Source organism: Pogoniulus pusillus, chromosome 17, assembly GCF_015220805.1.
Source record: "Pogoniulus pusillus isolate bPogPus1 chromosome 17, bPogPus1.pri, whole genome shotgun sequence".
Classification (NCBI taxonomy): domain Eukaryota; kingdom Metazoa; phylum Chordata; class Aves; order Piciformes; family Lybiidae; genus Pogoniulus; species Pogoniulus pusillus.
In genome coordinates, this window is record NC_087280.1 from 24,287,252 (window position 1) to 24,355,750 (window position 68,499).

The 68,499-nt window shown below is 54.4% G+C and overlaps 1 protein-coding gene and 2 long non-coding RNA genes across 7 annotated transcripts; all 3 read left to right on the plus strand.

Annotated features, from left to right (window-relative positions):
• The first annotated feature begins 2,691 nt into the window (after positions 1-2,691).
• On the plus strand, positions 2,692-21,604 carry MINAR1 (membrane integral NOTCH2 associated receptor 1). Of its 5 annotated transcripts, none has more exons than XM_064158123.1 (6): positions 2,692-3,001; positions 10,321-12,663; positions 14,083-14,337; positions 20,399-20,509; positions 20,941-20,996; positions 21,124-21,604. In XM_064158123.1, the coding sequence occupies exons 2-6, from the start codon at positions 10,366-10,368 to the stop codon at positions 21,191-21,193; spliced, it is 2,790 nt and encodes a 929-aa protein (XP_064014193.1). In that variant the 5' UTR covers positions 2,692-3,001; positions 10,321-10,365; the 3' UTR covers positions 21,194-21,604. The 5 variants fall into 5 exon arrangements, with proteins under 5 accessions (XP_064014193.1, XP_064014195.1, XP_064014194.1 ...); XM_064158125.1 differs by lacking the exon at positions 2,692-3,001 and adding an exon at positions 3,686-3,810 and having other exon boundaries at positions 20,941-20,994; XM_064158124.1 differs by lacking the exon at positions 2,692-3,001 and adding an exon at positions 3,686-3,810 and having other exon boundaries at positions 20,399-21,604.
• A 17,241-nt stretch (positions 21,605-38,845) lies between these two features.
• Positions 38,846-42,163, plus strand: LOC135183197 (uncharacterized). Its single transcript, XR_010305452.1, has 2 exons — positions 38,846-39,069; positions 40,771-42,163. It is a non-coding gene; the product is annotated as an uncharacterized LOC135183197 (long non-coding RNA).
• A 6,789-nt stretch (positions 42,164-48,952) lies between these two features.
• LOC135183198 (uncharacterized) lies at positions 48,953-57,521 on the plus strand. The gene is made up of 2 exons (XR_010305453.1): positions 48,953-49,247; positions 57,313-57,521. It is a non-coding gene; the product is annotated as an uncharacterized LOC135183198 (long non-coding RNA).
• Positions 57,522-68,499: the final 10,978 nt, after the last annotated feature.

Consider the following 68,499-nt stretch of genomic DNA (forward strand, 5'->3'; position numbering starts at 1 on the left):
CTTAAGGAACCTCTGCTGAGGAAGGTATGGTCCTGCTCCAGTTAAAGTGAAAATTGTTTCCTGTTACCTCTCAGTGCAAGAGGCTCACCAGGAAAGGAGTGGGGGCTCTTGAGAGCAGATAAAATGCCAGGCTGGGCGAAGGATTTCTGGTGCCTTCTTGTTCTGAAGGCACAAATGTGCCCAGGCTTTGCAACAAGGGCTGTGAAGACAAGGTTTCTTAGTGCTCTAACAGGAACCCCTGGGCCAGCCCCTTTGCTCTCAGTGAGACAAGCACTTTGCTTTGAGTCAATCACTCTGGGAGCCCTCAGAGGCAGAGCATGGAAGAGCCGTGGGGTGCTACAGCACCACACCGGGGAAGGCAAAGCAAAAGCCCCGAGCCCAGGGCTGCTGCAGTTTGGACTGCTCCGTTGGGTGCACATTGCTCTAGAAGGGCTGCAGCTGAAAGAAAATGCTGCAGTGGAGTTTGGACAAAGCTCTAGTGGAAAAATCTTCCCCACGTGGAGTTAACAGCGTGGAGAGGGAGCCAGAAAGTTTGCAAGAAATAGTGACCGTTGCAGTAACACAGGGCAGGTTTTCTCTCCTAGGCCTTGCCCTCAACATGAGCTCCTCCTGCAGCATCCACCAGCTTCAGGGCTTCCAGCTCTGGAGCTGAGCCTGTGCACAAGGGAAAAGCACCACTGCTGCTGTGAGAGAGGACCAGACCCTGCCCACCTGTTCATTTCTACAGGGGTGTGATGAGCATCGCTTGTGAGTGAGGAAGATGTTCTTGCCCTGGCAAGCAAACTGGGCTGAAATACCTTTCCATTAGGGCTGTGCTACACAGGGAAGAGACTTTGGCCCCTGTGAGGAGCTGGGCACCGTTTCTGCAGCACTGTGATGCCAGGCAGGCTGGGAGAGGGCAGTGTGTGCAGTCCTGGATGCCTCTGGCTCGAGGAGACATCTCTTGCATCCATGGTTCACCTGCTTAATTTGGAGGGAGTTGTTGAAGGGGAGGGCAGGGAAGATGGGAGGTCTGGGGAGAGGCTCTGGGGGAGCCAGACAAGGTAAATGTGCCAGCCACTGAAGGGAAGAGGAGATGAAAGGGAAGAGAAGAGTGGAGAACAAAGCAGAGACATCAAGGAATGATGGGGAGGGGAAAGAGGACATGATGGTGCTAAAATTAGATGGGGAATGGGGACAGGGAGAGCTGATCTCTGGTGCTCTCCCTTTAGATGAATTTCCCACCGAGGCTGCTGTCAAACCTGTCCTGGGGAGGGCTTGAGAACTGGGGTCGGGATGGGAAAGCAAGGGACGAGGGGAGGCACTGCAGCCCTGCTGCAGCACCCCAAGCTGCTCAGAGGGCCTCTCCCTGGCCGTGAGAGGGGCCAGCCCTGCTGCCCATGGCTACTTTTTTACCCATGCCACGGAGCATTGCCCTCAGCCTGGGACACATGGCCCAGAGTCCTCTTGTGAAATCAGTGTCTTGTGTTTGAGGACTCTGCACAACAATTAACTGTTTCAAACCAATTTTTTGCAGGTGATCCCTAATTATATGCTACTAGTCACAGCCCACAACAAGCTAATGAAACCCCTGCCATCAATTAAAAGCAATTTCTGTGCACTGGGAAGAAGCAAGAGTGGCAAAAGGCTGTCACTAGACTTTCCTCTGGCTACAGCCTGGCTCTGGGGCATGGCTTCTCTCAGTCGCCCTAGATCTGAGAGATTTTGGGATGCACAAAATAGGCTGCATGCAACAGGGAGCAAAGGGCATGCCTTGAAAAGCATCCCTTCCACTGAAGCCTTCAGCTTTCAGGTCACTGCAAGTTCCCACCAGGCTTCTATAGGAGGCAGCTTCCTGTCAAAGATACGACCTGAGCCAGCCAGCAGGCCCCAGGACTGCTTGCCAGAGGAGCACTGGTTGATCCGTGAACACTTCAGCTGTGCAGTCCCTGTTCCTCCCAGGAGCTCAGGATTAAGTGATCAGGACTTCCTGTCAATCAAGGCATCGTTGAGCAGACTTCCTCTTTGGCAGCCTTTCTCATTAGTGTTTTTATTATGCTCTGTAATTTCTAGCTGGAATGGCTTTTGCTATGGGAGCCAGCTCTGGACATCTCTCTCAACCTGGATGAAGCAAGTGAGATCAGCTAGACCTGGACTAGTGGTAAGAAAGGCTTCCTACTTATTCTCTGGTGTTTGCAATTCTGGAGGGTGCAGAGAGCTCTGCTACCTGCTCTGCTGACCTGAAGGCAGGCTCTATAGGAAGTAATACAGGGCTGATGGCATCCAGCCATGCAGCCTGCAAGTAAATGGCTACTCACAGCGTAGACCAGTCTGATCATCACATGGAAACTGGGGCTCAAGGATGCTCCCTTGGTGCTGTTGATGGTGGTAAGAATGATGCAGTATAAAGAGGTTTTTCTCCCATTTCCAAAGCTGTATGTTTGTTTTTTTCCTTTGGCATTGGCTGCTGTGTGCATTAAGTGCATTTACAGATAAAATACGTACGCTGAATCACAGGCAGTACTCCTCAGAGCCTGCGGAAGGGTTTGCACACCAGCAGCTTTCAGACAACCCACCCTTCCTAACCCCCTGTTTCTCCCAGGAGAGCAGAGAGGTCTGTTCCCGAGGTTGTCAGAGTAGGTAAAGCACAGAGCTCTGTGTCAGTTTGTCTGTAGTGGTCTGAGGGCTGTGATGTGTTTGTGCAGACAGTGCTTTGAGCTGGTTCATCGATGGAAGAGAAGCTGATAGCCCACTTCCCAGGCAGCACTGGTGAGACGAGGAGCCAAGCCTTTGACACCTCACTGCCTTATCCACCCGGCAACACCTCCAGTGAAAACTCTCTGCAATACTTTCTGGGTGCTGTGGTGAGCTGACCACCAGCAAAGAAAGAAGCAATGCCCAGACTGGCAGTGAGCACACTCTGGTGCCTACCCAAGGTGAGGACCCCCGCTCACCGTGCAGCCCGTGAAGCGCCTCATGCCATCCCCACACCCCGCAAGGACTAGAGCCTGCCCGAGAGGAGGTAAGGTACCACTGGCTGGATTCTGGGGCAGCGGTGCAGCGGGAGCCCTGCGCAGCAGTGGCCTTGGCACCCTGAGGGCAGTGGATGAGCAGGGGAGTGGGCACTGGGGTGCGGTGTCCCCAGGCAACAAGAAGCTCCTCTTCACGCAGGGTACCCCCGTCCCTTGCATGCCTTCGCACCAAGGCACGGGTGCGCTGTCACCCGCCGCCCGGATTTGGGGTGCAGGGCTGGGGAAGCAGCGGGGCTGCCGGCGCGGATGCAGCCAGACCTCGCTGCCCACCCAGCAGCGCCCACGGCAGGGGCGCTCCAAGGGGCTCGGTGCCACCGGAACGTGGCGCCCGGCTGCCGCCCCCCGCAGCTGGCGGGGCTGGGAGAGCAGGCAGGACTGGCACCAGTAGCGATGATAATGATGATAAGCCTAAGATCTGAGAGCAGCTGAAGCGCGAATCGTCTCCCTTCCGCTGCGCAGGGTCCCTGCGGACTGCGAGCCCCGCGGGCCGGCCGCTGCCGCATCGGCCGGGGCAGCCCCTTCCCGCAGCTGCGGGAGCGGGGGGGCGGCGCAGGGAGGCTCGGCCTGTGCAGCCCCCTCCTCCCCCGCCTTCCTCTCTCCTCCTCCCTTCCCCTCCTCTCCCCTCCCATGCCAACCTGCTGCCGCCTTTGTCAGCGCAGCCCGGCGCTATGGCATCCTGCTGGGGCTTCAGGCTCGGGCTCTTTCTCCTCTTCCTCCTCCTGGCTGGGAAGCGGCTGCTGCAGCGGCAGAGACAGCCGTGACGGCCGCACTCCCCGCAAGAGGCAGGCGGAGGCCCCAGGTGAGCCCCAGGGGCGAGTAGGGGGCATGGATGTGCACAGGGGTGGGCTGGCAGAAAGGGGCACCGAGAACCAGCGCCCTCCGCTCCCCGGCCCCTAGCGATGCTTTAGAGAACGGAGGTTTCGGGGAGGAGGCTTCGGCACCGGGCCCTCCCTGCCCTGGGCTGAGGGCAGGTGGAGTAAGCGCAGGTAAAAGACGCCCCAGCCCTTGCGGTCCCCGCCAGGCGCCCCACGGTCCGCTGTCTTTGTCAGGCTCTCCGTTACAGGAGGTGGGGGCACGACAACTTAAAAAACCTTGAACTCTTATCTACGACTTTGGCAGCTCCACTGCGATCCTGCACAGCTGGATCTGCCCGTAGGCAGCTGGAGGGGAAGCAAATGGGTGACGCCGGCCTGGACCATAGGGGCCCCAAACTCCAAGCGGAGAGCCTGGAGGGATGGGGAGCACCAAGGATGGGGACTGGGGAAGCAGAGGCACACGAGTGTGGCAGCTGGTCTGTTGCAGTCAGGTCCGGGGTGGCAGTGGGCTGGTTGTAGGTTTGCCAGGGAAAATGCAGGCTGCCACGGAGAAATGAAATTGCCCACATCTGACCCTGCCAGACCTCTTTGTGTCTGCCTGCCAGCATTTGCAGGAGCGTCCCCTCGTGCGAAGGGTTTCGGGGATGAACGTGACTTGGGTGTGCTGTGCTATAACACACGGAGAGGACAGCACTTGCGTTTGCTTGCTTGGGCCAGTAGTTGGGAAAGGATAACCAGGAGCATCTGATGCAGTAATAATTCAAGTCATTTATTGCACGGTTTCGGAAGGGTCGCCCTCACTTTGCCAGATCGTACAAGAGATACCTTAACCTGGATTGCGTAACCGAGCGGTGCAAACAGCCAGCCTGGTGTCACTCTGCAAGGAAAATCAATGGCAAACCTTGTTTGACTCGAGCCCCGTGCGCTGCCTTTGCCCGCGAGTTCCCCCTTAATTTATGCACCGGGAGCCGTAAAACCCTGCTGAATTCGAGGGCGGGAGGGCTGAGCCTGAAGTGTTGTGCACCGTCCTTTGGCAACCGAGCTTGCCCCTCTCAAGGGGCTGCGTTTGTAACGCGTGGCTTTCCGAGGCTTCTCCGAACAAGATAAGAGCCAGAAAACAGCAACTTCCGCGGGCGATCGTCCCCACCGGACCCTTTCCCACCCCCCACCGAGAAGCGCAGATGAGAGAGCGGTGGGATGCCCGGGAGAGCGCAAAGCGTGCGGCGTTCCAGTGCGGAAGGGCGGCGAGCTGCTGGCCGGAGAGCTGGGTGCTCAAGCCCGGGGAGCTTCCAGGCTGCAGGCGCTTGGCCCCTTCGGCTCTGGAGGACTGAATGCAAATGACGGCAGCGAGGCAGGAAGCAGCGCGCAAATCCTGCCTGCTCCGGGTACCCGAACCCACCCCACTTCATACAGCCGAGGGCACCGTCCGGAGTCAGATGGTCGGGAGGACTTCTCCCTTCAATGAAAGGTGGAGATGCGATTGCTACCGCGCGGGCAGGGCTCCGGAATGTGCTTTTCTAGTTGCTTTTTAATGAGCAGTAGAAGGCAGGGGGGGAGGAAGACTAAAGGTGTGCAGAAATGGGCATTGTTTCCCGAGTGCCAGCTCGTGTGTGTGTGACAAAAGCCAGACAGAGCTCCAGGTGTCCCTTTGTTGGCCAGGATTTTTTTTGCCGTTTTGACAGGAAAATGGATTTGCGAGTACGGGAGCAAACCAAACCTGAATTCCATCTGGGTACGTTGCATGTTTCACGCCAGGCGTGCGCTGCCTGCCTTGTTTTATAGTGTCTGGCGTCGGCAAGACAGGCTGGGAGATTGATGAGCTCAAGTTAATAGTAAAGCAGCATATCTCAGGCTCTGTGTTAATGTTCTGCTGCCCTCGAGGAGCTGGCTCTTTCTGGGGGAATTTATGCAAGGCTCTCTGGCTCCGTCACCGCTGTATGGGTATGGATGGGGGTGCACTGTTAGGCACTGGGCGGGGGGGGGGGAAGAAAAACAAGGATGCTGCTGCCTCTGAGCTGGAGAGGGAGAATGATGGCTCCAGCAACCATGTCTCTGTATTAGCTGCACCTGCTGTGGATGTTGGGAGATGGGGAGAGCAAATGTCAGAGGCAGGAAGAATGGGGGAGGAAATGAAGGAGGAAATAAGAGTGGAAGATAAGGTGGTCTGTGTGCCGGTGGCCACGAGTCAGGCTCGCACAAAGCGCCTTGCCACTCAGCGGCTGCCCAGGGAGGTCGAGTGGTGGGACTCTCTTCAATCCTGTGCTGGGGTTTAGCTGCCCTCAGCATGCTGCCCTTAGCCTGTGCCCCAGCGGAAAGCAGACAGGGCAGCTGGGGAGCAGTACTGGTGAATTCGTAGGGTAGTAGTTGGGAGGTGAGAAATGTTCCCCAGCCCAGCACTGATCTGGGAGGTGGAGAGGAGGGAAAGTGCATTCTGGTTTTCCTGTAGGAAAACCAGCTACATGAAAGAGCACTCTGGTCTGGAGGACTACAGGGGCAAAGGTCTTATGGATGTCTGGCTCTTAAGGACAGCAGAAAACACAATGGCATCTTTCCCTGTGCAGCAGAAAGCACCACTAGGAACGGGGGCTCCAGCTGTAGTACCTTGGTCTTCTCATCCAAGTGCTGAGCTAGTGGGTTGGGAGAAGATGAGAGCTCAGTTCTGCTCCTGGTGCAGGGCAAGAAGACATTGATTTGTGGTAAGCCTGGAGCTCGTCTGCGTGCAAGGAGAGTCAGACGCCATCGACTGGCCGTGCAACATGATGCCATACTGGGAGGTAATTGTGCCACTGGAGCGGGGGACGTTGAATGTGGAAGCTGAGTCAAAGTGACCATCCTGGTGCTAATGCCACAAAGTCATTAAAGAGGAAATGTTAAGTGGTTCCTCTGGCCAGAGACTGTCTTGCTGAAGATAAGGCAGTCAGACCTTGTCCCTGTGCCTGATTAGCTCTGTGTTTCTAGAGAACAAAGTCAGGCGGGGGGTGGTTTGGAGGAGGCTGCTGTGGCTGCTGTTAGTGAAGGTAAGACACAAGGATGCTGGTGGAATTGAGGCCATCCAGGGAGGCCCTGTGCTGCTGCTCTTGCTGTGGGTGCTTTCATTTGCTTTGCTGCTTTTGACTGCTTCGTGACCCTGTTCCTCTTTTAAAGACCTTCCCGTGGCTATTTCAGAGCTTTGCATTTATGTGCCGTGTCCAGGTCTATTCTGGTCCTGCTTTGAGAGGCAGTGAATGAACGTGGACATAACAGCTGAGATGGTGCACGGCCAAGTGCTTGGCACCTGGGATGTGGCAGCTCTCAGGGTGACTTGCCAAGAAGCACCTGTCTCAGTCACAGGCTGTTAGGAGGCTTGACAAGAGACAGAGGAGCTTAAAGTGCCACTAAAACCCTTGGCACTGGAGTTTTATGTCCCTGACCCAGGAAAGGAGATTTGAAGGCACTTGCATATTATCCTTATGGGGTGATAGATCCTATTCTTCACAGCCTGAGTCTGTTGCCTCACTAGCAACATTTCTGATGCTCTGGCACAAGGGAGCTCTCATTTCTATGCCCAGGCTGAAGCCCAAAGGTGCCTTTCACAGTTACGGTGCACTCACACCAGGAAGCTGTTTGTGAACAGCCAGGAGGTGAAGAGGAAATGATTCCACCTTCTAGCTTACTTTTCCTCAAGGCCTACATCTGATTTTGCAACCTGCCTTTTCAATTTTCACCTCCTGTAAGTGATCCTCAGTTGAGCTGAACTGGCTGAATTCCCACCTCAGCAGGCTCAGCTCACTTCTGTCCACCCTCCTCGTACAGCCTGGGTCACCTCCCTGTGCTCTCACTGCCTGATGGGTGACCACCACCTCCCAGGCTTGGGTCTAGGAGCAGAGTGTCCCAGACTGAGCTAAACCAGGTCTAGCAGAGCTCCTCTGCTTGAGATCTGTGCCTCGGGGCTGCTGCCTTGTTGTTTGGGTATGCACTGGAGTCACCAAACCAAGGCTGCTTGCCAGTGATAAGTAAAAGCAATGTGAGATCTGGGGGTGTGCAGGACTCCCACTGAACCTGTCAGCACTCAGCACCTTTGAAAACCAGGCTGCACCTAAGCTGTACTGGGTTCAGAGGGTTCCGAAACCTGAACTGAGGTTAGAACCCCTAATGGGAGTGGTGAGCTAAGAATGGCTCAGTGCAAACCAGGATGACTGAAGAAACTGTATTTAAGATGTACATAGTGGGGTGAGAGAATGAAACCAGCAAGGCAGGGGACAGAATGGACTGGCAGTTTCCACAAATAGGGTGTTGCAGGCTGGCTGCTGGTGAGTTCCAGCAGGAGTGTGAGCGGGGAGGAAGCTGTCAGGATGGTGCAGAGCAAATATCAGGCTGTGAAAATGCATAGCCAGGTGAGGGGTTTGCGAGAAGCTGTGAAGTTCCAAATGGGAAGGGATAGCTGCTTCTGCTGGCACCCAGCCTGGAGGTGACAAAAAGCAACATTTGCACTCTTGCCCCAAATGACAGATTTGTAACACGCTGGAAATTGACTTGCAAGGCCTGTCCCCGGGCAGCTGGCAGAGTCCGAGCCCCACGGGTGACGTTTTCTCTGGTGGCAGGGGACCTTTCTTTGGTCAGCTGGTGACATTGTCAGAGAAATCCAAAGGCAGGCTGCTGGAGAGGCTGTGCCTCTGAGCATCACTGCTTGTGAAGAGCCTCCTCCAGCTCCTGGCATCGCTTCCTGCAGCCGAGCGCTGAGCAGTGCAAACCGTTTTGCTCTCTTGTCAGTTTGCAGAGGAGTTTAGCTGTGATGCGTGACAGAGGAGCTTTAAAAGCGAGCACACATGTGGTGGGGGTGTTGGAATGTCCCCGTGGCCGTTGGCTTCCGAGAGCAGTGTTTACAGGCGCAGGAGCGTTCACATTGCTGCTGCTCAACTTTCGACGGCAGGCAGCAGAACGCTGCTACTTAACCAGCAGGTCCGGCTGGAGACTTGCTTTGTATTCTTATGGGCCACCCGGCGGCTGCAGTTTGTCCCTCTGGAAGGTGCTGCCGTGGTGCTTGCTATGAGAGCTTCCGACAGTGGTGGCGATGAGCAGTGTGTCGTGTCAGGGCAGGATGAAGGCTACAAGAGAGGGAGCAGCAGGCTTCTGTTCTTGGATTAGTGCTCAGCATTCCTGAGGCTTTTGCCTGGAAGGTGACTTTCGAGATGAGAAGTCAGAACCCTTGCAGACCTGGCCCTTGTGCCATCCGTTTGGGTGGATGCTCTTCACTTGAGGCAGATGAAGAGACTAATTGCAGAGGTCACCTAAGGGTGAGAGTGAGGGAAGGCAGAAGTCGTCTCCCTGGGGGGAAGGGAAGGAAGTGCTTTTGTCATTCCTCTCAGTGAGAATAACAAAGTGAGCAAGCACAGGAATTGGCAGACTGCACCATCCCGTGCTCTGTCTCTCCTGGTAGCCAACAGCAGAGACACCAGCAAGGATATTCACAGCAGGCAGATGAAAAATAATCTCCCCCCCCCGGCCCCATCACCATCCTTTCTTAATCCAGAACAGCCAGAAGGTATTTTCAGCTCTGGAAGGTCAGGGGTTTGTTTGCTAGTGTTAGCTGTGCTTTTTCAGCTGCTCCTGTTATCCACATCACCCTCCAGCCTTTGCTACCCACCTCTGCACTATGGCTTTGGGCTGCTGAATGGAGCTGCACTCCCTGGGTTTCTCTGGGAACACATCACTAAAGAGGAAGGATGTTCTCTGTCCTTGATACTCCTCAGTCCTCAGATCCACCCTGATTGGCAGCCAGCCTCCAGCATCTGCTGGATTGCTTTCAAGCCTCAGTGGGATTTTATTTTGGATGTTGTTGTTTAACTCTTTCTGCTCTTGTGCTGTGTAGGCTCAGATTTCCTTTTTGCATGGGACCAGACAGCTTTTTCACTCCTGAATCAGACTTAGGAAACAGTGCCACGGTGCCCAGAGGAGGTTGTCAGAGCAGAGGAGGAAAGAATGTTTTAAGATGAGCAAGACAGCAATGATGTGCTCAGATAGCTTCTGAAGTGGTTTTGGAAGTTTGTTGTCAGCAAATGTTCCTGAGAGCCGTTTGCAGCCAGATATGAGAGCCTGGGCTTGCCGTGGTGTGCTGGGTCACAGCTGGGTAGGCCAGGGCTGGAATTCCTGCCAGTTTGACACATCTGCACCTGCCGCCCCTCGTGAGTTGGGAAGGAGTTCTGTGAAAGCCCTGAGCAAGCAGGCTGGGCTCATCTGCCCCTCCAAAGCTGCTGCTGTCTGTTCACTGGCTCACTTCAGTAGACGCTGACATAAACGAGCCTCCTTGGATGAGATCCTGATTCCATTTACGTATCGATCCCATTGGTGCTGAGGTTACAGCCTGGAGTTGGGGAGCGTGAGGATGGGTTGTACAAACAAGCCCTCAGCTGCATGGCTGGAGAGTCAGGTCCCATCTGTGGCTGAAGCACGAGGTCCTGAACATTACCTGAGGGAGCCTGACCATCTCCTTTGTTTGCTGTTATGTGTTGCTGCAGGAGTGAGGACAGCTTCCAGGCTAAACAGCAAGACACGCCCAGGCCATGGAGTCCAACCAGGAATCCTCACTCTTCCTGGTGAAGATCTTGGAGGAGCTGGACATGAAGCAGAACACCGTTTCTTACCAGGACCTCTGCAAGTCCCTGTGTGCCAGGTTTGATTTATCCCAGTTGGCCAAGCTCAGGAGTGTGCTGTTTTACACCGCTTGCCTGGATCCTAATTTCCCAGCCACTCTGTTCAAAGACAAAATGAGATGCACTGTAAACAATCAGCAATCAAAGAAAATCATGGTGGCAGCTGATATAGTAACAATATTCAACCTCATTCAAATGAACGGGGGAGTGGCCAAGGAGAAGCTTCCAGTTGCAAGGCAGAAAGTGAAGAAGAAGGAGTCCTTTGAGTCCTGTAGGTCTGACACAGAGCTCTGCAACGCGGCAGACTGCCTGCCCAACTGCGAGCTGAGCGAGCAGGACTTCAGCAGGGGCTTTCCGGTCAGGAGGCCTTCAAAATGCAGGAAGATGGACTGCAAAGACTGCCAGCAGTTTGTGCCCTCCTCAGAGCCTAACTTTTTGCTGGGTGTGAACAAGGAGCTGAAGGGCCGAGCTGCCTCTCTGGACAGGCTGCAGGCGCTGGCGTCCTACTCCATCGCCACGTCTCCGCCGTGCGAGATGCAGAGCACCTACTTCCCCATGAACATTGAAAATGAGTCCATTTCAGACCAGGACTCCTTGCCCATCAGTGCAGGCATGAAAGAAACTTTCCTTTCGAGTGAGGAGCCCTTTGTGATGCAGTCCTGTGTCCAGAAAAGGAATATATTCAAAGAAGATTTCCATAATCTGATTACAATATCTCCCCACTTAATACCAGCCAACAAAAAGCCGGAAGATGGGCACAGAGAGCCTCAGAGCAGGAAAGAAAGCTCTAAGCAGGCTTTCTTCAACCACAGCTTTGAAATGCCATACAGCAGCCAGTACCTGAACCCAGTTTATTCTCCCATACCAGACAAAAGGCGAGCGAAGCATGAAAGTTTAGATGATCTCCAAGCCTCCACGTATTTTGGCCCCACTACCGTTCTTGGACCCCAGGACACCAAAAAGTGGCCCGGGAAGCCAACCAAGCAAACTGCCTGGCCAGCTAAGAGCTGGAGTTTAAACACAGAGGAGGTTCCTGACTTTGAACGGTCGTTTTTCAACAGGAAGCAGCCCGAAGAGCAGCCGCGATACCAGGCCCCCGGCAACCCCGCTCCAAGCTTCCCCTCGGCCGACAGGCATCAGCCCTACCTGAATGCCAAGGAGCAGCAACCAATCATGCAGGCAGGCTACGCCGTGAAACCCAACGGGCACAAGGGCAAGGAAATGCCTTCCATTCTGGGCGTGGAGAAGCAGGAGCCCATCAGGAAATTCAAGGACAAAAGCATTAACTGCACCTCCGTCCAGATCCTGAGCGTGGACAGGACCACGAGCGTCGGGACGCAGACGGAGCAGCAGGGCCTGGAGCACAAGAAATGCAAGGACCTGTGCGGAGCTGGCCAAGCCAAGTACGGGGAGAGGCACTCCCTGAAGCAGTCGGACGACGACTCTGAAATCGTGAGCGATGACATCAGTGACATCTTCCGCTTCCTGGACGACATGAGCATCAGCGGCTCCACGGGGGTGATGCAGTCCTCCTGCTACAACAGCACCGGCTCCTTGTCCCAGGTGCACAAGTCCGACTGCGACAGCTCCCCCGAGCACAACCTGACCAAAATCCCCAACGGGAGCGCCTGCAGCAAGCTGGAGAAGGCGCCGCGGGCGGAGCCGGGCGGGGCGGACGATGAGCTGAAGACCAGCGTCTGCAAGCTGGTGCTGAGGATTGGCGAGATAGAGAAGAAACTGGAGTCGCTCAGCGGCGTGCGGGAAGAGATCTCCCAAGTCCTGGGGAAACTGAGCAAGCTGGACCAAAAGATCCAGCAGCCGGAGAAGGTCAGCGTGCAGATAGACCTCAATTCCTTGACGAGCGACGCTGCGTCCGACGAGAGTACCTCCCCTCAGCTATTCCAGTGCCACAACGCTCCCCACGCCGGCAAGCTGGAGAACAACCCAGAGTGGTGCTGTTCAGATGCCAGCGGAAGCAACAGCGAGAGCCTGCGGGTAAAAGCCTTAAAAAAAAGTTTGTTTACTAGGAGATCCTCGAGGTCACTGACAGAGGAAAACAGTGCCACCGAGTCCAAAATAGCCAGCATCTCCAACTCCCCCCGAGACTGGAGAGCCATCACTTACACCAACCAGGCGGGCATCACGGAAGAGGAGATGAAGGAAAGAGATGGAGGAGAAAATAAGGACTGGCACAGGAAATCTAAAGAGGTAATTTCAACTTTAACTGGCATAATGAGTACTTAAAAATAGCCTGGTTATGGATGTCTTCCTTAGTCATCACAAGCCTGGGGGTATGGCAGTGCTTTGCCCTGCCATTTAATGCTCGTCTTTATTGTTACCGCAATGGAGTGGGTTTGTACCTATGGGCTCTTGCCTGGCAGCTGCGATACCGTCAAGTTGCTGCTCAGAAGCTTTGTTCTGTGGCAAAGGGAGGGGTTACGGTGTGGCCGACACCTCTGGAGGATGATGATGGCGTTTATCACCAGCGGTGAGCCACGGAGGCTGGGTAATTGACTTAGAAGGTGTGGGGCAATGGAATTCTCCAGCGGCTGCTTCGGCAGGGCTGTCTCGAAGCTGCGTTGTGACAGCTTCTATCAGGTAGGCATGTGTGTGTTTTGGAGCCAACAAAACAGAGTCAGGGATTCAAACCCCTCGAGAAAAGAGTCCTTGTATGTGTTCCATCAGATGTTAGCTGCAGCTGTGTTCTCTGCATCCGACTTTCACGGTCATTTAAGCCTCCCGCTGCGGAAGTGCAGCATCGCTGTGGTCTTGTTTCGGTAGGGCAGGCAAACTCCACCCAAGCCTCCCAACAGCTGCCGCTGACATCTTCGCAGACTGCAAGGCTGCTGTGGCTGTCCTCATGCTGGACTCAGCTGCACCTGTGTGTGGTGTGAGAAACTGTTTCATAGGCAGTGGAGAGGTCTGGGGGCCCTTGAGCTCCCTTGTTGGTTGGCAGCATGGGATAGACATCCTGTGCCTCCTTGGGATGGGGGATGAGGGCAAAGAGTCTGAGAAAGAGGCCTGGTGGAAGTGCAGTTGGGTGAACAGGAACACCTAAACCATGAGTTATTGGTAGGTTGCAGAGGAGGAAGAAACAAGCCCAGACCTTGGCTCTCCTGTGACCTGTATCTGCCCAGGGTGAAATGCTGACTTTGAAAGTCCCTCCCTCATCCTACAGCAGACGGTGGCTGCCTCTGAACTGGTACCATGGATGGTGGTCCTGTGTCAGGGCATGGCCCCCACTGGCTTCCCCAAGGCTTTTTCTTGTTAAAATCTGGTCTCTAACCAGAAGCCTGGAAGCCTGCTCAGAGCAGCCAGGCTTTCCTGCATGTCAGGCCCATTTCCAGAGCAGCTTTATAATGTGTAAGCAGGAGAGACTCTGAACTTCCACTGCTGCATCAGCTTTGTGTCTATCTCATGGTGAGTGCGGGGCTGCTTCTCTTGGAGCTGGCTGTGAGAAGAAGATGGGCATATGGATTAGAGACATCTGAAAAGCCTTTCTCATGGCTGGTATTTTTTTTTAACCATGTGCTGGTTAATTCTCCTGGAAGGAGTATCTCTGTCCCTTGTGTTTAACCCCCTCATAGTCCTGTTTCTTCTCTCCAATTCTTTTGAACCCTACTGCAGGCAGACAGGCAGTACGAAATCCCACAGCCACATAGACTCTCTAAACAGCCAAAAGATGCTTTCTTGATTGAACAAGTCTTTAGTCCTCATCCCTACCCTGCCTCGCTCAAGTCACACATGAAGAGCAACCCACTCTACACAGACATGAGGCTGACAGAGCTGGCTGAGGTGAAACGTGCCCAACCCTCGTGGACCATAGAGGAATACACAAGGAACTCGGGGGATAAAGGCAAGATTGCAGCCCTGGATCTACAAGTAAGTCCCACTTGATTGATTTGCTCTCTTAGTTTTGGAGAGTGGCCCTTCGTGTTTGGATGGCTTCGTTGTGAATGGATGGTGCCAGAATGTATATATACTTAAAAGGGATTTGGTTAGCTCAGGAAGGAGCTGTGCAGTGTTGAGCCTCTGATCTTGTTGATCCCTACCCATACCAGTCAGCAACAAGGTAGAATGGGGAGGTTTCATTGCTGAGTGGTGATCCTTGACAGCTTGGTGTTCCCAGCTTGCTCTGCAATAGAGAGATGACTGCTAAATCATTGTGGTGTTAGCAGCTCTAAAGAAGAGCTGAGGGATAAATGGGCATGGAGATGTAGCAGTCCCTGGGTCGAGTCAACTCCAAGCACCAATACATGCTGGGCAGTGACTAGCTTGGGAGCAGCCCTGAGGAGAGGAGATTTGGAAGTGCTGGTGGATGACAAGCTCAATCTGAGCTGTCAGTGTGCTCTGGCAGCCCAGAGAGCAACCAGAGCCTGGGCTGCAGCAAGAGCAGTGTGGGCAGTAGGGAGAGAGAAATGATCCTGCCCCTCTGCTCTGCACTGCTGAGACCCCACCTGGAGTACTGCATCCAGTGCTGGAGCCCCTGGGACAAGAGGGATGTGCTGGAAGGTGGCCAGAGCAGGGCCACGAGGATGAGCAGAGGGCTGGAGCTGCTCTGCTGTGAGGAGAGACTGAGGGAGTTGGGGCTGTGCAGTCTGGAGAGGAGAAGGCTCCCAGGTGACCTTCTTGTGACCTTTCAGTATCTGAAGGGGGCTACAAGGAAGCTGGGGAGGGACTTTTTAGGCTGTCAGGGAGTGATAGAGCTGGGGGAGGAATAGAACCAAGGTGGAAATGGTGAGATTCAGACTGGATGTGAGGAGGAAGTTGTTCAGCATGAGGGTGATGAGAGCCTGGAATGGGTTGCCCAGGGAGGTGGTTGAGGCCCCATCCCTGTAGGTGTTTAAGGCCAGGCTGGCTGAGGCTGTGGGCAGCCTCATGTAGTGTGAGGTGTCTCTGCCCGTGGCAGGGGGCTTGGAATTGGCTGATAATTATGTCCCTTCCAACCCTGACTGATTCTCTGATTCTAATGGCAGCAAGACAGAGTGGTGCAGGAGCTGGAACTGCTGCTGCTGCTTCTTGTCCTTGATCTGTCTGGATTGTTCACAGAGGATGAGAGTGTTAGGGCTCTTGTTTCATTTTGCTAGAACACAAGGCATAGGACACTTGGAGAAGATGTTCAGTCCCATGACTGTTTGTGAAGCACATCACCACTGCAGCTCACCAGAGCCACGTGAGGAGCTAATGCTGGGTCTTGTTTGCATGGTAGCTCAGCTTGGAAGTGTGCAGCCCCTCCTGCAAGCAGCAGAGCAGGGCAGGCTGCTGAGGCAAACTCACAGTTTTAATGCAAACGTTCCCAGACTCTGGTGTGTTTGGAATCAGATCCTTGACATGCAATGGGCTGCTCAGCCCCAGGACTGAGTGCCTGTGTTGGATACCCTCTGGTGCTCCAGAGCAGAGCAAGCTGCCTCAGCCAGTGCAGGCTTGGCAGCAGTTGGCCTGCATTAACCTGCAGCTCAGGGCTTATCAGCACCGTGCTGGCGTGGCTCTGTGAGCAGCAGTCTGCGTGGTGCAGCCGTGCTCCAGCAGGGAGCCTGCTTGTCTCCAGAGCCTGTCTGCCAGGGAGGCTGGCACGCCAGGGACTGAGCCTTGCTGCTCCTCATCAGCCCTCCACGGCTCAGTGCCGAGGTGCCCAACCCAGCTCCAAACCCTAGGAGAGCATCAGGATGCTGTGAGAATCACAGAACTGGTTCAGGCCCCTGTGATCCTCGAGTCCAGCTGCCAACCTAAGACCACCAAGTCTCATGCTGTGCCTCAGGACCCTGCACAGGCTGGTTTGGAGTTACAGCAGTCACACACACGCTGGCACTGCAACTCCCACAAGTGTTTGTGGGAGTGCACAACAAATTCACCTCCTTGCTCTGCTCATCAAAACACAGAGACAGAAAACCTCTGGTTGGAAGAGACCTCAATGATCCTCCAGTCCAGCTTCCCTGTCCTCACCAGCCCTTGCTCCTCGTGGCTAGAGCAGACTAAGAGAAGACAAGCATCCCAGGGACCAGGCTGCATCTTGCCTCAGCTGCTTGCTCCCTTGTAGGTCTTAAAAGCTTTAGAAGGCTTCCTAAATTCCTAGCCCTGGCTTTGCTGGAGTAGGACTAGGCTGAAAGATATTCCTCTGCAACAGGCAGCATCCCTTACCTGCTGCACAGAGGCAGCAGGGGAGGTGACATTTGGGAGCGAAGCCCTCCTGGGAGAAGTGTTCTCCATCTGCTCCTTGTAGGGCTGTGCTCTCTCTAAGCAGTCAGCTTATTGCCATCATTTGTCTTTGGGATAAAGGTGACGAAACTTCACCAGCTTGATCCTGTCCCTCCAAGTAGGACTGTGAGGATTGCATCTACTCTGCACAGGCTTTGTAAGAGAGCTTACTGACAGCCTTGCAGCATCGACACAGACTGATGAGTGCTTGGGTTTTTTCCTCAGTGATTAAGTTTATTAGAGCTGAAAGTAAATACATTGTGCTTTAATGAACATTGCTACATCTGGCAATGAGATGGCAAAGGAAGCTGATTAACAGTAAGAGGCCTTTTAAATAATGCATCTCCTGCCTGAAGCAGTTAAAAGGTCAATACCAAGCCAGAGAGGGCCCCAACTGTAATTTCCTTAAAGCATAGGATGGTTGTCCCAGAGGGGTTTCTACCTTTGGGTTATTTAAACTGCGTCCTGGGCCATGACAACCCAGGCCTGCTGGGCTCTGCTGCAGGGAAAAGCCTGCAGAACTCCTCAGGCCAAAGCTCATCCCAGCTGTGGGCTCTGTGTCTGATAACCCACTGGGATGAGACATTGCCAGGCTGTTGTCTTGATGCCTTTAGAGATGAGGCTGGAGTAGGTCATTTAGAGCCCCACTGGTACAATCTCAGACTCTGCTCATGGTCTCCTTTCAGCTTGCCAATATTATCCTAGAGATCTCCATTCATAGAATCAAGCAGGTTGGAAGAGAGCTCCAAGATCATCCAGCTGGGTGCTAACCCAGCCCTGGCCAAGCAACCAGACCATGGCACTAAGTGCCCCAGCCAGGCTTGGCTTCAACACCTCCAGCCACAGCCACTCCACCACCTCCCTGGGCAGCCCATTCCAATGCCAATCACTCTCTCTGCCAGGAACTTCCTCCTCACATCCAGCCTAGACCTGCCCTGGCACAGCTTGAGGCTGTGTCCCCTTGTTCTGTCTCTGGCTGCCTGGCAGCAGAGCCCAACCCCACCTGGCTACAGCCTCCCTGCAGGTAGCTGCAGGCAGCAATGAGCTCTGCCCTGAGTATTGAGGCTGTGTCCCCTTGTTCTGTTGCTGGTTGCCTGGCAGAAGAGACCAACCCCACCTGGCTACAGCCTCCCTTCAGGTAGATCACTTCTTGTAGCAGCAAGAGCTGCTTTCAGGCAAAGCAAGGTTGCAGCCAGCAGCTCATGGCCAGCAAATCTGAATTAACCAATTAAGGACTTACCCAAATCCCTTTCAATTCAGCTGAAGTTTCTTTGTGCTGAGTCCAGTGATTGTGATTCTGGAGCAGGTCTGTTAGGAGCCCAAGGAGTGGTGCGTGTCAAGAGGTCCTCATTGCACCATTTCTGAGTGGAATCTCTCTCCTTTATTTAAAGAAATGGCCTTTTGGAGCCCCAGACACAAGAGGCAGCTCTGAGGAAAAGCTGCCAGTTTTCAAAATGCTCTTTCTGCTTCAGTCCTTTACTCTGCTGGGAAGAGCAGTACAAAGCCTGCAGCTCAGCTTTCCCACCTTTGCCTCATTTTCCCTAGCAGAAAAGATGAAAGGGGGAAAAGAAAGGAAAAAGAAAAAGAGCAAGATGGAAATGCAAAGCTTAAAGGGCTCAAATTCTAGGGAAGAAATAAGCAAAGAAAAGAGAAGTGTTCAGATGGAGACACTGATAAAGTTCCCAGGGTTGCCTTTCATTTTCTGACCAATTCAGGTTTCCCTCACTTCCATCTTTTTTCTTGGTTTGGTCTGGTCTGGTTTGTTTTTTTTCTGTTGCCTGGGTGGTGTGGGCAAATAAAGCCTTCAGCACACTCATCAAATCACCTCTAAGTCAGAGGGACTCAGACCCTGGCAAGGAGCAAAGTGTTGACTCCCATGGAAAGAGAGGTTGTGCCCCTGGGGTTAGCTGATCTCAGCTGTGGAGATAGGATCATAGAATGGCTTAGATAGGAAAGGACCTCAAAGCTCAACAAGCTCCAGCCCCTTGCCATGGGCAGAGACAGCTCCCACCAGCACAGGCTGCTCAAGGGCTGATCCAGCCTGGCCTGGAATGCATCCAGGGAGGTTGTGGAGCACAGAAGAACCCAATGTAATCAAAAATCACATTGGGTGCTTCTGTGCTCCACAACCTCCCTGGGCAACCTGTGCCAGTGTCTCACCACCCTCACTGCAAAGAAACCTTTCCTAACATCTAGTTTGAATCCTCTGCCACTCCAAACCCATTCCTCCTCGTCCTCTCATTACCAGACCTTGTCAGCAGTCCCTCCCCAGCCCTTCTGTAGCCCCCTTCAGATCCTGCGAGGCCACTCCAAGGTCTCCTGGAAGCCTTCTCTTCTCCAGGCTGCACAGCCCCAACTCTCTCAGCCTGTGCTCACAGCAGAGCTGCTGCAGCCCTCTCAGCATCTTGGTGGCCTCTTCTGGACTGGCTCCAACACTTCCATCTCCTGCTTGTGCTGGGGGCTCCAGAACTGCCCCCAGGACTGCAGGTGGGGTGTGAGGAGAGCAAAGTGGGGAGAATCCCCTCCCTTGCCCTGCTGGCAACACTTCTCTTTATGCTGCCTAGGACAGGGTTGCTGTCTGGCTGAGATGGCCCAGAGCAATGTGTGTGGTACCAAGTGTTCAGTTCCCCTTCTCCTCCTGGCCCCTGCCCAGCCAGCCCCATGCATCCAGCAGATTTTTCAGAAGGTGGAGCTGGAAGCTGAGGGTCACTTTGTCCTGGGTGACTTCATGGAAAGCCACTCACAACCCCCACCCCCCAGGAGGTTCTCAGCTGTGGTTGTGTATTCCCACACACCAGGGCTGCTGTCCCCAGGCATGGCTATTTGGCAGGGGATCAGCAAACTGCCTCTCCAGAGGAGCTAGGGGACAGATGGGGCTGGACACCCCCCACCCTGCAAGCAAGTTAGGGTTAGCTGTACAAAATGTGGTGCACGAGGAGAGGGTGTGAAGAGCCCTTCCCATCAGCTGGGCTTCAATAATTTAAAGAGCAGGAAAGCACTGGTAGGTGCTGGCATCTCTGCTGTCTAGCAGATGAAAGAGATTTCCTTTCAGTGCCATCAAGATGATGAAGTTTCTGGCAAATCAGAGGTGCATGAGGGATTTTGCAGCAGAATTTACTGTTGCAGGAGTTTGGGTTTTGCAGTATTTTGTTGCCACTGTTGTCAGCCCTATGGGGCTGAGACCAGGAGTTGAGTGGAGGTGAGAAGCAGCTGTAGCCCATTTTATCCTGACAGCAGACTCAGATACAGCTGGGAGGCCTTCAGGCACATCTGAAGAGCTTAGGTTGGAAGAGACCTTAGAGATCATCTAATCCAACCTCTCTGCTGTGGGCAGAGACACCTCTCAACTGTCCTTGACCACCTCCAGGGAGGGGGCAGCCACAGCCTCGCTGGACAATCTGTGTCTTGCCACCCTCCTAGTGAAGAACTTCTCCCTAAGATCCAATCTAAACCTGTTCTCCTTCAATTTTAATCCATTTGCCCTTGCCCTCTCCATGAGTGGTCTTGTAACAAGTCCCTCTGCAGCCTTCCTGCAGGATCCCTTCAGCTACTGGCAGGCAGCTCTAAGGTCCCTCTGGAGTCTTCTCCAGGCTGAATGCTCCCAGCTCCTTCAGCCTGTCCTCATACCAGAGGTGTTCCAGCCCTTGGATCGTCTTTGTGGCCTCCTTGGGACTTGTTCCAACAGCTCTGTGTGCCTCTTAATGCCAGCTCCCAGACCATTAACAGTTGTTTCCCTTTCAATTTTCAGACTCAAGAATCTCTAAACCCCAACAACTTGGAGTACTGGATGGAAGACATCTACACTCCTGGCTACGATTCCTTGCTAAAACGCAAAGAAGCCGAGTTCAGAAGAGCCAAGGTGTGCAAGATTGCTGCCCTGATAGCAGCAGCAGCCTGCACAGTCATCCTGGTGATCGTAGTGCCCATCTGTACCATGAAATCCTGAGCCTGTGGGCAGAGCTGTGCCTCCCAGCTGCCTGCTTCTCGGAGAGCTCCTGCCGCATTTTCAACGTCTGATGGTGAAACTGTGAGGGATTTGCCAAGGAAGAATGTTCTGGAGATGGAGAAGGCTGTAAAAACACAGACAAAACACAAAACAACCACAGAAACATTCTCCCCCCTCCCCTCCTCCTTCCTTCCTTTCTTTTTCTAGGCTGTTGTTTTCAATACCAGACTGTGTGGCAGAATTAAGGGAACTCGGTTCCCTTTTTAGGCATTTAAAAAAGTGCAATATTCCCCTCCCCCCTTTTTATTCCTAAAGAAACTATATCATGTTATCATGTTTTACAGGACCAGAGACTGCTGAGGATCCAGGAAGATGATTGCCTGAGCTATTTGCCCGAGGTGTGGGTGCCTGGAGCTAGCACTGCATAGAAGGGGAATGTTCTGTCTGCATCCCATGGGGGAGCTGGGGAAGTCCCCAAGCTCCTTGCAGTGTACAACAGCTCTGAATGTATTGTCTTTGTTTTCCAGTGTTGGTGTGTTCCATGGCCATTGGATTGAAAGCAGACTGTGTAGCTGCGAGCAGTTCACCCCTGTGTGACTAAAAAGGGCTCTTTGCATCTGGTCTTGCCCTAAGACCTGCTCTCTCATCACCGAGCACTTGGCTAAGTGCAATGTGCTGCAGACCAAAACCAGATCCTCTTTCAGAGGCAATCACCAGGGTTGAGTTGCTTCTGTCGATTAACATTAACAGCATAGAGCTGGCAAACTTGCCTTGCCACAAGGATATCCTTTACCTCTGCAGGCAGTGAAACTGTCTCAGTTGCCCTCCTGCCAGGAAGCAAAGCTGGCAAATCCCAGCAGTGCTCTGCTGAAGTTCTTGGAAACGTGACCTGAGCAGCTATGGTTTGGTGTTGGTTTGTCTCTTTTTTCCCCTCCTTCTTTCCACGAAGTCCTTGTGCCTTTTTTTAGACTGTAGATTAAACAGAACTGTTTCATTTTGCTATTTTAAGCCCACAACATAAATCACTGCTGAATGGGTACTAATGGAGGTTCATTTCCCACAAGCCTTCTACACAGCTCAGAGCACTCCTCGAACAGCAGGGCTGGTGGCTACTGAGCACTTACATTAAGGGCCCAGGTTTTCAGCCCCGGTGGAAACTTGCTGTTAATGCAATGCATTCGGCACAGGGAGAGCTGCTTCCCTCTTGCTAATGTGCTTCAGAGTGGTGGCTGGCTCTGCTGGACAGCAGACAGTCTGTATCCCGTGGGAAATGTCCTTACTAACGTACTTCAGAGTGGTGGTTGGTTCTACTGGACAGCAAGTAGTCTGTGTCCCGTGGGAAACATCCCTCTGATGGTTTATCCCGGGGGAAACAGCAGGTTCAAAGGAATCCTCAAGATAGGATAGAAGTTGCCTGCTATGGCTGGTGAAAGCAGACACCCAGGCAGCAGCACTCTTCTGTCAGCTGTAGGTGAAAGAAGAATCTTTTCAGGAGCTCTTGTGGTCTCTGAGGGAAAGGAGATGCTCCCAGTGGACGCTGTGTGTGCAGGTAACTGGGGCTCCTCAGCAGCAGCCTCCCCGCGGGATGCCGGAGCAGCAGGGAGCGCGGCGGCTGCAGGCTGCCCTGGCTCCCAGGGATGCGCCACGCTCGGCTCCTGCCTGCTGTCACAGGGGGGCGGGGGGGGCGGAAGGCTTTGTGCTGCCAGCTCTTCCCTGCAGCTGCAGAGCTGTTTGGGTGCTGCTCAGGTGCTGTGTTTGGTTTGAGGTTAGGTGATCCCAGGGCCCATGGATCTGTCAGACAAACAAGTGTGGGCAGCCTCTCAGCTGTCCCAGCAGCAAAGGCAGGAGGAAGAGGAAACCTCTAGACCAAAATCTGTGCCTGCCTGGCTGGAACTCTGAGCCAAGCTCTGTAGCTGTGGCCCCTTCCTAACACCGAGATCATTTCTCTTCCCTGCCAGGTGCTGCAGGATGGAGTCAGGGCAGGGAGGGAGTAGTTCACACTGTCTATTTTAGGCTGCCTTTGGCTATGGAATGACTCAAACACCTGAGCTGAGGAGCCCAGGCTCTGTGCATAGTAAATATAGACAGGTAGGGAAATGTCTGGGGGTGATTTGGAGCTGCCAGCAAGATACCAATCTTAGAGCTGTGAAAGCACTCTGGAGGGCATGGCTCTGCACTTTACCTTATGCACGGTTTGGGTTGATTAGATATGTAACAAAATCTCTTCTGGCTCCAGGTACTGTCAGGAAGCCCTTCCACAGCCCTGCTTGGCCCGACCATAGCAAGCACAAGGCACTGAGGTGAGCAGTGCCAGCCCCCATGGGTGATGACAAACCCCCTGGAGGGGCAGGATGGGTGTGGGGCAGACAGCAGGCAGAACGTCCACCCCCACCAGCCCCCGGGTCACTGCTGTGAGGTGCTCTGCTGCCCCTCAGCCCAGCCTCAGCAGCATTTCCTTTGCTGCAGCCCAGCACTCTGATTTTGGAATGGATCTGAGTGTCTTGGTGGAGGCACAGGAGGGTGCAGGAGATGCTCCCGCCCGGGGGCGGGCTGGGGCTGTGCTTGCACTCGGGTAGCAGAGGGCTTGCCCCCGTCCCTGCTGTGCCTCTGCGGGGATTTTTCTTGCTGCCTGTGCACAGCTTACCTGGCACCAGGTGAGCCTGTGCGTTAGAGATGCCCAAGAGCCTGGGAAGCATTTGCAGGCTGTGGAGCTGTGGCGAGGTGGAGCTGGCCCAGCCCTAGCGCTTGACACCCCAAGCATCCATGCTGCTTCTACTTCACCGAGGTGCTTCTCCCCATCCCTCCCCTGCACAAGCAGCCTCCAGCGGGGCACTGATTCCCCTACACTCTGGACTGTGGTTTGGCACAGATCTGCCTCCTGGGGCCTGATTTGACTCCCATGACTTTTGGGAGTATCTTCATGGTGCCAGGAGCCTGAGACCAGTGGGGAAAGCCCAGCTCCCTGCCTCCCCACTCCACAAATACCTCTGGGAGCTGCTGCCTTGCCTTCTCTGCTGCCTGTCTGCCTCCAGCAGCTCCTTGGCACCACGGGATGCGCATCCCTGGCCCCTCCCAGCGAGCCTCATGCCTGGCACAGAGCTCTTCATTCCAAATAGGTAAGGAGGTGGAGCAGTGGGATGCTGCCACCAGAGGAGAGCAGCCTGGGGGGGTGGGGACCCCGTGGTTCAGCACAGAGTGCACAGGCTCGGTGAAATGCTGACAAGATTAAGCTGCAAGGATGCTGTGAGGAACACCCTGTGCCCACTAGGATGTGGTGGAGCAGTTCCCAGCTAGGCCATACTGTGTACCATAGGAGAGGCTTCTGTGTCCAAGGGGCAAAAACCACAACCAATTCAACCTATAGGTCCATTGTAATCTTTGGTGTGATTGAAACAAAGTGTCCTAGATTGTATTACTCAATTAAAAACAACAATGAGCATATTCAGCTGGGGTTGGCTTGTCTGTCTTTATGCCTCATCAGCCTCATCTCTTACCCAGGAGAAAACCAAGCTGCAAGGACTATAGAAAAAAAAACAACTCAAAACAACTCCTTTTTTGGGGGGGAGGGGCAGAGATCCCAGCTGCTTTTCATAGAAGAGAATAGAATCAACCAGGCTGGAAGAGACCTCCAAGCTCATCCAGTCCAACCTACCTGCGTGACAGGCCAGGAGGATGCTCAGAGGCTGCAGCAGCTCTGCTGTGAGCACAGACTGACAGAGTTGGGGCTGTGCAGGCTGGAGCAGAGGAGGCTCCCAGGGGACCTTCTTGTGGCCTTCCAGCACCTGAAGTGGGCTACAGAAAAGCTGGGGAGGGACTTTTTAGGCTGTCAGGGAATGGCAGGAGTGGGGGGGATGGAGCAAAGCTGGAGGTGGGGAGAGTGAGGCTGGAGGTGAGGAGGAAGTTGTTGAGCAGGAGAGTGGTGAGAGGCTGGCAGGGGTTGCCCAGGGAGGTGGTTGAGGCCCCATGGCTGGAGGTGTTTGAGGCCAGGCTGGCTGAGGCTGTGTGCAGCCTGCTCTAGGGTAGGGTGTCCCTGGGCATGGCAGGGGGGTTGGAACTGGCTGATCCTTGTGGTCCCTTCCAGCCCTGACTGATTCCATGAGTCTATGACTGTACAACATTGCCTTTGGATACCTTGAAACACAACAGCAAATAACCTTGAGAGCTGCAGTGTGACAGGTTTGGACAAAGCCCTGGCAGTAATTCATTGCTCTCTCTGCCCTTCCTCTTCTGGATTTCTGGTTTTTGTTTCTATGTTTTCTTTCTTCCAGGGGACATCAAGATAGCCATGGGATGTGAGTGCCCCTGTGGCAGATAGCTCAGCAGCCCTCTCTGGCCCTTGGCAGGGCTGCTAATGGATTTCTCACTCGTGCAAGAAGATGGCAGAAGATAATGAACACTGAGTTTGTTGGGTTTCTTTTCAAAGCTCCTTTGCATCCCATTTCCTGGGCTGGTGGCAGATTAGCTCTTGACACTAATCATCCTATTTCATTTTCTAGGTCATTGTTAGGACTGAGTTTTGCCATATCAACTTGTTTTAACAAGGTGGTGACTAATATTTGGTTGTCTGCTTCACCAACATGCTCATGCAGCCACTGCTCTCTTCAGCCTCAGGGATACAGGTTTATGGTCTCCTGTCAATGGGCAATCAGCTTGCTTAGGGGCTCTGGATGGATTCAGTTTGCTGCTTGTTAATTGCAACACCAGGCTGTCTCCAAATTCCAGGTGTTAAAACTAAACCAGGGCTGAGCTGAGCCTACAACACCAGAGCAGGTTGCCCAGGGAGATGGTTGGAGCCCCATGGCTGGAGCTGTTCAAGATGAGGCTCAGAAAGGCTCTGAGCAGCCTGAGCTAGTTGAGGATGGACCTGCTGAGTGCAGAGGAGGCTGGACTGGATGGCAGCAACAGTGTGGTAAGTCCTGTACTTCCCTGTGCTTCCCCTGTGCTCAGCACTGCTCAGGCCACAGCTTGAGTGCTGTGTCCAGTTCTGGGCTCCTCAACTGAAGAGAGATGCTGAGGTGCTGGAAGGTGTTGAGAGAAGGGCAGCAAGGCTGGGGAGGGGCCTGGAGCACAGCCCTGTGAGGAGAGGCTGAGGGAGCTGGGGGGGTGCAGCCTGCAGCAGAGGAGGCTCAGGGCAGAGCTCATTGCTGTCTGCAGCTGCCTGCAGGGAGGCTGTAGCCAGGTGGGGTTGGGCTCTGCTGCCAGGCAGACAGCAACAGAACAAGGGGACACAGCCTCAAGCTGTGCCAGGGCAGGTCTAGGCTGGATGTTAGGAGGAAGTTCCTGGCAGAGAGAGTGATTGGCATTGGAATGGGCTGCCCAGGGAGGTGGTGGAGTGGCTGTGGCTGGAGGTGTTGAAGCCAAGCCTGTCTGGGGCACTTAGTGCCATGGTCTGGTTGGTTGGGCAGGGCTGGGTGCTAGGTTGGGCTGGCTGAGCTTGGAGCTCTCTTCCAGCCTGGTCAATTCTATGGTTCTATGACCTTTGGAGGTCCCTTCCAACCCAAACTGTTCTGTGATTCTACTACTGGAGGAGATCCAGTATGAGGGGTTGCAAGGAGGAGACAGAGATAATGAACAATGAGATAAAAGCAGTCATGTGAGATCTTCCTTCTCTCATCTCTACTGCATGAACACTCTTAAGGCATCACTTCAGCAGTCCTGGGCAGCAGGATGGGCAGTGCTGAGTGCTCTCTGCAGGGCCAGGCACCACCTTCATCCTCGGGTGAGCCGCAGCCTGCCACAGCTCCTCTTGGCAGGGACTGTGATGCACGGTCAGTGCTGGGTTCAGTTTGGAGATGGCAGCAGGCTGCCTTTGCAGCAGTTGCAGGTGTTAACTGTGTGCCCATGAAACCCAGAAGCTAACAAGTACAAGTGTCTTGCTGGCACAGCAATCCTCAGCCCAGAGGCTGCATAGGTAGGGTATGGAACACTGGAACAGGTTGCCCAGGGAGGTAGCTGAGGCCCCGACCCCAGAGAAGCTCAAGGTCAGGCTCAACAAGACTCTGAGTAACCTGATCTAGTTGAGGATGTCCCTGCTCAGTGCAGGAGGGTTGGACTGGATGCCCTTTGGAGATCCCTTCCAACCCAAACTGCAACCTGTTCTAGTGGGAGGTGTCCCTGCCTGTGGTGGGGGGTGGGGGGTTGAGGTCCCTTCCAACCTGAACCATTCTCTGACATACAAGACCTCACCTAGGCCACCACTGTGCTTGGAAAATGAGGCAGCTGCCAGGTTTCTCCAGTGGCTGCTGGGCCTGGAGGTAGAAGCAGGCTCCCAGATGCAATGCTGCACCAGTGGCCAAGCCCCAGCCACACCACCTCTGCTTTTCACAGCAGTGGATTGTGCAGGTGTACAGGATCCTGGGGCCATGTTCTGCCCTCTGAGGTGCTCCTGTGACTCTATCCTGCTGAAGATGCAGATGGCAGAAGAGAAGGCAGCCCCAGCCTGCCTCTGTCAGCGTGGTCCTATCCACAGCAAGGGTCAGTTGTGTTCGGCTGCTCTTTGGGAAGAGGCAAACAGCAACGGGAGGAGTTCTGGAGATGAAGCACTTCCTCTCATCTCATTTCTTCTCTGTTATCTCTGCAGGGAGGAACACTACCTTGGAAGGTGCTGCTGTGCCAGCAGCTCTTCAGCAAGCTTCACTGCTCCTGAGGCCATGGACCGGGCAATGTCTTGCAGGCTGTGACACAAATTTAGGATGTCCACTCAGAAACTGAAGACAGACTCTGGAAGCAGAGGCAGAAGAGGGCTGCCAGCAGCCAAACTCCTCCCCTCAGTAAGTTCCAGTCGGTTCTGTTGGCTTTCTGCAGAGCAGCACAAAGTGTGCAGGAGAACCATGAAGCAGTCCCAAAAACAACAGTTCCCTGCAGCCTTCCCCTGCCCAACAGACTGAGAGCTCCAGGGAAGGATGTCCATGGGCCTGGAGAGCCCTGCACAAGAGCAGGTGCAGTCCCCACCCCTGGAGGTGTTTAAGAGGAGGCTGGATGAGGCACTTAGTGCCAGGGGTTAGTTGATTAGAAGGGTTAGGTGCCAGGTTGGACTCGATGGTCTCAGAGGTCTTTTCCAAGCTGTGGTTCTGTGCAAGGGAGGCCTCCCTGGGGTGGCAAAACCTCTGCAAGGGGGAGGACAGTCTCATCTGAGAGCTTTCAAGGCTTCCACATCTTGGGAGCAGCAGCTTGATCTCTGTGGGCTTTAGCTTCATGCCAGTTCTTCTCTGTTATTCTCAGGCTCTTTCTTGGAGCAGAGCAGCTTTTCCCTCGCCGTGTGGCTGTGCCCAGCAGAGAGAGGCCAGACGCAGGCTGAGAGGCTTAGCAGGCATCACCTCGATGCTTGTAATGGCATTACCTGTATCACAAACACTTACTGCCAGATCAGGGAGGCAGCGGCTGGGAGGCATCTGGCTCAGCTTGTCAAAGTGCTTTGCCATCGTGGGAGTGATGAATGTCACCAGCCAAGTGTTCCTGGGGAGGGCAGAAGGAGAGAGGTGAGCAGGGCGAGCCCAGCTGGCAGCACGGGGAGAGGGCATGAGTGCTGCAGGAGGTGGGCAGACGGCGAGCATCTGCTCTGGGGCACCAGCACCAGAGCACAGCAGGGAGGAGAAATTCTTGGACCAGCTTATAAAGGAATTGGGGAACTCCAGGATACTCCTGGGGGAGTTTAGCTGGGCAGACATCTGCTGGGTAACAAAGGCAGCTAATCAGGGCCATAATGTACAGCCCTAATTCGCCATCAATTCTCTCCCATATGTTTGGGGTTGTATTTACAGGGGGGAGGGATGGGGAGTTACTCATGAACCAAGGTGAATTGAGCTGCTGGTGCAGAGCCAGCCATATATTGTGGAAAATAAAGCATGGCAGACGTGCCCAGAGCCCCTCTGAAAGTGTGGCTCTCTTGCAGGTGTGCTAAGCAGAAGAGGAGGAGGAGCTGCTGTAATCACTGCTGGCCTCTGAAGGCCCCAACTGAACTCCTGTTTCTCTCTGACCTTTGTTGACCTTGAAGCACAGGTTCACCAGCAGAGCTGATGGAGAATTATCCACCAGACGAAATGCACCTCCTCAAATTCAATTCTCCTGATGAGGAGGTTGAGGAGGGTCAAGTGAGAAAAGAAATCAGGAGGGAGCTCATGCCAATGCCTGCTTAGCTGCCTGCTAGCACGGGGGAGGATGCTGCTTTATTGATGGACTTCTCTGGCCTTGCTTTAGCAGCAGGCAGTAATTTTGCCGTCTCACTCAGCAAGGACCCAGAAGAGCACTGTGAGCTCAAATCTATCTGGTAGAGAGGCAAGAAGGAGATGTCCCAGCTGCCAGGGTTCAGGGCTGAGCACAGTTAGTTACTGATGAATGATGGGGCCTTTGCTCCCCACTCAGCAGTTCCCTGCTGCTGCCTGTGCTCGCCCCTGTGCTGCTCATCCTCGCAATGGGCTTGTTTCAGCGAGGATGCTGCATGCTGAGCTCTGGCTGTGGCCACGCAGGGATCTGCACAATGGCATCACTGCTTGTTCCTCACCTGCAACACCTGAGTATGGAAATCTCTTGGTGCTAGTTGCTGTAACCCCCCTGAGCTGGCTGGCTCTTGCTGGGGAACTGTTCAAGCCATATGCCTCCAACAAGAGTTTCCCTGCTGGCTGCTCACTTCCAGCTGAGAGTGAAGGTGAAAACCCTTTCTTGGCAGCTACCTGAAATTCAGGGAGAGCAAAGAGCTGCAGCATTCAGACACAGTTACTCTTCTGTTTGACAGAGCTCTGTGAATGCCTTCTCCCCTGCTCCTGCCCTTGCAGGAGCTCCCTCCATGCTGTTGCTGAGAGATGATAGAATCACAGACTGTGAGGGGCTGGAAGGGAGCTCTGTTTGTATTCCACACAGTGCTGCTCCTGGGAATCACTGCTGCCATGTTTGCCTGAAGTTTCTTCTTTGATCTGGAACAAATCAGATCCATTACACTTAACAGCATGGGACAGCTTCCAGGCTCCACAGAGCCACAGGAACATCCAGGCTGGCAAAGCCCCTCAGGGTCACCAAGTCCAACCTATAACCCTGCTCTGCAAGATTCACCCTCGTGGTGGAGAGTTTCTTCCTAACATCCAGGCTGAATCTCCCCATTTCCAGCTTGGTTCCATTCCCCTCAGTCCTATCCCTACCTGACAGCCTAAGAAGTCCCTCCCCAGCTTTCCTGTAGGCCCCTTTAAGATACAGTAAGGTCACCTGGAAGCCTTCTCCTCTCCAGCCTGCACAGCTCCAACTCCCTCAGCCTCTCCTCATCCCACCCAATTTAAGGCAGTAAGATGTTGTCCAGGGAAGTGGTTGAGGCCCCATCCTTGGAGACATTCAAAGTGAGGCTCAAAGGGGCTATGAGCAACCTGACCTCTGCAGGGTGTCCCTGGTGACTGCAGGGGGGTTGGACTGGATGACCTTTGGGGGTGTCCCTTCCAATCCAACCCTCTCTCTGATTTCATGTATGTTGTATCAGAGCCTGCTCCTGCAGATGTCCTGAGTGCTCCCAAGCTTTGCTTTCAGCCCAGGCTTGACAGGGGTTTGTCAGGCTCCCTTCCTGGAAGGCTGGCATAAACTGGAGCATTTGGGGAGGAATTGTTCTCCTCTAAGCCAGTAATATGTTTGGAGGTGTTCATTTTGCTTTCACCCCAGGCACTTCTGCTGCACTATGAAAGTAATGAAAGAAAACAACCACAGGAGGAGATTTTCATCTTATTCTATGGGGAAAGAAAAGAAGAAGTAGCACACAAGGGTTGTTTTTCACTCCATGGGAAGGAACTGTGGCTTTTTCTAGGTGGATTATTGTAGTTAGGGAAGGCAAAGGACATCCTGGGAGCTGGAGAGCTGTGTTCAGGGCAAGGAGAGGACAGCATTGCAAGCATTACTTTATCAGCATGTGTCACTAATCTGCAGGAATCCCTCTACATGTTCTTGGGACTAAGAGGGCAATCTGGTGTCTTCTGCTCAGCACTTGGCCTGACTGCTGAGACTAAGGGGCAGCCATGGCTTTGTGATGTTGGTACTTGAAGGAAGCTGGGGTGATGCTGCCAAGACTCTGCAAGCACATGAAGTGCCAAGGCTACAGGAATCAATTCTTCACGTTTCAGAATGTGATGGTTTGGGAGTTCCCTGCCCCCCCACCCGTATGAATCTCCAAGAGTAGCCTGAGGCAGCTGGGAGTTAAGGGGTGAAGCTTTGCACTCACAGCTTAGCACAGTGTGCCAGCAGATAGTTACAGCAGATCACAACTACTTACAGCTCTGTACAGCAATACACAACTTGGAAGTGACACAGAAACACAGCAGCCCTGCCAGAAAGCAGAGTGCCCAGGAAGGGCTTCCAGCCACCCTCCCACCTTCCTTCCACCTTATCCCAGAGCCTGCCTTAAGTGCAGGGTGAGCTGGGAGGATTGGCAGTGGGGGTTAGGATTTGAGTTACACAGAAGCAGCCCAGGGAGAAACAGAGACTCTGACAGACAGAGACCCTCACTCTCCCTTACCTGTGTTTGTGCTCTTGGGTTTGTCCACCTCAGCAAGCCTGTGAGTGCAGCAGACATCACCACTCCTTCCTTTTCACAGCCTGTGACCTAATTTCTCTCACTAGAACATTCCAATTTGTTTCAAATGAGCACAGAGAAGAAACAGAACTGTTCAGAATCCCTGCAAAGAGAGACTGTGGGGCAATATGGCAACATAGAAGCAAGAACCAGTCCAGGATAGATGCCACTTCACAGCTGAAGTGTTCCTCCTCTCCAGTCTTGTCCCAGGCCAGCTTTGCAGCCAGAGTGAGACTTGAAATGCATTAGCTGAGCTCTCCCTGCTCGCTGTCAGCCTGGGAAGCTGTCCAGCCCTCCTGCCTGCATTTTCTTCTCTCCAAGTGTCCCCCAGTAACAGTGGGGCAACTGTCCTGGTCCTGCCAGACTGAAGTAGGCAGTAAGGGGTAGAAGTGAGCAAGATCCTTCAGGGGCAGGCTCTGCTGCAGTCACCTGCCTCACCTAAATAAGGCATCAAAAGCAGCTGCAGCTCCTGAAGAACGCTTTAGAGCAAGGGCAAAATCTGGCAGCAGCCCTCAATGACTGCAACCTTCCTGGAGACTTTGATCAGGGCTTCCTTCATCTCTCTTCATGCTGCTCACAAAGCTACTCTGTGCAAAACTGCAGTGCATGATTTACTGTAACTGAGGAAAGACAAACCCAGTCTGAAGGCAGGAGATGGGCAAGCTCTGAGCTCCACTCGTGGGGAGGTCTTGACTGATGCTGGAGCAGTTGCTGCGGGGGGATGTGCCGAGTGACTGACAGCAACACACAGCACAGCACAGCTCAGCTCTGCACTCCTTCGTGGCTAGGACAAAGTGGAAAGTGACCTTCTGCAGTCAGGTTTCACTGCTTCACATCTGGAGATCAGAGATTCACAGAATCATCCAGCCTGGCCTCCAACACCCCCAGGCAGGAGGCAGCCACAGCCTCCCTGGGCAGCCTGTGCCAGACTCTCACCACCCTCACACTGAAGAACTTAGTCCTCAGCTCCAGTCTAACCCTGCTCTGCTTCAGCTCCAAACCATTCCCCCTTGGCCTTCCTGCAGGATCCCTTCAGGCACTGGCAGGCAGCTCTAAGGTCCCCCTGGAGCCTTCTCCTCTGAAGGCTGCACCCCCCCAGCTCCCTCAGCAGTGCTCACAGCAGAGCTGCTCCAGCCCTTGGATCATCTCTGTGTCTCTCCTCTGGACTCACTCTAGCAGCTCTGTGCCCTTCTGATGCTGGGGACACCAGATCTGGATGCAGCATTTGAGGTAAGGACTCAGCAGAGCAGAGCCAAGGGGCAGAATCCCCTCTCTTGCCCTGCTGCCCACACTCCTCTGGCTGCTGCCTTCTTGGTGACCTTCCCCCCACACCGGGTGGTATAATGGGCATCTCTGTGTAACCCTGCCACCAGCCCTGCCTGCACACCTACCTTTTGAGCCATCTGGAAACTCTCAGGGAGCAGCAGCCATCCCCTGAAGCAGGACAGCCCTCTCCAAGGCAGCTGGGATGGTTACTGGAGGAATTCAGGCAGTTCCCACCACTGCTGGACCGCAGGTGCTGCTGAGCTGCTGCACTACACTGCAGCATTTCAGGAGGGGAAGTGGGGAATGACTTCTCCATTTGCAGCCACGGGAGGGGCCTCAGGCAGACACTTGTGGTTACCCTAGCTGGAGCCAGGCCAAGGCAGGGGGGCTGTGGCTCCCACCTGCAGGCTTCTCTTCAGCGCTTCGAAGAAGAGATTGCAGGGAACATGCTGGCAGTAATGAAACAAACTCAGCTTCTGTCTGGACATCTCCTCCATCATGGCCACACCAGACACAAGCAACTCCCCAGAGTGGTGTGCCCTGGAATGCCTTCAGAGGCTCAGCTCATGAACCCAAAAGGGAGGGCAGCTGCAGCCCAGGAGCCTTTCCCATTCACCCAGGTGAGTTGTGAATCATAGACTGGTTCAGGCTGGAAGGGACCTCAGAGCTCAGCCAGTTCCAACCCCTGCCATAGGCAGGGACACCTCCCACTAGAACAGGTCACTCAAGGCCTTATCCAACCTGGTCTTGAGCACCTCCAGGAAGGTTGTGGAGCACAGAAGCACAGAATGTGATCAAAGATCACATTTGGTGTTTCTGTGCTCCACAACCTCCCTGGGCAACCTGTGCCAGTGTCTCACCACCCTCACTGCAAAGATCTTCTTCCTAACATCCACTTTCAATCTCCCCTCTGTCACTTCAAACCCATTTCTCCTCCTCCTCTCATTACCAGACCTTGTCAACAGTCCCTCCACAGCCCTCCTCTAGCTCCCTTCAGATCCTGCAAGGCCACTCCAAGGTCTCCTGGAAGCCTTCTCTTCTCCAGGCTGCACAGCCCCAACTCTCTCAGCCTGTGCTCACAGCAGAGCTGCTGCAGCCCTCTCAGCATCTTGGTGGCCTCCTCTGGATGGAGGAGATGCTGTTGTTTCCCAGCAGGGGTGAAATAGGTCATGCAGGCAAAGCAATCCTGCCTGTGACGACTCCTCTTGCAAGAGGAGCCCTGCCCTTCATGTGCTGAAGCGCTGTGCTGTGTGCTCAAGTGTTGTGTGCTGGCGGCTCAGAAGCGTGAGGAGTGGGTGAGTGCTGCCACTCCTGGGGGGCTCTGCCTTCTTACCTGCCGCTGTGCAGGCTTGGGGCTGGGCTGGACCGAGCCACCAGTGCCCAGCAGCACACAGCAGGTGTGCAAACAGGCAGCGAGGGCAGAGGGCTGCGGCGGTGCTGAGCACAACTTTGCTACCCCAACAGAAGGCACAAGAGGAGCGAAAGGCTGCGTGATTGCTGCTGCCATCCTGCTAATTAGGCTGAACTCATGCTTCATTAGTGCTGCAATATGTTTCTACCCCAACAAAGCCCTGTTGGTGTTTGGAGCCAATTTTCTCTTAGTTCCAGCTCAACACAAGGGGCAACTTCTTTGCTGGAAGGGTCCCAGAGCCCTGGCACAGGCTGCCCAGAGAGGCTGTGAAGTCTCCTTCTCTGGAGCCTTTCCAGGCCTGTCTGGATGTGTTCCTGTGTGCCCTGAGCTAGATTGTGTGGTCCTGCTGTGGCAGGGGAGCTCAATGAGCTCTTTGGGTCCCTTCCAACCCCTGTCATCCTGAGAGCCTGTGACAGTGAGGGTGGGGAGACACTGGAACAGATTGCCCAGGGAAGTTATGGTGCCCCCTCCCTGAAGCTATTCAAGGCCAAGTGTGATGAGACCTTGAGCAGCCTGGGCTAGTGGGAGATGTCCCTGCCCATCTTCAAGGTCCCTTCCAACACAAACCATTCTATGATCCTATGTGCCAGCTGCTGTGTCCTGCACATCTCCAACGAAATCAGCCCCAGCCCTGCTGGCCTTGGGGAGCTGAGCCCCTTCACACCAAACCACATTTCCCCAGAGCTCTGAAATGAGCATCATGATCTGAGCTCACAACAATTGCAATTGGCAACCTGAGGTTGCTCAAATAGAAACACCTCCTGCTGACAGGCATAGAAAATGTTGCACTGCAGTAAACACAGAATAGAACAGAACAGAACCCAACCAACCAGGTTGGAAGAGACCTCCAAGGTCCTGTAAGGTTTTGTCCCAAGATGGAATAATGTCTTTCCCAAGATGGAATAATGTCTTTCTTGATGCATTAGGGCCACCAGCACCACCACAATCCACAGTGGCTGGGTTTTCTCAGGCTGGCTAGAAGCAGGATCAGGTCCCTTGCTCTGCTTGGCTGTGCAGCTGCAGAGATGCTGAAGCTGAGATGAAGCGATGGGGCAGGAGAGAGCGGCGCAGGACAGCAATGGCTGTTTTGGTGGCAGAGCCAGCTGGCATCCATTTAAAGACAGGTGACTGCTCATGTTTCCCACTTCTTTTGTTCAAGGACACAGCCACAACCATTTGTTTGCTTAACCAAGTGTTGTCCTAAGCTGATTTCTGTATGGGTTGCATATGTAATTAGGAGTGAGTGAAGAGAACCACCGCAGCAGAGAGCAAGCAACTGTGATGGCCTGGCACAGCTGTGACTGTCACAGCACACAGGCCATGAGAACATCTCCTTTTCCATCCTTCTGGGTGAGTTTGTAAATGTTTTGGTGCAGTAAATGACAACTCCAGGCTGGGTGGGGAATGGCTGAGAGCAGCCCTGAGCAACAGGACCTGGGGGTCTGGGGTGAGGAAAAGCTCAACAGGAGCCTGCAGTGTGAGTGCAGCCCAGACACAACCCTGTGCTGGGCTGCAGCAAGAGCAGTGTGGGCACAGGGCAAGGGAGGGGATTCTGGCCCTTGGCTCTGCTCTCCTCACACCCCACCTGCAGTCCTGGGGGCACTTCTGGAGCCCCCAGCACAAGCAGGACATGGAAGTGTTTGAGCCAGTTCAGAGGAGGCCACCAAGATGCTGAGAGGGCTGCAGCAGCTCTGCTGTGAGCACAGGCTGAGAGAGTTGGGGCTGTGCAGCCTGGAGAAGAGAAGGCTTGGAGGAGACCTTGGAGTGGCCTTGCAGGATCTGAAGAGGACTACAAGAGGGCTGTGGAGGGACTATTGACAAGGTCTGGTAATGAGAGTAGGAGGAATGGGTTTGAAGTGACAGAGGGGAGATTGAAACTGGATGTTAGGGAAGAGTTCTTTGCAGTGAGGGTGGTGAGACACTGGCACAAGTTTCCCAGGGAGGTTGTGGAGATTCTGTGCTCCTCAACCTCCTTGGAGGTGCTCAAGGCCAGGTTGGATGAGGCCTTGAGTGACCTGTTCTAGTGGGAGATGTTCCTGCCTATGTCAGGGGGTTGGAGCTGTGTGAGCTCTGAGGTCCCTTCCAGCCCACACCATTCTATGATTCTATTCTATGGTTCTAACTATCAGTGTGTTCCCACAGAGTAGCTTCCACCACAGTACAGGCTGAAATCCACTTGCAAATGTCCAACTGAGTTGCTAAATAAGGTTTGGGTTGTTTGGAGGTTTCTTCTGTAGATAACCTTTCTGGGGTGAGAAAAATCATTAGGAAAAAAAAAAAAGTGGATGGTCAAAATGCAATATGTGGAGGGCACAGGCTGCCCTCCACCTCCCTGTGCCTGGGCACTGAGCTTGCAGTGCTGCTTGGTGTCTCTTACTGGGTAGGTTTATAATCACAGAATCATAGAACCACCCAGGTTGGAAGAGAGCTCCAAGCTCATCCAGTCCAACCTAGCACCCAGCCCTGCCCAACCAACCAGACCATGGCACTCAGTGCCCCAGCCAGGCTTGGCTGCAACACCTCCAGCCACAGCCACTCCACCACCTCCCTGGGCAGCCCATTCCAATGCCAATCACTCTCTGACAACAACTTCCTCCTAACATCCAGCCCAGACCTGCCCTGGCACAGCTTGAGGCTGTGTCCCCTTGTTCTGGTGCTGGCTGCCTGGCAGCATAGCCCAACCCCACCTGTCTTCAGCCTCCCTGCAGGCAGCTGCAGGCAGCAATGAGCTCTGCCTTGAGCCTCCTCTTCCCCACAGCCTGCCCCTGTGGCATACCTTAACTCACCGCAGTGCTTTGCACCTGGGTTGGCTTTGTTTCTGTCGAGCATTAACATGCATAAAGGTTTGCCAGCACTTAATAAAAGTGCCAGTGGAAAGTGCCTGCTGCCAGCTGCCTAGTGAGGCAGGTGATGCTGTGTTTGAACTGTGCTTGAACCGAGGCTACGCTGGTGTGAGAAGTGCTGCAGCCCTAACCCACTCCCCGGCAGTAACAGAGCGCAGTTAATGAAAAGCACTGGGAGGAGATCACTGCCCACCTCTTCCACGATCAATTAGAGAGGTTATTCCAGCATCCCTGATGCTGCCACGCCGCTGCTGTGCTCCAAAGCACCTTCTCCCAAGGCAGGGAGTCTGAGAATGCTCTGTAATAAGCAGTGCTGGGAAAAGAGCCTCTGCGGTGCTCTCCCCACCTCCCACAGCAAAGGACAGGGCTCGGGCAGGGTGTGAGGTCTCCCTGCAAGGCTCACGTTTAAATGAAAGCAAGAACAGAAGGTCTGGGGTCAAAAGCTACTGCCCAAAGCTGGATCAGAGAGTTTGAACCTCCTTTGCAGACAAAGGCTGGGAAAAGTCTTTCCTAAGAGGCTTTGGTTGGTGGAGGACAGGATCACAGGATCACAGAATTAACCAGGTTGGAAAAGACCTTAGAGATCATCCAGTCCAGCCTAGCACCTAACCCTGCTAATGAACTAACCCATGGCACTAAGTGCCTCATGCAGCCTCTTCTTCAACACCTCCAGCCACAGCCACTCCACCACCTCCCCGGGCAGCCCATTCCAATGCCAATCACTCTCTCTGCCAACAACTTCCTTCTCACATCCAGCCTAGACCTGCCCTGGCACAGCTTCAGGCTGTGTCTCCTTGTTCTGGTGCTGGCTGCCTGGCAGCAGAGCCCAACCCCACCTGGCTACAGCCTCCCTTCAGGGAGCTGCAGACAGCAATGAGCTCTGCCCTGAGTCTCCTCTTTCCCAGACTACACAACCCCAACTCTTCCCTTTCCCCCCTCCCCTCTGGGGGCACAACAGGTTTCTCCCAGAAAGGGGCCTGAGTTTCAGTGAGGCAGAGCCAAGTGCTGGAGTTTCTTAAGCGCTGGAAGAGGTCTTTAGGCTGAGATTCTGGAATTTATCCATAAGGAGGAACTGTCACAACTGCTTCCAGTGTTTGCCTGATACTAACTGTCCTGCCCCAAACAGCCAACTCTGGGGGCTATGTGAACAAATGAGTATTGCCAAAACATTCTTACTTGGTGCAACCAAAAACCAACCCCAACCTTGCAGCAGCCCTTCCAACAGCAGCAAAGATAAAATCCATTGACTTATGCAAAGGAGAAACGTCCAGAAGCACTTTGGTAAGCATTTCATCTAGTGCCAGTGCAGGTCCATTTTAAACTGCAAACACAGGCAGAGACAGGTGAGGGTTAGCTCAGAGCTGCTGCTCTTCCCAAGTGAACCTTCCTTCTGCCGCAGCTGGAGGCTGAACGGGGAGCTAGAGGAGAGCATGGACCTCCTTCCCCCGTGGGCATGGCCGAAGGATTGGGTGACTCCCTTTGTGCTCCTTGCAGCAGCGTTTGCGTAGGCAGCCTGAGTCAGAGGCTGCAGTGTGAAGGGAGAAGTGCCCCAGCCCAAAAATAGCTCGGAGCAGAAAACAGGAACACAAATCCTACCTGCCCCTGTGTCTGAAGGAGAGGACTTGCGGAGCACAGCAGGACCCAGCGAGCCACCGGTGCCCTTTCAGCTGAAGCCTCACTCTTTACTCATACAATTCAGAGCAATGCATCAGTCTGGCCATGTGAATGCCTCTGAGATCTGCTTCACCCAACTCCTGAAAGCACAGAGTGGCTGCTCCAACCTGCCCTGCTTACGTGTTGGAAAGACTGGAGGTTTGTGCAGCCTGCAGCAGAGGAGGCTCAGGGCAGAGCTCATTGCTGTCTGCAGCTGCCTGCAGGGAGGCTGTAGCCAGGTGGGGTTGGGCTCTGCTGCCAGGCAGCCAGCAACAGAAGAAGGGGACACAGCCTCAAGCTATGCCAGGGCAGGTTCAGGCTGCCCTGAGAGTGACTGGCATTGGAATGGGCTGCCCAGGGAGGTGGTGGAGTTGCTGTGGCTGGAGGCGTTGAAGCCAAGCGAGTGCTGCAACGGGAGTGCCAAACGGTAGGGAGCATGGACTTAGAGGGGAGGGGCCAAAGGGGAGATGTGCAACAAAGCAGACACGAGCAAGGCATTGGGAAGGTTGCAGCTGATAGAAATTTCAGGACAGGGTGTCACAAGCTGCTCTGGGCTGGAGCAAAGCACTGGTTTGGGCAAAGCCTGCAAACAGGATGCTGTTTCCTAAGTGAAAACACAGGCAGGTCCCCTCCCCTAGCAGGTGGCTCTAGGATGTGCTCTCTGAGCTGCTCATGTGCCACAGCTGAGCCTAATGGGCCCTGCCAGGTGGAGGTGCACGGCAGCAGTACTCATGGAGACCTTTGCTGCTGCGGCTGCAAGGTAAGGTCCAGTTTTTTCCTCCTTTTGTCATTGCTTGTGTAGGCTGCCTGAGGGTTGCTGCCCCTCTGGTTATGAGACAGTGATCTGCTCAGGCAGCTGAGCAGAAATGTTTCCCATCAGGAGCAGACAGGTGGAAATGAGGTGGTTTGCTGTTTGCCCCATGCTTGCAGTGTGGTGGAGGTGCAACTGGCTGTGGAAGCACGAGGGAAAGCAATGAGTGTTTGTTCTGCAGCAGTGCTCAGCACAGCCTTTAGCTGGTGGCCAGCATGACCACAAGGTCAGGTCAGAAGCAAAGCATCAGTGGTTTAGGTCTGTGAGGCTTTGTCCAAGGGGATATGTGACCTTCATGCTGAGGTACTTGCCTTCTCAAGGGGAAGGATGAAGAGAAGATGGCAAAACACAGTCCAGAGGTTCCATCAAGCCTGAATTAGATGTTTTCCCTGAGCTGTAATGGCAGGGTGGAAGCAGTGTGGGTTTCCTTTCCAGCTGAACTAAACACTTAGTGTCTCGGGTTGCAGTGCTACCACAGTTTGCCTTTTGTGTGGATCTGTGCTCTGGAGTGGTGATAAGCATTCAGCTGCTGTTTGGCTCTTGGGTTTTCCCTCGGGTAACCTCTTTGGTGCTGCTTCTAAGTGCTCCTTAGAGAGGCTGAGGTCTCTGCTGTCCTCTGGTAGCTACAAGAGGCAGGCTGGGTTAGTGTCCTTCGAAGGACAGGGCAGTCACTGCCTGTGTCTGTGATGAGTTTGAAGTCCCCCCCAGCAGCTGGGGTAAATGCTGCTTTGTGTAAAGAAGGATCCTGTGGATTTCTGAAATCCAGCAGAGCGTTTAAAGGACTTCTCAGTGTAGCTGGATGTGCACAGCCAAGCTGCAGGATGTGATGAAACCTACTCCAGAGCAGGAGGAGGCTGCAAGGACCACAATAATCAAGAACTGTTTTAAGGGGCCCTCTGCAGACACTGAATTGCTGATCAGCAACACTACAGAACTACCACAGCAACCCCAGCCACAGGAACACTTTTCACAGCATGGCTCAGGTTGGAAGTGAGCTCAGAGCTCAGCTGCTCCAACCTCCCCACCGTGCCCAGGGACACCTCTCAGCTACACTCAGCTGCTCAAGGTCTCATCCAGCCTGGCCTGCAGCACCCCCAGGCAGGAGGCAGCCACAGCCTCCCTGGGCAGCCTGTGCCAGAGTCTCACCACCCTCACACTCAGCAACTTCTTCCTCAGCTCCACTCTAACCCTGCTCTGCCTCAGCTCCAAACCATTCCCCCTTGGCCTCTCTCCAGACATCCTCTGCAGGGTGTCCCTCTGCAGCCTTCCTGCAGGATCTCTTCAGACACTGGCAGCAGCTCTGGGGTCCTGCTGGTACCTTCTCCTCTGCAGGCTGCACCCCCCCCAGCTCCCTCAGCCTGTGCTCACAGCAGAGCTGCTGCAGCCCTTGGGTCATGCTTGGGGAGTGTTTCCCTCCTGTCTCGTTGAAGGATCTGCCTGGTGGCTGGAGCGTGGGGGTGGAAGGCAGAGCAGGCTCTCTGGCAGTGTTTGCGGGAGTGTTCAGCGGCCTCTGCTGCTGCTGCTTGCTTTCAGCTCCTTGCCCCTGCTGCCGAAGCCTTGGTGATCAGCAGGGGTGGTGCAATCTCGGCTATGAGGAATGGGAGCTCTGCAGCGCCCAGCCTGGTGAATGCCTGCTTGTTGTTTCTGCAGGTCGGAAAGAAGACTGACCAGAGCAGGACTCTTTCTGTTGCTTTCCTCCAGAGTTAAAAGGAGAGGTACTCTGCACTCAGCTGTTCCTCTGATTGCACCCAGTCAGCCAGCTGCTGGAATAACAACCACAACAAAATGTCATTTCTCCCATGACAAGTAATGATGATGCCTCCTGGAAAGGATGCCCAAGTGAAAACTTGCTGCTAAGATGACCCAGGCTTGCTGCCTACCAAAGCCAGGCCCACTGCCAGGCTGCTCATGCCTCTCAGAAGCAATCTAAAAGCAGAGCAGAAGCTCAGCCTGTACCCGAGATGATTAAAACCAATGTCAACAGCAAAGCTGACAACTCCCTTGTCTTAGAAAATGGCTGTGAGGGGTTTGCCTTTGCTGGATTCCCCTCAGTGGTTCAGAACAGTAAGTACAGATGTAGTGAGGAGAGCAGGTTTGCTTAGGCAGCAGCTGAAGCCACCTGGAGCCCTCGGCATGGGGTGAGGCTTTCTGGAGCTTATGGACTTCTCCTGGGCACGGAATGAGAGCTGCAACCAAGTGAAGCACTGGGGAAGTGAGCAGCCATAACCCCTGTGCCTGGGAGGGTAAGCCACCGACAGGGGCAGCCCTGCAAAGTGGGGCTTGGCACAGCCACGGTGCTGTGCTGCGGATGGAGGGAAAATAGAACTCGATGGAGAGGGGAAGTCATGAGTCAGAGCAGCAGAGGAGGAGTGCAGCTCCACAAGCACTGGCCGTGTGCTGGCAGAGCTGCAAAGGACAGCTCCCCCCTCAGGGCTCACCCTGGAGCTCTAAATGGCACGATCAATACGTGCTTAATTCTTAATAGCCACACGCAGGGCGAGTCCCACATCCCAGCTGGGTCACAGGCAGCCAAGAAGGACAAGGCAGCAGAGCTTGTGGTGCCACTGAGCTGGCAGCCCGCAGTGCCTGCGGGGCCAGGGTCGCAGAAACCCAACTGGACAGACTCCAAAAGAGGCTGCAGCATCTCCTGCTCGACAAGGTAGGCACTAGGAGCTGCTGGAAGGATGCTGAAGTGCTCAGGGGTGCTGAGGTCTGGGTGCTGTGGGTTTCTAAGGCTAGCTCAGGAGCAACCTCTGCAGTGTCAGAAACACTGGGAAACCTGAAAGCTGCAGGGAGCTCCCTCGGGTGTCTGCTCCTTTATAAGCCCTGCCCTGTGACTCAGCTGCCCAGGCAGTGCTGGGCTGAACACTGAGCACTTGGCTGAACAGTCTTTGTTTGAACGTTGGTTCACCTCACAGCAGCTTCAGCTGAGTTTCTGGGTTCAGTCAGAGCATCCTGCATGCAAACTCCCAACTTTATCAGGAAACATCCACTGGGAGTTCACTCTGCAGCCCCAAACCTAACAAAAGCACTCTCTGAAGAAGTGGTGCAGGGGAATCTTGTGCAGCTGCCCAGAGGCAACTGTTCAGTACCTTCTGGGACTTCTGAGCTGCTCCAGCTACTGCATGCCTGCCCCTGTGTTTCTCTGGCTCTCTGCAGCCCACATTGCTGCAGCTTCCTGCTCCAAGCTGCTCTGGGAAGTTCCTCAGCTTGCCCTGAGTGTGATCCATGTTTTCCTAAGGAGTGCAATGATTTCCTTTCCTGAGTAGCCCTCTGCTCGTGGGTAGCACTTACACTTGGGTGAGCATTTCTATTTCTGCACTGATTTGGGTAAGCAACACAGCAGGACCTTTGCTCCCCACAAGCCTCTTGTCTGCACTTCTCCATAGCATCCATCCTCTGGTTCAGGAAAACCATGGAGCATAGAATCATGGAACGGTTTGTGTTGGAAGGGACCTTGAAGATCATTCAATGCCAGCCCCCTGACACTGACAGGGACACCTCCCACCAACCCAGGGTGCTCAAAACCTCATCCAACCCAGCTTTGAACACCTCCAGTAAGGGGACATCCAGAGCCTCCCTGGGCAACCTGTGCCAATGTCTCCCCACTCTCACTGTTGAGAATTTCTTCATCTCCACTCTCAATCTCCTCCCTCCCAGCTCAAAGCCATTGTCCCTCATCCTGGCATGCCCAGCCCTTGTCCAGAGTCACTCCCCAGCTCTCCTGTAGCCCACTTCAGCTACTGGAAGGCTGCTCTAAGGCCTCCCTGGAGCCTTCTCCAGGCTTAGCAGCCCCAACTCTCCCAGCCTGCCCCTATGGGGGAGCTACTCCAGCCCTCTGCCTCACTTCTGCCCTGTCTTTGACTTCTGCCCGGGGTGCCTACTGGTCTGGGCCATCTGAAGACTGCTGGTAGAGGCAAAAGGTGAAAAGATGGTGAATTGCCCCAAGCTGTGGTTGAGTTTTTGAGCCCTGTGCCTCACTGGCTGTGGCTTGTCAGTGAGCAGTTGCTCTTTAAATGGTGCTGTTTGTTATTTGAAGGTCCCCACAGAAGCCTTTAGTCAGCTGGGGCCTTTGGAAATAAATTGGAAACCAGCTCGGGGCCAAATGTTGCCTTTGCACTGGGACTCTGCTCTGGTGATAAAGCAGCTCAGTATTTGCATTGCTGCTGGCAGCTAATGCTACGCCCCTGGAGGTCCTCTCAGTGCATCTGTACAGGAGCCATATGTGTAGGGAAGATAAGGAGAAAACACATAGGTCAAGTGAGCAGCTGCTGGGACTGCTGCTCTCAGTCAGCTTCCTCGTGGCCAGCCTTGGCTCACAGCAGCTATGGAAGCATGGCACCAGTGGCTCAACTCTTATTAAACCACTGGTAGGAATTAGCCCAGGTGAGAGAGAAGCAGCAAGGGAAAAGCCTTGGGAGCTTTTCACTGCAGTGAGGTTTCTCTGGGTTAACCTTGGCCTCAATTGCCGGGCTGCTGCTGCTTCTCTGGCCGTCCTGGGGCCCTTGGTGCTCTGTGCAGCTGCGGTCACCCGTGGCTGAGGCAGGATTCCCCCATGGGGGAGTCCCCAGCCTGCCAGAGCCCTCCCTAGGTGAGCAAGTAGGGAAGCTTCTGCAGCTTCCTTGTTCTCTGGTGCCTCAAGCCCCTGATCCGAGGTGCTCGTCTTGCTCTGTCGGGCTGCTGCCTCTGCTCTGCCCACTGCTCTGCTGGTGCTGAGGGAGGAAGAGGTCCTTCTCTTGGCTGCACTCACAGCTGCGGTGTGAGCTGCAGCCCGGGGTGAGCAGAGCCGGGCATCAGCCCAGGGTGCCTGTCAGCAGCTGCAGTACTCTCTGGTGAAGCTGCCTTGGGGTTGCTGGTGCCCACCTCCCTGTGCCAGGGCTGTGATGGAGGCTGCACAAGGCAGAACTCCTCGGATGTCTTGTGCTGACACAGGAGTAAAGCACAGGTGAAGAATTTGCCTTCAAAAAGGTGCACACCAAAGGCAGTTTTGAAGAGCTTCCTCTGAACTGGAGCACACAAACCTTCCCTGCAGCATCCTGGGCTCTTGGGCCCTTTCGTGTAACAAGGGCAGAGAGGTGAGAGAGGGAGAGGGAGTGAATGGGGGGGTGATGGTGAGTGAATGGGGGGGTGGGTGAGTGTGTGTGTGAGTGAGGGTGTATGGGGATGTGAGTGAGGGGATGGGTCTGAGTGAGTGGGGGGATGTGGGTGTGTATGGAGGTGTAGGTATGTGTGGGGTGAGCGAGGGGGTGAGTGTGTGAGGGGGTGTGGAGGTGTGAGTGAGGGGAAGTGTGAGTGAGGGGGGTTGTGAGTGAGAGGTGTTGTGTGTGGAGGTGTAGGTGTGTGTGGGTGAGTGGGCCTGTGAGAGGGTGTGTGTGAGAGTGTGGGCGTATGGGGAGGATGGGTGTGTGCGAGAGTGTGGGGTGCCAGGGTGGGGGTGTGGATGAGGATAGGGGTGAGGGTGAGTGGGTGAGGCTGGGTGAGTGTGTGTGAGGGTGGGAGGGGTGAGTGGGTAGGTGTGAGGGGATGGGTGAGTGAGGGTGGGGGTGTGGATGAGGATGGGGGTGAGGGTGAGTGGGTGAGGCTGGGTGAGTGTGTGTGAGGGTGGGAGGGGTGAGTGGGTAGGTGTGAGGGGATGGGTGAGTGAGGGTGGGGGTGTGGATGAGGGTTGGTGGGTGTGGGGGCGAGTGAGGCTGGGTGAGTGTGTGTGAGGAGCTGACTGCCGGACCCCCTGCTCATCCCTGGCACTGCAGGGAAGCGCAGAGTGTGCTCTGGAGAACCTCTCCCCTACTTCATTTTGGGTTAATGGGTAAAAAGAGCTGGCACAGCTTGAGGAGTGCAGCTTGTGGAGCTGAGCAGAGCCTCCAGCCGCAGTGGGGAGACTCAAACTGCACTTAGTTAGCCTTGTTAATCTGATTCATTGTCGGCGAAGCCTCCCCAAGCAAAACAGATTTCTTTATATCTATAGCTATGGGTTTTTTGCACCAGATCTGACAGGAGTTTTGCAGAGGCATTTGACAACATTTAAGCATATTTAAAAAGGGTCTGTAATTGCCTCCTAGGAGAGACGTTTGTGCAGGGGAAGTCAAGAGAGTAGGAAGAGACAGATTTGATGAATAGCAGTGAGGAAAAGCTGAACCCTCAGCAACAACACTATGAAAGTGTGATGCCTGGAGAATATTTTCACACTGGCAGCACTTCACACAAATATTTAGGGAGCAAACGACTTGCTTGCAAAGACAGAGAGAGCAGTTAAGCAGCAAGATGCACAGGCTTCTCCTTTTCTCCAGCAGCAAATGTTTGACTCTGCCTGCCAGGTTTTGTTTATTGGACTCTACCAGAGGGCAGGTGAGAGGATCAGATCATAGAATCATCATAGTCAGGGGCTGGAAGGGACCTCCAAAGCTCATCCAATCCAGCCCCCCTGCCAGAGCAGCATCACCCAGAGCAGATCACACAGGAACACATTCAGGAGGGGTTTGAATATCTGCAGAGAGGGAGACTCCACAACACCCCTGGGCAGCCTGCTCCTGGGCTCTGCCACCCTCACAGAGTAAAAGTTCCCCCTCATGTTTAAATGAAACTTGCTCTGCCTCATCTTCCACCCATTGCATCACCCAGCAGAGCCTGGCTCCAGCCTTCTGCACTCACCTTTACATCTGTGTAACCACTGATGAGGTCCCCTCCCAGTCCCTTCCTCTCCCAGCAGCGCAGCCCCAGCTCCCTCAGGCTCCCCTCCTAGCAGGGATGTTCCATTCCCTTCAGCAGCTCTGTGGTTCTGTGCTGGACAATGTCTTGGTCATAACAAGAAAGATAGAGCATCTGTCTGTCTATGCATCTCTCTGTCTGTCTGTCTGTTTGATCCTGAAACTTGGCAGCAGTTTAATCTGACAAGGTTGGTTGAGGCTTTGCTTTGGGCAGCCAAGCCTGGTTGGGAAGTGCCCCTGTCCACAGCAGGGAGGTTGAGGCAGATGATCTCTGAGGTCCCTTCCAACCTGAGCCCTTGTAGGATGATTCTGTGACACTAAAGAGCATTGTGACCAGAGACCCAACCAACCAAACAACTGAAGAGTAAATGTTCTGCTCTGGGAGAGCACACAGGGAGTTTGCCTGGGCTGGGAAGAAACAGTGCTTGCTGTGCTTGTGTCAGTGGCCCTTGGGACACCACTGCAAGGAGAACTCAGCTATTGAGGGGATCAAACTGATCCACCAGCCCTGAAATGCGAGGCTCCTGGTCTCCTCCCTTCTAGCTGTCTGGGCAAAAAGAGGGTCTGGGGAAAAAATTGCCTCTTCCTGACACCAGATCAGTTTGCCCAGCACTTAATAAATGCAGTCTTGCACCCATTGACTTTCATGGAGTCTGTTTTAGCTCCCTGGATCTGGTGCTGACTAATTCCTCAAAGGCCTTGGAGCTACCCAGGCTGCTCTGGCAGTGATGTGTGGAGCTGTTAGGGAGATGGATGCCTTGGAGCCCTGTAGCAGAAAGACTCTGCTGTGGCTGTCAAGTAGCTCTTTCAGCAGGCAACAAGGCTGAGTGGGAACCCTCCTGTGTGGGAGCAAAGTGCCCTGTGGCACCCTGAAGACCTTCAGGCGCTGCCAGCCTGATGCTGGAGAAGGATTTGTCCTAGAAACCCTTCCCTTTCCTTAGCTGGGACCAAGAACAAGTCCTCACTGGGAGGAAGAGGGCTGGGGGCTGCCAAGGCTGGTCCAAGAGCCCACTTGGTTGTGCAGCCTGGGGGCTTTCAGCCTCTCCTGTCTGGCTCTCTCCTGCGTGGTGAAGTGGCCAGTGCCAGGGTGATTATTTTCATGCCCATCTTGAGAATCATGAAACGGTTTAGGTTGGAAGAGACCTCAAAGCTCAGCCAGTTCCAACCCCCTGCCATAGGCAGGGACACCTCCCACTAGCACAGGTCACTGAAGGCCTCATCCAACCTGGTCCTGAACACCTCCAGAGGTGTTTAACACTGGAGAGCCGTTATTAAGGGGGGGTGGGGTGGTTGTGTGGGGTTGTTCTGGTTGGTGGGGGTTGATTTGGAGCTTCTCTTCCATTCATTCTCAGTTTAACTCAAGGACCTTTCTGTGAGGCTGAAGGAGCTGGAGCTTGCTGAGCTGAGGCCAGCTGCACTTGGTCGTGCTTGAATGTCTTGAGATTGAAAACCACATGAAACCAGGATTTATTTATTGCTTTCAGGCCGTAGGGAGGGGAGGGTGGTGAAGGGCAGTCCTCAGCTTGCTTTCTGAGGACTTGCTAGCACCACTGTCCTCTGCAGCCTGTCCCTGCCTTAGTGTTTTTACACCAAGCCCAAACCAGGCAGATCAAACAGCACAACCCAAAAGGTGTCCTAAAGAGGAGAATTCCAACTTCCAGCCTTTTATTCTTTAAAAGAATGTCCTCCAGGGGCTTTAATCATCCTGTGCTAATCACTCTCATTACCGCTGCAAGGAGCAGAAGGCCTTGCAGAGTCCCCTGAAGAGCAGCCCAGTAACAGGCAGCCAGCAGCTCTCGCTGGCTGCAGCCTCTGTGGAGATGCTCTCTGTGTACCTTGGCTCTTCGGGGATGCTGCGCTGCCTTCATCTCCTCCTTCCTCTAACAGCAGAGAGCTCTTCCGGGAGCTGCCTTAATGACAAACCCTCACAGGAGCCACCAGAGAGGGAATTTCCAGGGTTCTGTGCAAATTGAGTTGGGTTCCACGGAAATGGGCTGGGAAAAGCCTGGAGGCTTGGCCCTCTGTGGGGCTTTTGCCATCCCAAAGGGCAGTGTGGATCTGTCACCCTTTGCAGGGAAAGGCTCAGCAGAGTTTGTCTTTTCCAGCTGAAGGTCTGCACTTTCTCACGGGGAAGGGCACACAGATGTGCGCTGCAGCAGCTCCTTGCCCGGGAGCTGCGAGGGCTCAGCGCTGGACTCGGCAGAGGGAGGCTCTGCTCAGTCTGGGTTTTGTGTCATTGCTAGCAGCAGGCCAAGGGGGGATGCCTTGGAGCTGAGGCACAGCAGGGTTAGAGTGGAGCTGAGGAAGAAGTTGTTCAGCAGGAGGGTGGTGAGAGTCTGGCACAGGCTGCCCAGGGAGGCTGTGGCTGCCTCCTGCCTGGGGGTGCTGCAGGCCAGGCTGGATGAGGCTTTGAGCAGCTGAGAGGTGTCCCTGGGCACGGTGGGGAGGTTGCAGCAGCTGAGGTCTGAGCTCCCTTCCAACCTGAGCCGTTCTGTGAGACAAGCCCAGAGCCACTGCCCCAGGAGCTCTGCACAGTGCCACAGGACATGCAGGGGCTGAGGCTCTCTTCCACCACTCAGCTGCCGCACCTGGAGCCGTGTTTAAATCACCTGTTCTGCCATGGCCTGGACAATTCAGCCTGCCAGAGAGAGTTAATCTCAGGTCGCTGGGGGCCCAGGCAGCACACGCAGACCCTCCGCAGCGGCAGCAATCAGCTCTGCAAACTCAGGTGCTGAGGTTGCAGCCACTCTGGGGCCAAGCCCAGCCAGGGGGTCCAGCTGAAGTGAGACCCTTTCGAACCTGTACATCCCAGGGAGCAGCACCAGAAACAGTTCACTGCTCTGCCAAAGCTGATTTTCAACCCAGCGCTGCTGTGCTTTGTGGCTTAGGCTTTTTTCGTTCCTTGCTGCTGGGTGCTCTGTGTGTGTGGTTGTTTTGGCAGTGGTGGTGAGTTTGGGTTTGGTGGGTTGTTGGTTTTTTTTTTGCTTGTTTGGGGTTTTTTTGTTAGTTTCGTTTTTGGTTGGTTGGGTTTTTGTTCGGTTTCCTCTGCTTTTTGTTGTTGTTGTTATTATTGTCTTCTTTTTAATTCCCTCCCCCCTCACACGCTTTAAGTCCCCTTTGAGGCCAAACTCGCGGCCGGTGTGCGCAGCTCTGCCTTTTGTGAGGCTGATTGCTAATTGAGAGCAGCAGAGGCTCTGTCCCTCTTGTGCTGCCTTTAAAATATTCATACAATTAAAGAGCGCTTTGAAGTGCTCTGGAGTTGGATGCACTCTGCTTCACTTTGGGTGATCAGCAGATGAGAATGGAAATGTTTTAATTGGATTTGGTCCTGAGAAAGTGTGCCATGTCCTTGTTGGAATTTCCTTGCCAAGGGATACTGCACCTTCTCCTTGCAGCTCCCGGCAGAGGGGACCGTGATAAATGGTGAGTTTTAATCATCTCTGCTTTGGAGTGAATTAGGGAGGAGGGGCAGGGTTTTATTCACTGAGCTGTGTGACTCCACAGAGAAGGATTGAAACCAAGGAGGGAACGCAAATATATCTTGGCTGCAGGACAGGTTTGGACTCGTTTGTTTGTTTGTTTTGAGGGTTTTATTCTTGTTTTGGGATTCTTTTTCACAGCAGTAAAAACTCAAACCATTTACTCCAGCTTCTTGCAGCTGCATAATGAGCTGCCGTTTTCTGCTAAAGGTCAGAGCAAACCTTGCTGCTGTAAAGCAATGGCTTAGGCACTTGGAACGCCTGTGTGCAGGCACAAGAATGTCCTCCCTTCGCCCCACATCCATCCCAGCTGCTGCAGAAGTGGAATGCAGGGAGCCGGGGCCAGGGCAGGTTGCGCCGCTCCGGCAGCTGCCACCGGCGGTAGGTGACAGAGGCTGAAGTGGAAATGTGTTGTGCTGCTGGGCGGCTTTTGCTTTGACACACTCATTTCAGATCCCTTTACAGTCTCTTTTCACGCAGCTTTCGCTCCAAATCGCCCTCTTCCCAAGCTTTGTTGGGTAACAGCTTGCTGGTGCCCCACCTCTGGCACAGCTCAGGAGCAGCCGCAGCTGAAATGTGTGCAGCTTCCCCTCCTGGCAACAGCAAAGGTTGATGCTACCACAGAAAGATTTGCTCTGCCCAAGTCACAGAGAGGAGAAGGCTCCCAGATGACCTTATTGTGGCCTTTCAGTCTCTTAAGGGGGCTACAGGAAAGCTGTGGAGGGACTTTTTAGGCTGTCAGGGAGTGATAGGACTGGGGGCAGTGGAGCAAAGCTGGAAATGTGTAGAGTCAGCCTGGATGTCAGGAGGAAGTTGTTCAGCATGAGGGTGATGAGAGCCTGGAATGGGTTGCCCAAGGAGGTGGTGGAAGCCTCATCCCTGGAGGTGTTTAAGGCCAGGCTGGATGAGGCTGTGGCCAGTGATCTAGTGTGAGGTGTCACTGGGCATGGCAGGGGGGTTGGAACTGGCTGATCCTTGTGGTGCCTTCCAACCCTGACTGCTTCTATAAATGGTCTGGGTTGGAAGGGTCCTCCAAAGGTCATCCAGTCCAACCCCCTCTGATCAGGCAGCAGGGACATCCTCCACTGGATCAGGCTGCCCAGGGCCCTGAAGACATGTGTCTGTGGCTATGTTTCTCGAAGTGTGTGTGTATTTCAGTCAAATTAGGTGTAGCTGGCACACAGGGAGGTGAGGCAGTTGGTGATGCTCCTGGAAGGGGGCTGGCATTGTAAGAACGCAGGAGTCCACTTCCTCCACAGCTGAAGCTGCAAAGCTGCAGGCAGTATGAGCTCTTCTGCCTGCCTTTAGCCACCCAACCAACTTGCCCCTCCAGTGGGTATTTCTGTGGCACTCTCCTTCCGCTGCAGGTCTGATTTCTACTGCTATTTTCCCCTCTCATCTTCCAGCTCCTTATCTGTCCTTCCAGATTCATTACCTCTCCCTTCCTTTCCCTTCCTTCCTTTCTTCTCCTGCTGCGTTCCCATTTCTAGTGATTTATTTAATGTTTTGTCTCCCAATGTTTATATCTGCAGAGTGAGCTGGGTTTATGTTCCCCACCCCCCAAAATGAGTCCTGTAATTTATTTTCTGCACGAAGTTAATGCTCAGTGCTGCTGAACAGCCTCTTGTGACAGCGATGCACACCGATAGCGTCCCTGCCGTGCTGGCGGCCGCACGTTTTGGCTCAGTCAGGACTGGGTTGTGCTGCAGCTGCCCCGGGGGAGTAGATGGCTGGGATAGGGCAGAGCCATTCTGAACCAGACCAAGTATTCCTCCCTTCCCAGCTCCTGCCTTGGGCAACAGCAGTTAACGGATGCTTAGAGCAGGAACCAGGGGAGCATCAGAGCCCTCCTTTAGCATCCAGCTCCTCTTCTTCCTTCTGTGGTTTGCAGCCTGACTTCCTCAGCAGAAATTGCATCTCCATCACCACCCCACTTAACAGCCACTACTCGGCCTTCCCTTCCTGGAACTCGGCTACTCAGTCTGCGAATTTACCCTTTTGTCTTCCCCAGTCCCCTGGCAGAGTCGCTCCACCTTGTTATGCATGGAGGGAAATAGTGTTTCCTTCTGCTTGCTGGGAACCTGCGGCCTGATCATTTTGCTGGGTACCTCCTAGCTCCTGAGGTGTGGGAGAAGGCCAGAAAGGTGCAGTGCTGGGTTTGTGGCTGCTTGCAAGCCTCAGTTCACTGTCAAGAATCTTTGTCTCCTCCTGAAGGCAGAAACACCTCACTGCCAGCTGGGAACTCAAGTCCATAAATGCATGAGCGTTGGCAAGGGGGAGCAGGAGGGCTGCAGGAGGTGCATAAATCACCCAGGGTATTTTTCAGTAATGGCATCTCTCACCATATTCATCTCCCTTGAGTTTATTCCTCAAGCCCTCAGTACATTTTGACATTCAGACTTAATCATAGCTCCCAGTCAAAGCACACAGCACAGAACTCTCTTGGAAGAGAGCTGCAGCTCCCTCCAGTCCAGACCTCGGATTGATAGGGGCTGGGCAGAGCCCAGGCTGGGCAGATGTTGTAGATTATGGCACCCTGATGCTAGCAGTTTCACAGCAGCCCTGGGGAGCCCTGCTGACAAGCAGCCCAGTTGCTGTGATGCCTGTGCCTGGGTGGGAGCAGCTTGGTGCTGAGCAGGACACTCCTGCTTTCCTCTCGCTCTGCATTGGCACAGCTACCCAGGGACTGGAGTAAGGCATGGATGGAGGTGGCCCAGTGGACTGCAGGAGCACTGCATGGGGGCCCTGGCTCTTGTCCTGCACCCCTGACAGTTGGCTTGGGATTCTTTGGGATTGCTTCCTGAAGTGGCAGTGAGCAGTGGGAACTGTTCTACCTCAAGGCAAACGCTGAGGCATGTAGAAGCCAGAAGGATCCACATTCTGCCTTCAGGACCAAGATGTGATTCCTTGAGTCTGGATGTGAGACACCTCTGCCCATGGTGGGGAGGTTGGAGCAGATGATTGAGAGAGTGATTAGCTTTGGAATGGGCTGTCCAGGGAGGTGGTGGAGTTGCCATGCCTGCAGGTGTTGCAGCCAAGCCTGGCTGGGGCACTTAGTGCCATGGTCTGGTTAGTTGGGCAGGGCTGGGTGCTAGGTTGGGCTGGAGGAGCTTTGAGCTCTCTTCCAACCTGGCTGATTCTATGATCTCTAAGGTCCCTTTCAACTTCAGCCATTCCATGCTTCCTGTGCTCTCTGTCTGGGTTTTGCTGAGGACAGGTTTGCCCTTTTTTCCCATCATGACAGGACCTGGCAGGGGTGTGCTGCATATCTCCTGTTTGATTGCCCAGCAGCTCTGAGCTCTGCTGATGGTGGCAGAAGACCCAGAGGGAAGAGCAGTGGGTGAGGAGCAGTGCACTCACCTCCAGTTTACCTGCAGAGAAGGAATACTGTGATACTGTGAATAGAGAGCAGGGTGAGGAGGCGATCTGCAGTGCTTTGTGTGCAGGAACACAGGAGCAGCACAGCAGGTTCCAGCTCAACACAAGGGGGAACCTCTTTCCTGGAAAGGCCCCAGAGCCCTGGCACAGGCTGCCCAGAGAGGTTGTGGAGTCTCCTTCTCTGGAGCCTTTCAAGGCCTATCTGGATGTGTTGCTGTGTGCCCTGAGCTAGATTGTGTGGTCCTGCTGTGGCAGGGGGGTTGGACTGGATGAGCTCTTTGGGTCCCTTCCAACCCCTGCCATCCTGTGAGCCTGTGATCATTTCCCATTGCTGTTGTGTAAAGTATCAGCAGTCCCAGTATGTGCTCCCCAACATTCCACTTGTGTCAGCAGCGATGAGTTTCAGGCACAGAAGTGACCCACGGTGCCAGCAGCTTCTCTAACACAGCAGGTAATTACTGGGTGCTCCACCCAACTGACAAACTGTCCTCTGGGAAGCCTTCATACTTTGGCTGGGAGTGATTCTGGAGCTTGCAATGTCTTTCATCTCCTGCTGCTGTTTAGGGATGAGAATTCTTTTCAGGAGTGGCTCAGGCTAAGGATCCACTCTGTGAAGAGACTTGCCCAATGGTGGGCACCCAGCTCAAAGCTGGGGTGACACACACAAAGCTGTGTGCAGCAGCATGGGAAACCAGTTTAATTAGAGCTGCTCTCTGCCCTCTGTAGTCCTGGTCTGGCACGAAGCTGCAGCTCTCAGCCTAGGGCAGACAGCAATTTCCTTTTGACACAGCCCTGCGGAGAGGAGCATCCTCAAAGCTTCATAATGTAGCAGTCTCTGGCAGAGACAAACTACACAGGGCCCTTTCCCCAGCACTGCCTCTTGCCTGTGCTGGAGTTTGCTGCAGAACAAGATAAAAAGTCCTCTCGGCATCAAGGACACAATCTCCCTGGCAATCCAGTCCTTGCCAGCTTGAGGAGTGAGACCAGATGTGCTTTGTTACTCTTGAAGCACTGAGAGAAGCACTGAGTGCAGGGTTATTAACTTAGGCAAGTTGTCCCTCCGCTGAGGACCATAAATAACCCACGCCAGGCTCTCTGCCTGACTCCCCACCCCAGCTCCCCTGCCCGTCTGACTCGCAGCCAGGAGAAATGCTCCTCCTCACAGCTGTCCAGAGGATAATTTTGGGCAAAAATGTGATGAACTTGGCTGGAACCACCTGCTGCTGCCTCTCTGCTTCTTGTTAGCCCCACACAGCTCTTGGCATTAGACTAGGAGCAAGGCAGGGTGGAGGGACTGGACTGCAGTCAGAGACTATTGCCATCTTCCTGGGGGCGGCAGCCAGCGATGTGAGCACTGAGGCATGTTGGTAGAAGAGCTCAGTGGTGTAGCAGAAAGGATTCCAGGCTGGCTGTGCTCTGTGAGCTTACAGCAAGTGCAGGCCATAGCTTTAGCCATGTGTGTTTGGCATCTGAAAGAAGCTCCCTTCAGCTGGTGAGGATGTAGCCAGGTGGGGTTGGGCTCTGCTGCCAGGCAGCCAGCAACAGAACAAGGGGACACAGCCTGAAGCTGTGCCAGGGCAGGTCTAGGCTGGATGTTGTTAGGAAGTTGTTGTCAGAGAGAGTGATTGGCATTGGAATGGGCTGCCCAGGGAGGTGATGGAGTGGCAGTGGCTGGAGGTGTTGCAGCCAAGCCTGGCTGGGGCACTTAGTGCCATGGTCTGGTTGGTTGGCCAGGGCTGGGTGCTAGGTTGGGCTGGCTGAGCCTGGAGCTCTCTTCCAACCTGCCTCATTCTAGGACTCGTGAAGGTTGATGTGAAAGGGAAGAGAATAATCTTCTCTCCAAGATAAAGTAATGGCTTAAACTTCAGGAAGGAGCATTCAGACCGAGTAGGATGAAAACCTTTCTAATGGCAAGCACGAGAGCTTCCTGGGGAGGTCACAGGGATTCCACAGCTGGAGGTCTTCAAGCAGAGGCTGGATAAATATTTATCAAGAGTGACACAGCCATGGCTGAGCTTTCACAGAGAGCAGAGGAAGCAAACTGCTGAAATGCTGAGCCTCTTTCCAGGCTTTTGATTCCATGAAGTAGCTAAGCAAAGGCTCATTCTAAATCAAACCAAAGAACATCTCCTCCTTCTGCTCCTGGTGCTGCTGCTGTAGGGCACAGAGTCAGGAAATGAATTACCTGTGCCAGGAAACGTGAGCTGATGAGAACAGGGCTGAAGATGCTCGCACAGCCTGCACAGCTCAGCTGCGCTTCCCAAGTGGGTTACTGCCAGGTACAGCCCCAGCAGTATGGCACTCAGGGCAACAGGCAGGCAGAGCCCTGTGCTCAGGCACACTTCTTTCTGATGTTGCCCTTCTGGGGTGGCTGAACCCCCACTTAGGAAACACTGCCTGCAGAGATTTGGTTGTTTGCTGCCCTTTGCCCCTTCTTGCCCTTTTAAGCCCCACTTTGGCTGCTGGGGGTCCTGCATCCAGCCCCTTGGCCTGCTGGCACCTCACCTGCTGCAGCTGCCCCCTTTTGGGGCATGGGCAGCCTGGGTGGCATGGGCAGCCTGGCCACAGAGGCTGAGACTGATACCACAAAGCAGTTCCTGTCTCTGCCATAGAGGAATGGCTGCTGTCTGGACAAGAAGAGGCAGGACCCCATTGGACTGCCTCTGGAGCAGGCAGAGACGTACACTTGACATCTTGGTCTGTCCTCCTGTCCTGGGAACCTGCAGCTGCCTGCATCTGGCCCAGCACACATCCTCCAGCTCTCTGGGGCAGCTGGACCACCTGCTGCCCAGGGAGAGCAATTACCCAAGTAGAGAGGAGCTGGCTCTTTCCCTCCGCTCCCTGGCCTCTGAGGTGTGGGTGGCAGGGTGATGGATGTGCCCCACAGTACAGATGGCTCAGACTCCATCTCCACTGAGCACTCCTGCCCAGAGATGCAGGAGGTGGTTTATTTCCAGGGAGCTGGCACAGTAAAAGGCCTGTGGAAATTCACTCAGCTATCAACACTTGTTTTTGGCCATGGTTATTACCATAGCAGATGAGGCTGCCTGTGACCCCAGGACCATTCATCTCCTTGAGCTGTGAGCACAGGCTGAGCTAACTGCGGTTTTGCTGCTCTTTTGCCATGGTCCCAGCTGCTCACCAATGGCTCTTTGTCTTGTCTCTGTTGGTTTGGAGCCAGCTGCTTCTCATCCAGATCTTCTTTCACCTGGAGCACAGCACTGCCTCAGCAAATGCATGTTGCTCAGAGACCTGAGGGGAAGAGAGGAGCACTCTGGGGTCAGCAGAGGGCTGAAAACCTGGAGTGGCTTGCAGGTGCTCCTTTCAGCTGACAAACAGCTCCTGCAAATGCTGTCCCTGCTGCAGGCCATGGATAGCTCATGTGCCTGCTCAGGTTCTACCCTGCCAGTGGTTCTGACTGGGGATGGAAACCATGCTGATTTTCTGGCCATTGGGCTTCACGGTGTACCTGTGTGCAAGGAGTCTGTTAGCAGTGAAAAACAGCCCAGGATGGTTGGAGGGAATGAGCTGCTTCTTAGTGAGGAGCAGCTGGGAGAGGAGAGGGCATGGAGTAATATGAGAGAGTGACTGGCATTGGAATGGGCTGCCCAGGGAGGTGGTGGAGTGGCTGTGCCTGGAGGTGTTGCAGCCAAGCCTGGCTGGGGCATTGAGTGCCATGGTCTGGTTGGTTGGGCAGGGCTGAGTGCTAGGTTGGGCTGGCTGAGCTTGGAGGCCTCTTCCAACCTGGGTGATTCTATGACTGAGTGTTACAAAATTACAGATCCAAAGGCTGAAGTGAACTCAGAATTGTTTTCCACCGTGTCCTGCCACACAAGGGAAGAGCTGGCATGGGAAGGGGGTTCCTGTGAGGTGCTCCTCATGCTTTTGTGAGCTGGAGTACTTGTGTGGTGTTTGGCTGTGTGGTGGTAGCCACCAAAGGTTTGCTTGGAACAGGAAAGAAATCACCTCCTCCAGCATCCAGGCAGGAGCACCCCAAAGGGGCCAGTACTAACCCAGCTGGGTCAGCTGCCAGCAGAAGCAGCAAAGTCTGTGCTGTGTGGATGTGGCAAACACCCAGATCAGAAATCTCTAGGAGAGGAGCCTCCAAACTCTGCTGTGCTCAGGTGAAAGTCAGCTGTGGAGGCTGAGCAGATGCCATGAACGGGTGGGTGGATGCCCTACCAGCCAGCATGTGTGACGGGAGGGCAAGCTGGGGGCTCTTGCTGAGCATGTGTGGATCTGTGCCACGATGGGTGCTGCTGAAGCCAGCCTGGCATCTCAGACTCGATGAGGCCCTGAGCAGCGTGGTCTAGCTGGAGGTGTCCCTGCTGACAAGATGACCTTTGAGAGCCCCTCCAGCCCAATGCAGTCTGTGAAGCTGTTCTCCATTTCACAGCACAGACAGGCAGAGGGACCCCTGGTTTTGGCTGGCCCTTCTCAGGGTGCCTGTGGCCTCAGTACCACGCTGCTGCCAGTGGGTGAATTCCACACAGGCAGCTGTGCTGCTCTTATTCCAGTGGAGAAAAAACCAACCCAAACCCTTCCAGCTTCAGGCTGCTGCTGTGGTGCACAGCTCTGCTGCTTGTGCATTCCCTGCCTGAATTGCTCTCTGGGATGTGTTAATTCCACAGGCCTTTGTCTGCTGCTCTGCTTTCCTCTCGCAGAGCTGGGCAAGAACAAATAGCAGCAGCGAGGCAGCGTGCGGCAGGATGAATGCCCTCCACAGAACAACTGCTGGGACTGTTGACACGAGAGTTTGTAAGAGGAACAAGAGGCAATCTGCTGATGCTGCTGGTTTGCTGCCTAACTTGTGCTGTGCCTGACTAAATGTTGTGCCAGAGCTCTGCTGCTTGCGGCTTGCCAGTGCCCCACTGAGGACTAAGTGGCACCAGCTAAGCTCTGCTGTTGAATCTCCAGGTGCAAGGTAGGAGGCTTCGCCCCTCTCTCTCCCCTGCCTGTCTAAACGATGCCTTTACAAAGCACAGGCATGAAGTGAGGCCTCAGCCTTCTTTCACAATATTCTGCAGTTAGGAAAGGCAGGAGAGAGCTGCACAAAGCACCCCTGGCTGCAGCACGGGGCTGCCGCCGCCCCCGCACCCACTCGTGGCTGCTGCTCAGCATGGCCCTGGAGGGGATGGGGGGAAGCTGCCTGCTGGAGGCAGTGAGGAATGGACCTTCACCTGGTGGGTACCTATCTGGGACCACTGAGGTTAGGTTCACAGCCAGGTAGACATCCAAGAGGAGCCTGGTTTCAGCAAAGAGCATAAAATCACTGCCCACTCGTGAGGGGGGCACTCCAACATCCCCAGCACCATCAGCAAGTGGGAGGAGTGGAGGCACAGGCAAGTGTTTGACCCAAGGTCACAGGCTGGGCTGGTACAGAGCCCAGGCTGAAGCAAGGTCTGCTGAGACAGATCAAGGCTGCTCCCTAATTCCTCAAATCCATAAGGATCCCACAGTCTTACAGGGCCCCTTCTTCTCTGCCCCACTCCAGGCTGTTGTGTCTCTCATTCATGTTGCACTGCAGAGGGAAAGCAGCAGTGTCCTGGGAGCTGAGCCCTGGGTGCCCCTGGCTGAAAAGAGAGCAGCAGGATTCTGGGGGCTGGGACAGAGCACCAAGGAGCTTTGGGAGTGCCCTCTCACCACGACCATGAGACTCCTCTCTTTTCCTGGCTCCAGAAACAGGTCAGACCTGGAGTGCTGATGGTGTTGGGTAGCAGTGTATGAGAGCAGAAGCAATCCCCCTGCATGTGACGGCAGGAGTCGAGCAAAGCTGTGTGAGGGCAGGAGCTGCAGGGGAGCAGCTCTGGTGGCTGCTGGTGCCTTGCATGCAGGGGTCTGTGTGGGGACCCAGCCCTCAGGGGATGCAGGCAGCTGCAGGGAGCAGAAGGTGTTTTTCCTAAGGCTCTGTGCATCTGCCCACGGGAGGATGAGTCACTGCCACCCTGAGCAACCCAGAGTCATCCTAGGGCAGTGAGGGACCTCGGCTGTCACCTCACCCACTCAGCTGGGTGTTCACTCACAATCCAGGGTCTCTCTTTTCCATTCCATAGATTTTATCTTCCCACCTAATTATCTAAGCTCCCAAAAGTGGAGCAAGGCTTAGCTCCAGAGATAGTGAGGATGATAATAATAACTCATCGTTTAGTCTGCACTGTCCCACGGTGGGAAGAGCTGTGCTGATCCTTAGTGCTCACTGATGCTGCTTCCCTCATCTCTCCAGCTGGGAATTTGGCAGGGTGAGAAGGCATTCAGGCAGTAATCTCCTCTTAAAACTACTGCTGAGCAGCACATTCCTGGGTGCAGGAAGCTGGGCTGGGAGGGTTTGGCAGCTAAAGAGACTGTAGAGGGGCAGAAAGTTCAGGAGCATCAAACCTGCTCTGAAGATTCACTGCAGAGAGGTTCTGGGTACTTGGCACAGGTTAGGTGCTGAGCTGCTGTAGCCTGGCTCCTTGTGGAGGTGTATCTGGTGGCACCTTGGCCTCTCTGAAAGTGGGACTCTGCAGAGGTTTCATGTTGGGTGAGGTTAATCCAGACTAAAGTGCTAAATGGTGACTTGTTTTGAGCCTGAAATAACCCTGCAGGGAGGGCAAAACTTTACTGCCCTGGCCAGGATCATCACAGCCTCTGGCTAGGAGAGGAAAACTCTTCACTCCTTAGAATCACAGGATCAGGCAGGTTGGAAGAGAGCTCCAAGCTCATCCAGCCCAACCTAGCACCCAGCCCTGCCCAACCAACCAGACCATGGCACTAAGTGCCCCAGCCAGGCTTGGCTGCAACACCTCCAGCCACAGCCACTCCACCACCTCCCTGGGCAGCCCATTCCAATGCCAATCACTCTCTCTGACAACAACTTCCTAACAACATCCAGCCTAGACCTGCCCTGGCACAGCTTCAGGCTGTGTCCCCTTCTTCTGGTGCTGGCTGCCTGGCAGCAGAGCCCAACCCCACCTGGCTACAGCCTCCCTGCAGGCAGCTGCAGGCAGCAATGAGCTCTGCCCTGAGCTTCCTCTGCTGCAGGCTGCACACCCCCAGCTCCCTCAGCCTCTCCTCACAGGGCTGTGCTCCAGGCCCCTCCCCAGCCTTGCTGCCCTTCTCTCAACACCTTCCAGCACCTCAACATCTCTGTTGAATTGAGTGGCCCAGAACTGGACACAGCACTCCAGGGGTGGCCTGGAGCACAGGGGCAGAAGAACCTCCCTTGTGCTGCTGCCCACACTGCTCCTGAGCCAGCCCAGGATGCCATTGGCTCTGCTGCCCACCTGGGCACACTGCTGGCTTGGAGCAGCTCTTTCCCTCAAACTGGTTGTTCTGGTCCCAGTGCCTGAGGAAGAAGAAGTCCAGTCCCTGTGCCTGGAAGTTTGGACTGGACGATCTTTGAGGTTTCTTCCAAGCTGGTTGATTCTCTGAGTCTAAGTGGGCTGGGATTTAATGCCTGCTTGGCCCATCTGGAGATTGCCTTTGGCTGGGGAGGATTCTCCAGCAGCCCTAAAGCAGCCTGATGCAATCAGATCCTCGACAGGCTCCTAAAGTCTCTGTGGCAGCTGAATTAATTGCTGCAAGCCAGCCACAACAGCAGCCCCTGCAGATGTAAAACTGGCTGGCAATTGCAGCTAACAGCATCTGGCAGCTCCAATACAAGTGTCAACAAGCCATGCAAAGGTTACTGGGATTAAAGGGAATTAGAGAATTGCATTTAAAAACTTAATAAGCTCCTGAAGGTGGCAGATTGGCTGCACAGGCTCTGGTTTTGAAAGATCTTCTAGAGCCTCCTTCTAGCAGAGCTTGTGTCTTTGACCATCTGTGGCTGTCAAGCAGAGAAATGAGGTCTGGGCAAAGCTTCCTTTCACTCTTTCCCAAGGCAGGGTTGTTCAGATGCTCCCTGGGAAGAGGAGCAAGTCATGAGAGAGGGGAAAGGGCAGGGCTGGCACAAAGGTGCAGAGCACTTTGGGTCACAGCAGTGCTTTTCCTGAAGTTCAGGGACTTGGCAAAGGTTTGGTTTGTGATCAAACATCAAAGAGAGAGACAGATTTCCACAGGAGTCTGCTGCACTTCCACCCAGGGCCCGCACAGGAAGCCTAAAACGTCTGAACTGCAGGGGAACTTTGCCGATGGTATCAGCAGGAGTTCAGCTGCTGACCTCCACCTGGCTCTGACATGGCTCTGCAAGGGTTCTGCCAGCCCAGCTGCTTTTAGTGGCAGTTATCTCTTCCTTCAGAAGGGCACTGAGGGCTGCTGAGGGCTGGAGAACTTCTCAGGACGCTCCCAGGTGCTTCCAAGCCAGGTTCCATGAGTCCCATCCCTCCCCACTGACCACTCAGCAGGCACATTGCAATGTCTGCAGGAGAAGGGTTGCTGCTTCTGGGTGCATTGAGCCACTGGAGCTTTATACCAGCAGAGTGACTCTGGGAAGCTGCCCTTGGAGCGTGGTAGCAGAGATGTGTTCTCACACCTGAGTGCCTCAGCTCTAAGGCAGCAACCCTGCTCCTGCCAAAAGCCCTGCTGGCTGCTGCCAACCCAGACTGAAGAGGGTGTTCAGAGGCTCAGGCATGTGCAAACAAGAAACAACATCATGCTCCTGAGTCCTGAACAAGCTGCAAACCCTTCTTCAGCAGCAGAGATGCAAGTTCTGCAGTGACCTAGCTCCTGGTGCTCATGGCAGAGCCACAGAATGGCTCAGGCTGGAAGGGAGCTCAGAGCTCAGCTGCTGCAACCTCCCCACTGTGCCCAGGGACACCTCTCAGCTACACTCGAGGCCTCACCCAGCCTGGCCTGCAGCACTCCCAGGCAGGAGGCAGCCACAGCCTCCCTGGGCAGCCTGTGCCAGAGTCTCAGCACCCTCCTGCTGAAGAGCTTCTTCCTCAGCTCCAGTCTAACCTTGCTCTGCCTCAGCTTCAGACCATTCCCCCTTGGCCTGGATTTGTGCCTGGGACTGGCCTGTCCAGCTGCAGGAGCCTTGCCCTGTGGCTTGCTGAGCCTCCTGCTGTGGGCTCTGCCCTGCTTCTCCAGCCTGTGAGACCCTTCTGGCTGCAGCCCCTCAGTGCCTGCCCATCAGCTCATCCATCTCCCACACCTGAGGCTGCCCCCTGGCTTCTACCCATTTTTTCTGCCAAAGCAGAGGTTTATGAGTAAGCAGGCAGCAATAGGCAGGAGCAATGGCAATGAGCTGCCACCCTTCAGCTGCCCACTCCAGGCCCTTCCTGCAGGCAGGAGCTGTGCTGCTGTAAATCCTCTGTTGCTTTACACACTCTGGCTTCAGGAAGTCAGTTGCAGACGTTCCCATCAGGGTCTGTCCCTGTAAACTGAGTGACTGAGACTTCCACCAGTTCCACACAGTGACATGAAGCTTTCCTGGCCTGAGGAACAAAGCCTCTGCCCACAGGACGGCAGCATCCTGCTGGAGTGAAGGGAGGGGACCACCAGCTGCTGGCTTTGGCACCCCTGTGCAGTGTAGCTTTGGGCACAGCATTTACCCTTCCTGCCCTGCTGTCTTCTCCTGTAAAGTTGCAGGATGAGTCCCTGCCTTGCCTGCCACTCTCTGCTGCCAGGGCTCTTATACAGAGCCAGAGAAATGAGTTCCATTTCTCAGAGAAAGGAGTAAAACACCCAGTCAGGACTGCTTCTCCTTTTAGCACTGACTTATGTGTCCCATCAAGCATAGCTTTGGGCAACAAGGTGAATAAAGCAGCAGTGTCATATTGCTTAGACACCTGATAACTGTGCCATTTGTAAAGGCTGCCCAAGAGCAGCAGAGAGAGAGAGAGAGAGGAAGAAAGGCAAACAGTTTGGTCCATCTTCAACTCCTGCCCTGCTGCTTTCAGTGCAGATGCCTCCCAAGGTAGGTGAAGGTCTAGCAGGGCTTGAATATTGGAGGGAAAAAGAGAGGGATCTCCTGCTTCCCAAGCACAGCTCCAGGCTGGGTGGGGAATGGCTGAGAGCAGCCCTGAGCAACAGGACCTGGAGGTCTGGGGTAAGGAAAAGCTCAACAGGAGCCTGCAGTGTGAGTGCAGCCCAGACACAACCCTGTGCTGGGCTGCAGCAAGAGCAGTGTGGGCACAGGGCAAGGGAGGGGATTCTGCCCCTTGGCTCTGCTCTCCTCACACCCCACCTGCAGTCCTGGGGGCAGTTCTGGAGCTCCCAGCACAAGCAGGACATGGAAGTGTTTGAGCCAGTTCAGAGGATGCCACCAAGATGCTGAGAGAAGAGATGGCTTGGAGGAGACCTTGGAGTGGCCTTGCAGGATCTGAAGGGGGCTACAGGAGGGCTGGAGAGGGACTGCTGACAAGGTCTGGTAATGAGAGGAGGAGGAGAAATGGGTTTGGAGTGGCAGAGGGGAGATTGAAACTGGATGTTAGGAAAGGGTTCTTTGCAGTGAGGGTGGTGAGACACTGGCACAGGTTGCCCAGGGAGCTTGTGGAGCCATGGGCAGTGTTGGAACCATGGGCAGTGCTGGAGCCATGGCAGTGCTGGAGTCTGGGCAGTGCTGGAGCCATGAGCAGCAGTGAGGCTTTGTCTGTGTGATCTGGAGCTCAGCCTGTCTGAGGGAACAAACTCCTCAGGACCACATTGCCCAGGCTGAGCCCAGCAGTGCGAGAGGCAGACTCTGCCTCAGGGCTCCTCAGAAGTGCTGTGGCTCTGCTGTCCCTGGAGCAGAGTGGAGGCTGCTGTGGTGCTGCCGAGCACAGGGGAATGAGGGGTTCTGCTCTGGGTGCCTGCCTAGGAGCTGCTTCTCTCTGGTTTTGGGTGATGCTTGAGGAAGCTCTACACTGGGGTGCCTCAGGGCATCCATTCTGTGTGCCGGTTTGGGGCTGAGGCACTTGCCTGGACTCCTGCTGGCTGCTGGACAGGCCTCCTGGCAACACAAGAATGCTTCCCAGCTGCACTGCTGCGGAGGTTGCTGGTTCAGGTATTTTGTGTGTGTGTTTGGTTAAGTCAAGCTAATCAGTGCAAAGCAGATGGGGAGGGGTAGGGCTCCTCTCTGCCTCGGAGAAGCAAATCCACCAGCTGCTGACACACACAGCAGGTCACACCTCTCACACCTTTATTAGGGCTCAGTGGGCAAGGACAAGCATTTGCTTATTTACATGGGGATAGCAGTTTATGGGAGCTGGGGGTGCTGGGAGAGAGGAGCTGAAGATGAGCCAGCAGTGCCCAGGTGGGCAGCAGAGCCAATGGCATCCTGGGCTGGCTCAGGAGCAGTGTGGGCAGCAGCACAAGGGAGGTTCTTCTGCCCCTGTGCTCAGCACTGCTCAGTTCTGGGCCACTCAATTCCAGAAAGATGTTGAGGTGCTGGAAGGTGTTGAGAGAAGGGCAGCAAGGCTGGGGAGGGGCCTGGAGCACAGCCCTGTGAGGAGAGGCTGAGGGAGCTGGGGGTGTGCAGCCTGCAGCAGAGGAGGCTCAGGGCAGAGCTCATTGCTGCCTGCAGCTGCCTGCAGGGAGGCTGTAGCCAGGTGGGGTTGGGCTCTGCTGCCAGGCAGCCAGCAACAGAAGAAGGGGACAGAGCCTGAAGCTGTGCCAGGGCAGGTCTAGGGTGGATGTTGTTAGGAAGTTGTTGTCAGAGAGAGTGATTGGCATTGGAATGGGCTGCCCAGGGAGGTGGTGGAGTGGCTGTGGCTGGAGGTGTTGAAGCCAAGCCTGGCTGGGGCACTTAGTGCCATGGTCTGGTTGGTTGGGCAGGGCTGGGTGCTAGGCTGGGCTGGGTGAGCTTGGAGCTCTCTTCCAACCTGCCTGATTCTGTGATTCCATGGAGGGAAAAGTGCAAGGGAATATCTGAAAAGAGCTTTGCCTGTTCCACTCCCAAGGAAGGGACATTTTGCTTTCAGGCTCAGCCTGCTTTTTTTCCTCATTTCCAGGACAGACAACAATTTTAAAAGGAGCTTCTGGGGGTGAAGGCTTTAATGAGCTCTCAACACCATCTCTCATTCCTTGGTTTTGCATCATTTGAACCATATTTCTGGAGGCAATTTTTCAAAGTGGTGCTCATCACTGTATCTGCATCACTGCCTCTGCCTGAGCCATCCTGCACCTAAACTTTGGCAGTACAAATGGGTCCAGGCCTCCAACAGCATTTCCCTTCTGTTCCCAGTCTGCTATCCAGGGAGGGTCTCTGTGCCACTCATCAGGCAAAAATCACACAGCTGTTTTTGTGTTGCCCTGGGGCAGAGACCCCTTAAGCCATCTCAGTCTGCACAGTGGTCGTGCCCTGCAGGGTGGGCAGGCTGGGGAACTGCAGCCCACATCTCTGCACTATTCTGGGGCAAGGGATGTGCTAGGACTGCAGAGCAGACATGCAGCACATAGGCCTGGCCAAAGCATCCATGGCTGAGCTGAGCCCCAGGCTGCAGCCTGCCCACGGATGCTGCAGCTGCCTTAGAGGCATTCACAGAATATGAGAGTGGCTTAGGCTGGAAGGGGCCTCAGAGCTCAGCTGCTCCAGCCCCCTGTCTTGGGCAGGGACACCTCTCAACTGGCTCAGGCCTCATCCAGTCTGGCCTTCAACATCCCCAGGCAGGAGGCAGCCACAGCCTCCCTGGGCAGCCTGTGCCAGAGTCTCACCACCCTCACACTGAACAACTTCTTCCTCAGCTCCCATCTAAACCTGTTCTGCCTCAGCTTCAAACATTCCCCTTGACCTCTCACTAGACAGCCCCTGCACAGTGTCCCTCTGCAGCCTTCCTGTTCATTATATGATTGTTAAATTATTATTACTTCCAGTTAATGGAATTATTGCTCTGTAGGAGAACATGAGAGGGCCTAAGGCTGGAGATGTGCTTTTCCCTGAGAAACAAAGAAATGGGAGACCTGGGAGAGCACAGGAGGCTTTCATCCAGCAGTGCAATCATATGCTAAAGGAAAACAGCCCTCTCCTCCTGGGAATGGATAGGTGAAATCACTCTCCAGTGCTCAGTCTGGAGGTCTACAGCCTTTAAAACAAGCAGGGAAGCCAGCTGAGTTTCCTCTGTCAGTAATGATGCCCCAGCTTTGAGAAATTAATTTCTCTCCTCCTGCATGCTCTGCTTGAGAAGTGGTATCACATTGTGAGCCACTGCAGCAAGCTCTGCTGCTCGCGTTGCCTACCAGGATGCTGGCTAATGAGCCAAGAGGAGAGAAGGCAGGAGCTGAATACATTATAAATATCACCCCACAACAGAGCACAGTGGCAGTGCCTGGCAGCGTGCAGGAGGGGAGCAGCTCCTCTGCTGCCCTGCCCGGAGGCTGCAGCAGGCAGCATGCGTCCTGCTGATCTGCGCTGGAACAGCCTCTCTGGGTCCCGCTTCTCTTTCCACGAGGCAGGCAGTGAAACACCTTGGGCTGGGTGCTCAGCAGGTGTAAGCTCCACTGGAGTCAGTGGATCTTTATTTCCTGCTGCTGGAAGAGGAGACTAAGAATAGACAGAGTCAGCAGGCACAAGTCCTCCGGGCCCGAGCAAGCTCTTGGCAACGCTGCCATCCTTAGTGCCATGCATTGCCATCCTTAGCACCAGGCATTGCCATCCTTGGCGCCAGGTGTTGCCATCCTTAGTGCCAGGCATTGCCATCCTTAGCGCCAGGCATTGCCATCCTTAGCGCCAGGCGTTGCCCTGCCCACCCTGTAGGTTAACAGCAATATCCCCCAAGCTTCAGACCACCTACAGCAGGGACCCAGGGCGGCAGCACCACTTAGCCTCTAGTGCTGGCCAGGAGGGTCAGACCTTGCTGCAAGGACTCTGCAGCCCTGCCCTCCCTCCTCGCCTTGCTGCTGCTCCTTCCCCAGCAGCACCACCCACGCTCTCCAGGGCAGATCCTGTGCTCTTCCACTGCCCAGGGCTTGCTGTTGAGCTCACGTTTCACAGGCTGAATACATGAAAAGCAAGAGTGGAGAAGGAGGAAGGGAACATCCTTCCCCTTCTCTCATGACTTGCTCTGCCCAGTCTATCTTTTGGCCCCTTGCAGGTCATCACTCACAGCTCCTGGAGGGAATGGATTTTCTTTCTCCCATTCAGAATAATTCTCAGATCTCCTACCAAAACAAACCCCCAAAACCCACAAACCAAACCACAAACAACCCCCCTCAGCCCATCAAACAGGACTGTGGTTGTTCACTTTTCCTCTGGAACACTTTTCAGGGCAATTAGGGAGCAGGAAGGATACATATGGTCAGCCACAGAGCTGGAATAATGATCAAGAGCAGCAGGAGGGGGAAAAGCCAAGTCAGAGGGAGCTGCCTGTGAGACAGCCCAGGCTGCTGGCAAATGTGTGCCCAAACAGCATCTGGTCAATTATAAGGAATGCTTCAAATGAAATTCAAACTCATTCACAAATGAATTAAGATGAAAGGAAAAGGGAAACATTTGCAGAGCGTTTAATTGGAATGAATAATTCAGAGTCCTGCCTTACCTCTTGGAGACACTGTGCAAATATTGACTCTGATTTGCCACACACAGGCACCCATCCTGCTGCTGCCTCCCCGGAGCACAGCCTCGGGCTTTGGCTGGGCTTGCTCCTGCAGCCTGATGCACAGCGTGGAGCAGGGTAAGTCCCTCGCCCAGAGCCACTGCTCCACACAGCAGTTATCCAGGCAGGGCTTGGCAGTGACGCTGCCTGAGCGGGGAGTGGGGCATGGGCATACAGCCAGGGCTGTGCCACAGCAGGGAAGAGTGCCCAAAAAGCTCATCCTGTGGTCAGGCCCAAGGCAGGAGGCTCTCAGTGGGAGCATGTCCTTTGTGTGCCTGGGCTGGGCTGGCTGCCTGAGCACAGACATCCCTCCTGCTCCCAGGGAACACCCACGGGCAGGCAGCACCTGCCAGGGCCACTGCTTTTGATGGGCGGTACTTGGGTACCAAACAGCATAACCAAGGTGAAGAAGGAAAGGAAGGAAGGAAGGAAGAAGGAAAGAATGGAAGTTTAAGAGGGACAGGGATCTGCTGGAGAGGGCCCAAGGGAGGGCTGTGAGGATGATGAGGGGACTGGAGCACTGCCTGGTGAGCAGAGGATGAGGGACTTGGGGCTGCTTAGTCTGGAGAAGAGAAGACTGAGGACATTGAATCAATGTTTGTAACTATCTGAGGGCTGGGGGTCAGGAGGGGGGGACAGGCTCTGCTCACTGCTCCCTGGGATAGGACAAGCAGCAATGGATGGAAGCTGAAGCACAGCAGGTTCCAGCTCAACACAAGGGGAACTTCTTGGCTGGAAGGGTCCCAGAGCCCTGGCACAGGCTGCCCAGAGAGGCTGTGGAGTCTCCTTCTCTGGAGCCTTTGCAGGCCTGTCTGGATGTGTTGCTGTGTGCCCTGAGCTAGAGTGTGTGGTCCTGCTGTGGCAGGGGGGTTGGACTGGATGATCTCTTTGGGTCCCCTTCCAACCCCTGACATTCTGTAAGCTGTGATCCTGTGAAGCAAGAAGGAAAGCAAGGAAGGAAGGAAAGAGGGGTGGAGGAAAAAGGAAGGGAAAGCCTGGGAGAAGGTGCTCCTTAATGAGACTCTGGAACATCTAATGTAGCTGCTTTGGTTTTCCCCTTCCCCTGTGCCACGTCGTTATTCAGGGGGTGTTGCTGAGGTGTTTGAACTCCTGCAACAAAAGGCACAGGCTTCAAATTAAGCTCACACTTAAGCACCTCCTGCACTGATCCCAGCCTTGCTTGGCACGGAATAATGAGACACTGAATAATGAGTCAGAGTGGACTGAGAGGAGGCACTCAGTGTTTAGTTACAATGTTCCCTCTAGCATGATGTCCTCTGTCCCTCCAGGGTCAAGTGCAGACCCAAGTGTCCTGCACCCCCAAGCTCATTAGCCTTATTTCATCTCTTGAAGGGGTGGACACAGGTCCTGACAGGTAGCATGGAA

Bases quoted from the DNA above. Each gene is read 5' to 3' on its own strand.
- MINAR1 (XM_064158123.1), top strand. From the start codon at position 10,366: ATGGAGTCCAACCAGGAATCCTCACTCTTCCTGGTGAAGATCTTGGAG. The intron at 20,510-20,940 runs GTGTGCAAGATT...CATGTTTTACAG, and splicing joins CCGAGTTCAGAAGAGCCAAG to GACCAGAGACTGCTGAGGAT. The intron at 20,997-21,123 runs GTGGGTGCCTGG...TTTGTTTTCCAG, and splicing joins CTGAGCTATTTGCCCGAGGT to TGTTGGTGTGTTCCATGGCC.